Raw genomic sequence first — 71,749 nt, 5'->3', positions numbered from 1 at the left:
CTAGACAAATCTCTCCAGTGGAATTGATATCAACCAATAAAAATCATGTTCTTTCTGTTTTATAATAAAACTCTTTCGCGTTATCAAATTGAGCTCAGTTATAACCTGCCCTACAACCACAAACTAATGCATTACTTAAGCCATGATGTAATCTATGACTTGCAGCCGACTCTACCATCTCAATGATCCCATAAAGTGTGTAACCAGCAGCGTGCACAACCTGAAGCTTCGCCTGATATCTGCTCATTAATACAATTACTTTCCACTTTTGTAATATGTCAGCAAGCATAGTGATATAGTGACGATGCCAAACTGATGTTTGCTTGAAGTTAGCCACCAAAACGTCATGTTTTACATCATAATATTCATCTAAGACTAATATAATGTATATACAATTAAAGGACATGTGAATGCAATGCAGTTATAGACAACAGAGAACTCATTGGACAAGTAGGAACAAATGGAAATTGACTCAAAATATGTTGACCATTGAATCCCCCAACAAATTTTCCATTTTCAGCGGCAAAAAATAATTCAAGTATTGCACTTGTGGAGATGACACTCTCATTCTCCAAGATATATTTTTCAAGAAATAGATCTTCAGTACCCACAGGTTCCATGAAAATTTCAGTAAGGTACACAACATCAAACGTCTCCAAATCAGTTTTCCATTTAGGAGAACCACTAGCAAGAGAGTTAGTAACTACATACCGCACTGGCATATCTCGTTCGAGATGTTCATTAGGCATCACAAGTTCTCGACCAACAATAGGAACAAAGAGGGATTCCCAAATTGCAATTGGATATTCTATTTCCACAATTCCTTGCTTAGCAAAGGGAACTAGAAAACCAGATGCATCCCTTCGAGGAGATTTGTCAAACAAAGAGACATTATCTCGTGAATTTTCCTCTCTATATTATTTGATCCATTTGTATCATCTAACACTGTAGTAGGTACCTTGGTTTGCAAGCTAACATTTTCGCAGAAGCTATCATTAAGTTCAGGAATGCCGGAGCTAGCAACTGTGTGTGAAATTTCATCGAACACCTGAGCTTCGAAACTGGAAGAAGGTTCCTCCGCTCCTACTGATTTTGCATTCCCAATTTGAGGTGTTTCCAGGCCTTCAAGAGATGCAATCTCAGTATTATTTCCACTAAGCTATGCCAAAGAATCCACATTCTTACACTTCACTGACAATTTATCGAGCACATGGTCTGCATTTGAGCTTCCAGGGTCGTAGGCTGATGCAAAGGCAGACAACTGTGAAGAATGAGTTAGACGTCCCACCGGATACTTATTGGGTTGTTGGCGAAAATGCTGAGCAATTTTCTCCTTGAAATGCTTCTAATCATAAAATTGCTTGTTGCGAAACAACCAATTGAACCAGGTAAGAGCTTCACCATCAAGGTAAATGGAAGAGGGAGCCAATCCTTTTCGGAGAAGCCGAGATAGGTGAAGTACCGCTCAGCCCGTAAAATTCAACCTTTCGGGTTTCCACCGCTGAATCGATCTAAAATTACCATTGTCGCAGGAGACAATCCAATTTCTGTAACCCCCTATTTGGATGGTTGTTTCCCGTGGTTCATTAATGTATGGTTTTCTATGAAATCATGGTTGTATCCATTGTTCTTAAAATTATGATGTATGGTGTTGTAAACCCGTTGTGATCCCGTGGTTATATAATCACGAAATAGTTCAATTTTTGTAACCACGAAATTGATGGTTTTTGCGTGGTTACGTATTTCATTTTTCCATTATACCCCACCCTCCACCCTCACCCTAGCACTCACGCCCACCCCTAACTACCCCACCCTTCTGCCACCCATCCCCGCTCTACCACTCACCACCCCCACCCCACCACCACCCACTACCACTAACCACCACCCAACCCTATCCCACAACCAGTCACCCCACCCACTACCCCCACCCTCATGCCACAACCACCCACCCCAACCATCCACCACCTACTTATATTTTGAAGTTCCTATCTTATCATTTGATGAGTTTTATTAATAGATATAAACTAATTTCTAATTAAGAGTTAAGGGTATTTTAGTAAACTTACAAGTTATTATACAGTATCATACAGTCGAATCAAACAATACAAATGTTATTAAACCATAAAAAATAATACAATCTATCCAAACATTGTGTTCATTAATACAATACAATACAATACAACACCATACTGTACATTAATGAACCACGGAAAACAACCATCCAAATAGTGTATAACAGTTTGTCTGCTATAATGGCAAGACAATTTCTCTGTGAAATGCTTCCAATCATAGAATTGGTTGTTGCGATACAACCAATTAAACCAAGCGAGGGTTTCACCATCGAAGTAAATGTAAGTAGGTGATAGCTAGATATCCTTAGAAAAGCCATAAAAGGTGAAATGCCTCTCTGCCTGAAAAACACATAAGTTTGGATCGGATTCACCGCAAAGTCGGCTTATGGCCAGAAATTTGTGAAACCCGTCAGTCATGGAGTACAAGCAATGAAAGCACCAATGAAACAACCCGAATGTATCAACACAACACTAATATATATATTATACTTACGGAATCCAAATTACAACTGATAATTGGAACAACAAGGTAATAATGAACAATACTAATGAGGAAATCTAAGAATAACAGGGGAAGAAGGTAACCAGAAGGGGATAAGATACTAGAACATAGAAGGGGGATGAGGGGAAAACAGACCGAGCCAAAGCTTCAACATAATTCGCATAAGCCTATTGCTCCTAGAATGCGCTATTTATCAACCCGGATCCCACACATAACCAAATAATGTGGTATTGGGTAGCTTTGTTATTACTGGTCTCAGCCCATTCATAACATAATGCATAAAAGAATTAGTGTTCTTTAACCTTTACGGCAAACCCAACGACCAGCTCTTTAAAAGATACAATATATTGGAGGAGGACCCACATGTTAGACGAAGATGACAGACGCACTTTCATAAGCTCTTGAACAAAAATGAGAATAGGAGCATAGTGCTGGCTGATTTGTAGCACACGAGATTCTCCGTAATCTTGGGTATTGTAGGCCCGTTAAGGTTGAGGAGGTGTAGAGGGTTATGCGTAAGATGAGTAGGGAAAGAGTGACCAGGCCTAATGAAATCCCGGTGAAATTTTGGAAGAATGCGGGTAGGGATGACTTGGAGTGGCTTACTCAGTTATTTAATGTCATTTTTAGGTTGTCGAAGATGTTAGACGAAGATGACAGACGCACTTCCATAAGTATGAAACTTGCAAAAGTATAATAGCTTCTGAGGGGGAGGGGGGGTTGTGTGTGTAGTCATTAGCTCTCATATATACCTATATTTTGAACTCCATGAGTTAAGATATATCTATAATGAATATACATCTTCATCATCTCTTTTTGGGATATTAGCTGGCAATAATATATATCTGACGATGCTGTCGTCGGCTATTTAAGAACTAACACTATATTTGCAAAAAGAAATTAAATTAGAAATTCAAGCAGTTCTTGAAGAGTATAAGTTATATGTACTGCACGACATATTTACAGAATTAGATGACTTATAAAATAATACAAGTAAATTTATATTATAATTATTAATTAGTAATCTGACAAAGTTCACTCTTAGACGTTCCGTCGGAAACACATCGGAAATATGCTCATCGCAAACGTTTCCGACGACATATTTCTGACATAAATTTCAAATTTCTGAAGGCATTCTGATAGATTTGTCTGGTAGTTCGCCATTTCTGGTAGTAATTGATGTTAAACTATTATAATTGATTAAACTATCTTAGTAATATAAAGACGAATTACACAGTTCAAAATACCTTAGTTCATGAGATAAGAATAATAATTCTGGGATATTCATGAAATTATTTTATCCAATATTTAGTGATGATTATTATTTAGTTCCAGTATTATTTTATCCCACCATTTTAGTATAAATGGTAGAATAAGTTATCCCATATAAAAGGTGAGATAAAATATATAATCCCATAAAATATTCCGACCCACGGATCTAATATCCTTATCTATCCCATCTCACCAACCAAACAGCTCCTAAATTGCTTTCTAGAATAACTAATAACTGACCGTACTGATTGGTTTGACCAAAAATAAGATGGAGCAAGTCTAAATATTTCACACTGCTGGAGTCCCTCTTCGTTATGTAAGAACATAAAGTTATGAACAACACAAAAGAACAAAATCTAGATAGTGAAACCTTTTTTTGTGTGCAAATAGTGAAACCATTTCATAAATGCCTTGGATGTAATATCAGTATTATCAAAGAATACATATACATTTCTACTATTAAGAAGAGGCAGTTGAGGCTCACTTTCGTCGTCCGGTGGGCCCCTCTTCTTAATAGTAGAAACAACAACAAAATAAATTGTGAGCCCCTCTTTTTAATAGTAGAAAAACAATAACTAATATTTAAAAAAAATTGTGGGCTCCATATATATTAAATAACAACTAATATTAAAAAAATAATGCAAATTAATAATGTCAAAAAAAAGTACACCTCCTATTAAAAAATCAAACAATATTCGTGTAATTTCCAAAATATCTCATTAAGTCAATAATGATGGATTCATTGCCACGTGCGTATTCATAGCAAACACTAATATAATAAAGTTTTAAATACGGAACACAAACTATAATTTTATATTAATCGTGTTTTGAACATAGTATCCCATATTGACAAAATCAAGCAATATATATATAAAAAAAAAGTGAATCTCATATTAAAAAACAAACAATGTCAAAAAAAAAGTGCAAAAAAAATTGTGGGCCCCATAATTCTAATATATATATATATATATATATGCATAAAGATAGTGCAAAATTAATAATGTCAAAAAAAAAAATGCACCATCCCATATTAAAAAACAAACAATGTCAAAAAAAAAATTGTGGGCCCCATAATTCTAATATATATATGCATAAAGATAGTGCAAATTAATAATGTCAAAAACAAATGCACCCCATAAATTGTGGGCCCCTCTTCTTAATATTAGAAACAACAACTAATAGTTAAAAAAAAATATGGGCCCCATATATATTAAACAACAACTAATATTAAAAAAAAAAAGTGCACCCCCTATTAAAAAATCAAACAATATTCATGTAATTTTCAAAGTATCTCATTAAGTCAATAATGATGAATTCACTGTCACGTTCGTATTCGTAGTAAACACTAATATAATAAAGTTTTAAATACGGAGCACAAACTACAATGTTATATAATCGTGTTTTGAACATAGTATCTCATATTGACAAAATCAAGCAATATATAAAAAAAGATGAATCTCATATTTAAAAAATAAACAATGTCAAAAAAAAGTGCAAAACAAATTGTGGGCCCCATAATCTAATATATATATATATATATATATACATAAAATAGTGCAAATTAATAATGTCCAAAAAAAAAAGTACACCCCATATTAAATATATATATATATGTTTTGAACATAGTATCTCATATTGACAAAATCAAGCAATATATATAAAAAAAAGTGAATCCCATATTAAAAAAACAAACAATGTCAAAAAAAAAGGTGCAAAAAAAAAAATTGTGGGCCCCATAATTCTAATATATATATATATATATATATATATATATATATATATATATATAAAATAGTGCAAATTAATAATGTCAAAAAAAAAAAAGTAAACCCCATAATTCTAATATATATATATATATATATATATATATATATATATATATATATATATATATATATATATAAGCATAAAGATAGTGTAAATTAATAATGTCAAAAAAAAAAATGTATCATCCCATATTAAAAAACAAACAATGTCAAAAAAATAATTGTGGGCCCCATAATTCTAATATATATATGCATAAAGATAGTGCAAATTAATAATGTCAAAAAAAAAAGTGCACCCCATAAATTGTGGGCCCCTCTTCTTAATATTAGAAACAACAACTAATATTTAAAAAAAAAATTATGGGCCCCATATATATTAAACAACAACTAATATTAAAAAAATAGTGCAAATTAATAATGTCAAAAAAAAAAGTGCACCCCCTATTAAAAATTCAAACAATATTCATGTAATTTTTAAAGTATCTTATTAAGTCAATAATGATGGATTCACTGCCACGTTCGTATTCGTAGTAAACACTAATATAATAAAGTTTTAAATACGGAGCACAAACTACAATGTTATATTAATCGTGTTTTGAACATAGTATCCCATATTGACAAAATCAAGCAATATATATAAAAAAAGTGAATCTCATATTTAAAAAACAAACAATGTCAAAAAATAGTGCAAAAAAAATTGTGGGCCCCATAATCTAATATATATATATATATACATAAAATAGTGCAAATTAATAATGTCAAAAAAAAAAGTATACCCCATATTAAATATATATATATATATGTATATATATATATATATATATATATATATATATACACACACATATATATATATATATATATATATATATATATATGCATAAAAATAGTGCAAATTAATAATGTACAAAAAAAAAGTGCACCCCTATTAAAAAATCAAACAATATTCATGTAATTTCCAAAGTATCTCATTAAGTCAATAATGATGGATTCATTGCCACGTGCGTATTCGTAGCAAACACTAATATAATAAAATTTTAGATACGGAGCATAAATTACAATGTTATATTAATCGTATTTTGAACATAGTGTATATATATATATATATATATATATATATATATATATATTATCACTATCTAAACACAACTACATATATATATAGATATATTATAATCTGAAGTGTTGGGCCCGTGCGCAGCACGGGCATAAGCCATCTAGTGTTAATGAAGATATATGAACGAGAAGAAATGAGAAACAACTTGTAAGTAATTAAGGAAAATCTAGGACACGTAAAAATTTTAATGGAAAAGTCTTGATCCTTCTAGTCTCGTCTTGTTTGTCATCCCTAATTCAGATGCTTCGTCTGCATGCATGTAGGGGCGGAGGTAAGCTTTAACATGAATCCGTTGTAAAATCCAGAATCATAAAGTTCGAATTATGAATCCGCCTCAGTGTGAATGCTTGTTCCACAACGTCTTTCAGACAACCTCAAAATTTCCTCCAAATAATCAGCACCTAAATCCTCAAGAACCAATACATTTTCAGAGCTCAACTCTTTTTCCTCCTTCTTCCTACTATTACTCTTACCATTATCCCTTTTCATCATAGAATGCCATTTTTTCAAAGTCAAAACAGGTGAACATCCTTCTTCAAATCCACACTCCATCTCCATTAACGATCGATACACCATCTCCACGGGAAAATTTAGCACCGCCGTTGTCCCATGCAACGCGAATGCTGCTTGGTCATAAGCCAATGCAGCTTCTTCAGCAGTGTCGAATGTTCCAAGCCAAACCCTAACGCTATTTCTAGTGGAATCCCTTATTTCCGCCGCGCATTTCCCCCATGGCCTCCTCCTTACACCTCTATAATTAGCCACTTCTTTTAGTGACCCTTCATTCTCTTTATTGACATGGAGATTATTAGATGAATTTTGTCTAGCTTCTGACAGGACATTGAGGAGAAGCATGTCCTCAGTGTCATTCTCATTGAAACCAAGATGATGATATTGTGGATATGTGTATGATAAGAAGGATGAAGAATCCATAAATCTAGTGGCTATTGATACCAAATTAAAATAGATAGATGTTCTATATATTTCTCAATCTTTATGATTTGTTCCTACGAACTAAGGTCGAAAAGATTGAAAAGAATAAGCTGTTCACAATCAGTGATGAAGGATTTCTCGAAAAATTTAGGATTGTGTGCTTTGAGTTTTAGATGTGATATATTTGATCGAATTTGGTTTTTGAACTTATAAGGTAAGGTTTCTATATATAGAGTTTGAGATGTGCGCACACAGGAGGGGTTTGTTAATATATGATATATATATATATATATATTTTTTTTTTTTTTTAAATTGATATGGACAGAGTCCACTAATTAATCATCTAGATTTTATGGTTGAAAATTGATGGACTGAGGAGTGTAGTCCTCTTACTAGAGTAGTTATAATAGGGGCTGCAGGAACAAAATTAAAATTAACAATTAGTGCACGTGTGGTCAAATATTGGTCAAACGGATTTGTGGGGAATGGCGGCCAGCTGATGAAACCATATATTAAAAATTTAATATTAGACTGGTGATCTCAGCACTAATGACCTCTGTTAATTGGTCTTCATCTGGTCCACCTTTTTTTTTTTTTTCATTACAATTGTTTTTTGATGGTACTGTGTAATTCTCCGATACGTACATGATTAAATTATCATTTTTGAATATGCTTTAATCGAATGAATAGTTGTTTTGACTTGTCATAGTCATGCACATAGTTTTGTGTGGGGCTTTTCTCTATAGCTCGAAATAATTTGAATATTCAATCTAAAACATTAAGACAATAAGTGGAGTCTAAAATTATCATAAGTTTCTGATAGATTATGTAAATATTAATTAGAATATTTTGTAGTCTACTATTTTAGGTTAGCATATTTTGTATATTGTGTAATCTCCTATTTTAGGTTAGAATATTATTCTCCTATTTTGTATATAAACCAATTCAAGTAATGAAAGGATTCAAGGAAAATATTTCTTACATGGTATCAGATTAGGGTTTCTTTCTTCTTCCTCCTTCCGCTACGCCCTAAATCCCTACTTTTTTTCCTCCCTAAGCCGTCCCCCCCCCCTTCTCTTTTTTTCCCATGGCCGACGCACCTACCACCCCGGCTAAGCCCACGTTCCACCCGGCCCTCGCTGTCTCCAATATCAAGAATCACATCTCTGTTACTCTTGAGATGGAAAACTCACAATACGGTACATGGGCCGAGCTTTTCAAAATTCATGCTCGTTCTCACAAGGTCCTTCATCACATCATTCCTCCACCTAAAGGTAAGGAGAAACCGGCTCCCAAAACTGATGAGGAAGTTGAATTATGGACCAGCATTGACGCCACCGTGCTTCAATAGATTTATTCGACAATTTCGAATGATCTGTTAAACACTATCATCGAACTAGACGCTACTGCCATGGACATTTGGGATCGCTTGCGTGATATCTTCCAAGATCATCAAAATTCTCGGGCGGTGACTCTCGAACAAGAATTCACGACGACTTGTATAGAGGATTTTCCCAATGCCTCCGCCTATTGTCAACGTCTCAAGAGCCTTGCCGATCAACTAAAAAACGTCGGGGCTCCCGTGACGAATAGCCGCTTTGTCCTTCAACTGGTCTCGGGTCTCACTGAAGCGTACAAAGGGGTTGGGACACAAATTCTCCATGCAAAGCCGCTCCCCCCATTCACTGAGGCTCGGTCTTCCCTTGTTTTGGAGGAACGTGAACTTGTGGCTATGGTGTCTCACGGGTCTGGTTCGGTTATGGATGCCTCGGTCGACGACGCACCACTCCCCTCGGACAACACAAGCTCACGCCGAGGGAAATAAAAAAATTCCCGCGGCCAAAATTCTGGAACTGGCCGAAAGGGGGGCTCGGGCCGCGGCTCAAGCAGCGGCAAAATCACCGGTGGCCGCGGTAATTCTGCCCGAAGCAGTGGCGGTCAGCAGCAGTGGACTGCCGGTCAGCAGCAGTGGACTGGTCACTGGCAGTGGGTCCCCCAGCCCCGCTGGGATGTTCCTCCCCCCTGCCCGTACCCGAGAGCTTCTTGGGCTCGTCCGCCGCCAGTCCCGCTACGGCAGTAGGGTATTTTGGGCCCTCCTCCAGCTCAGCAGCTCTACACGGCGGCAGTGGCCCCTCCCGGGTCGTATGTTCCAACCGACATTGAGTCCGCAATGCACACCATGACCTTGAACCCGCCCGATCAAAATTGGTACATGGACACCGGGGCCACTTCTCATATGACATCCTCGGATGGTAATCTCTCGTCTTATTTTAATTTGAGCAATCAAAATAATGGTATTGTTGTGGGAAATGGTCATTCGATTCCAATTCGGGGTTGTGGTCATACTAGTTTGCCTCCCCCAAACCCCCCTTTATCCTTAGGCAATGTCTTACATGCTCCTAAACTCATTTAAAAATTAATCTCAGTACGGAAGTTTACTACTGATAATTCTGTGTCTGTTGATTTTGATCCATATGGGTTTTTTGTGAAGGATTTTCAGACGGGGATGCCACTAATGCGGTGTGATAGTCGGGGAGATCTTTATCTGGTCACCACCATCAAATATCCAACCACCACTCCATCAACCTTTGCGGCGTTGTCTTCTCCTTTTTGGCATGCTCGCTTGGGTCATCCGAGAAATTCTATCTTAGATTGTCTTAGGGTTAACAAAAGCATTGAATGTAATAAATCTAGTCTTTCTAGTATTTGTCGTTCTTGCGTTCTTGGTAAACACATTAAGTTGCCGTTTGATTCTTCTATTTCCGAAACTTTGATGCCATTTGATATTATTCATAGTGATTTGTGGACCTCTCCCGTGTTAAGTTCATTGTGTCATCGATATTATGTTCTTTTTATGGATGATTTTTCGAAGTTTTTACGGACTTTTCCTTTGGCTAAGAAATCCGATGTTTATCCGAAATTCTTAGCTTTAAAAACCCACATTCATACTCAATTTGAACGTCATATTAAAAATGTCCAATGTGATAATGGGAGGGAATATGATAATGGTCAATTCGGGAAATTTTGTGAGTCTAATGGGATGTCATTTCGTCTTTCTTGTCCACATACGTCTTCACAAAATGGGAAAGCCGAAAGAAAAATCCGTTCTATCAATAATATCACTTGGACTCTTCTTGCTCATGCTTCTCTCCTTCCTTCGTTCTGGCATCACGCCTTACAAATGGCAACATATCTTTTTAATATTTTACCAAGTAAATTATTAGGTCACGTTTCTCCTCTTCAAGTGCTATACCAAAGAAAGCCATCTTACTCTCATCTTCGGGTTTTTGGGTGTTTATGCTATCCCCTCTTTCCTTCTCCGACTATCCACAAATTACAAGCCCGGTCTACACCACGTGTCTTTTTGGGGTATCCTACGAATCATAGAGGTTATAAGTGTTATGATTTATCGTCCCATAAAATCATTATTTCTCGTCACGTGATTTTTGATGAGAATGTCTTCCCCTTTTCCAATTTACATTCTCCCACTTCTATTACTTATGAGTTTTTGGACGATGGCATTTCCCCATTGTAGTTGCATCACTTGGCTTCTACTACCCCCCTCCCACCGTGACCCAGCCCGCTGCCCAGTCCCCTCCCACCGTGACCCAGCAGCCCGCTGCCCAGTCCCCTCCCACCGTGTCCCAGCCCGCTGCCCCTCTACCCTCCGCTGGCAGTCCCCTCCCACCGTCACCCCAGCCTTCCCCTTATACCAATCTGTCCCGAATGGTGACCCGGAGTCAGCATGGTATGTTTAAGCCAAAACGCACGTTTAACTTGAATTAATACCATGGTTACGAAATCCCCTCTCCCTCGTAACCCTGTGACCGCCCTTCGCGACCCGAATTGGAAAATGGCTATGGATGATGAATTTGATGCTCTTATTAAAAATAAGACGTGGGAGTTGGTGCCCCGTCCACCTAATGTGAATGTTATTCGTTCTATGTGGATTTTCACTCATAAAGAAAAATCTAATGGTGACTTTGAGAGGCATAAAGCCCGTCTTGTAGGTGATGGCAAGACTCAACAGGTTGGCATTGATTGTGGTGAGACCTTCAGTCCAGTGGTCAAGCCGGCTACGATCCGTACCGTTCTCAGTCTTTCCCTATCAAAGAAGTGGCCTATTCATCAGCTAGATGTCAAGAATGCTTTCTTACACGGTGAGCTCAAGGAAACAGTGTATATGCATCAACCTCTGGGTTTCAGAGATCCTACTTATCCGGATTATGTATGTTTACTCCGTAAGTCCTTATATGGGCTTAAGCAGGCCCCGAGAGCATGGTACAAGCGTTTTGCAGATTATGTCTCTTCTCTTGGTTTTTCAAACAGCAGATCTGACAATTCTTTGTTCATCTACAAAAAGGGGTCCGATATGGCATACATGCTACTTTATGTTGATGATATTATTCTTACTGCTTCCTCAGATTCTCTCCAATGCTCCATTATGGCTCTCCTTGCCTGGGAATTTGCTATGAAGGATCTGGGTCCTTTGAATTATTTCCTTGGCATTCATGTCACTCGACATAAGGATGACATGTTTCTTTCGCCACGCAAGTATGCCGAAGAAATCATTGATCGAGCTGGGATGTCTTCTTGTAAGGCTACTTCTACTCTGGTTGATACTAAACCGAAGGTGAGCGGCACATCGGGTGATCCTTATGATGACCCGACTCACTATCGCAGTCTCGCAGGTGCCCTTCAGTATCTTACTTTCACGAGGCCGGATATCTCTTATGCTGTTCAACAGGTATGCTTTTACATGCATGCACCGCGACAGGTTCATATGCATGCACTTAAGCGTATCATCCGTTACATTCAGGGTACACTTGACTATGGTTTGCATCTTTATCCGTCCTCAGTTGCGGACCTTCTTTCCTACACTGATGCGGATTGGAGGGGCTGCCCTGACATACGTCGGTCAATGTCTGGTTACTGTGTCTTTCTTGGGGATAACTTGATATCGTGGTCTTCGAAACGCCAACCTACCCTCTCTCATTCGAGTGCTGAGGCGGAGTAAGAGGGGTTGCTAATGTTGTCTCCGAGTCCTGCTGGCTTCACAATCTTCTGTTGGAATTACATTGTCCTATTCATAAGGCTACTATGGTATATTGTTACAATGTGAGTGTCATTTATCTTTCGGGAAATCCGGTGCAACATCAGCGCACCAAACACATCGAAATGGACATTCACTTTGTTTGTGAGAACGTTGCGCGCGGACAGGTTCGTGTCCTTCATGTTCCTTCCCGCTATCAGATTGCCGATATTTTCACCAAGGGACTACCACAGGTCTTATTTGAAGATTTTCGGGACAGTCTCAGCGTTCGTAAACCTCTCGTTTCGACTGCGGGGGTGTGATAGATTATGTGAATATTAATTAAAATATTTTGTAGTCTACTATTTTAGGTTAGCATATTTTGTATATTGTGTAATCTCCTATTTTAGGTTAGAATATTATTCTCCTATTTTGTATATAAACCAATTCAAGTAATGAAAGGATTCAAGGAAAATATTTCTTACAGTTTCTTTAGAAATCTTTGCAGAAGATGAGTATTATAACACTCTAATTTCTGCCAGTGTAGTCCAACTATAGGGTTTGTATGTGACTCTCTTTTTTTTTTTTTTTTTTTTTTTGCTGTAAGTAAAGAGAGGTGATGCTTAATACAAGTAAACTTGCAGTAGAGGGAGGCATATTTGGTTCAGTAGGCTAATGAGTCGGTTTAGAGTAATGTTAGTGATTTGTTTGGACCAAATTGAGAGGGGGACCACCCAAACCAGCACGTGGACTGCATCGAATGAGAGACGTCCAGGGTGACAAAATATGAAGAGAGAAAACAATTGTAAAAAAGGGTTCACGCGATGGCACATATAGTGTAACTCGGTATTTTTGCAAGATGAGAGAAGCGAAACTGAGATGGTTCGGGCATGTTAATAAGAGGTGTGAGGATGCGCCAGTAAGGAAGGGCGAGAGGTTGACAGTAATAGGGGTTAGGAGAGGTGTAGGTCGGTTGAAAAAGAACTTTGTGGTGGGGGCGGGGGCGGGGGGGAGGGGGGGAGGACTGAGGACATGACATTAGATAGGAAGGTGTGGAGGTCGAAGATTAGAGTAGAAAGTTAGTCGCACCCTATGTGGGTGGGAGAGGGAGGGGGAGCTAGCCGCCCCTCCTCTTTCCCTTTTAGTAGTAGTATTCAATTATCGCGTAGTATCTTATGCTTTGATGTGTATTACTATCTGTTGTTGCACGTATTTTATATCTTGCTTGATGTCTCCTTTCTTATAATCCTGCATCGGTTACTTTTATTTTGAGCCGGGGTTTCTTTTGGAACAACCTAGCTATCTACCCCACAAAGGTAGAGGTAAGGTCTGCGTATATCCAACTCTCCCGAGACTCCACTTGTGGAATTACATTAGATATGTTGTTGTAGTATTATTTAATGGAATATAGCTATATATGTGAAAACTTTTAAAATTTCAATGAATAGTATAATTATAAATATATAAGGAATTCATAAATAATTATTTAAAAAATTAAACCAATCAAATTTAAATTCTAACCCACTTGTGTTCACACTTATAAGTGTTCAATTTCGTTCTGTCTCTTTAGCCTTTACCAAACATCGAATTACTTCATTGACCAACCAATGAATCACTACAAGAATATTGTTCGAATTTGATCATTTTATGTCATAGAATCTCACAGTATGATTCCCTATATCAATTCCAAATTAAACTCTAGTACTTTGACCTCCAAAATGTGGACGTCCCGTTTATTAATTTGACCTCAGCTTTGTTCCCCTTTTCTATATAATCTTCTATAATTATCAAAATCCATCGCCTTCAAAACATGCATGAAGAGCATAATAATGCTCAAGAACTGTCATTATAACTTCGTAAGATTATTGTCAAAAGCACATCCAAATAATCTCTAAGCAGTGCTAGAGCCTAGAATTGTATAATATCTACTGGTAAGGTTAGATCTACAATGTAATATGGGGTTTAAACACAGTAATTTTTGTCTCTAGACCTTGTATTTGTATCAAAAATTGCACTAAATATGTATAGATATGCTATGGCCTATGAACCCAATTATGTATATTAACTTGATGCCGCTGTAAAACTCATAAATTTTAAATAGTGGATCCGTCTATGTACCATATGATATAGTTTTGAGCCTCTTTAAAAGAATCTTTTAATTTTTAACATTTTTTCCGATTTTACTTATATATACTCGCAAGTGTAATTTCTTATAAAATTAGTGTGTTTCAATCTATTAATTATGGAGTTTTTCTAATCCAACTTTTTATGGGAAAATGTGTGTAATTATCATCATTTAGGTAACTTAATATTGTATGAAACGGTCGCATTATTTTGTGTATTGAAGTTAAAGTTTAAACTCTTTTCCTACTTGATTTGAGCACGTTCCATTTTTAACAATTTCTTGTAAAAACTTTGACATCAGTACGTGCACGCGCAAGGGTAATAATTATGTTATTTTTATACTAATCCACTGTGAGAAATTACTAGTATAAAATTAAAGTTGATGGTTAATAATTTTTTCTTGTCAAAAATCACTGTGAAGTATATCCAATAGTAAGAATGATACGTTCTTGGGTGAGTTCTTTCATAATTATGGTCCTAACTCTTAATGGTAAAACCATGATTATGCTGTCGTCAAAATATGTTTATTTAAATGCTTTGATGGATGATAAAGTGTGTAGGAGGGGTCAACATTATTATTACTAAGATATCTTAAAATAAAATATACTAACAATCTACCAAACCGCTTGCCACAGAAGGGAACAAAAAAGTAAACCATTCTTAGTGATGGAATCTTCTTTTATTAAAATAAAATATAATCTAATTCTTTCAAATAAACCTAAGCATAAATGAATAAATGAAAGAGCAAAAACACAAACAAATTAAATGTTCTTTTTGGTTTTAATAATATAATTTAAAGGGTACATATATGTGAACTTCTATAGAAATATGAAAGTTTATTATTTGTGGATTTGCATAGAAACTTTCATCACATACATGCTTTTAATTATTGTACTAAGGTCTATAAATTTTTTTTTTATTTGAGGATTTTCGTTGCGAAGATTAGTTTGGTGTTATACTTTGAGATAAAACTTGACAAAAACTTATAATGAAATTAGAGTATTAATACATCTGTACATCGACTCTCTGTGTGTTGATGATCGAAATTAGAATATTACTTTTTATTCATTTTTATAAGAAGTTTCCCTTCTTCGGATTTATTCGGTGAGCACAACATACTCTCGTTTAGATAGTTGATACGTTTCCGGCAACTTTGAGCCTTTTGCTTGCTTTGCATTAGCTGGTGAAATGCTTTACCGAATGCACTAATTAACAAGCATATGGTGTCGAGAAAGGAAAAAGAAATAAATTAAATAATTAAACCTAAACTTTTGTTTATTGACCAATTCATTGGTAGATAGATTAGTTGGTCTAGAAACTCAAAGGAACTTTTGTGATTTTCACGAGCATTATTTGCATGGCATTTGTTGCAATAGTTTCACGTGGTGAATGGAATTGAAATGACAGCGACACTAAGAATTCATTGAAGATGGACATAATTCCTAGTCACTTTAGTTTCCTATTATATTGGTTGGTCAACATAACTGCAGCCTCTCAGCTAGTTGAGCCCACAATAACTAAATGTCAGATGTATATTTACAATTTGAGTTTATGAAAATTAGAAAAGATAGCTTATTGAATTTTAGATAAATTATATATAAATATAAATTGTTTATTAATATAAATACATAACTAAAGTTATTGAATTTTGTCTAATTCATAGCTAAAAGAATTTTGTCTAATCCATAGCTAAAACTGCGGCCACGCCCTTGTGATCAAGAGGTTGGTAAACTTCTTGGTTTTAATGTTTTATTATTACACCCTTCTTTTTATTTTCCTAGAAAAAACAAAACAAAATAGGGTCCACTATTCTGTTATTAACCCAAAAAGATAAAGTCTTCCGTTTCCATTTATATGATGTAATTTAACTGTGCATGAAGTCAAAGAAAGAAATAAGAACTTTGAGTTATGATATTTAAAATGCCATAATATTATGTGGCTATAAAGGGTGTTTAAAATATAATAATTTGGAGGGTATATTTTAACTTGAGGTGTGAATAAACTAACCTTAAGGACATTTTGCCAACACAATAAATTAGATAATCAGGTGTATTATCCAAGATTCAAACAAGTTCTTACAATTATAATTAAACTGGGAGCAGAAACGATAGAACTTTAAAGAGAGAATAACATAACTTTAAAAAGAGATGTCATTTGAAATTTATGGTCTTATATTAGACATTGAAATTTCATGACCTTAGACACGTCATTACATTAATGTGGCTATAAAAGGTTGTCACGAATTAAGATAAAAATGAAGTTCAAATTAAATTATTCTCAATTTATTAGAATGTCATTCTTTTTCTAACGGACTAAATAATAAAATAATTTATAATTTCTCTAGTGGATGGAGTATATAAATTTAGAAAACAATCCAATATTCTTTTGTTTTTGCATTAAATTTCTGTCTGAATTTAGTGAATAATAGTTTTATTCATAGTGTTTTACCCATCAATATGAATAATTTTTTTTTTAATTTAATCAAAGTGCTAATTCCTATAGATCCATCCTTTTCTTTTTCTCTTCCAGAAGTTTTTGAATGTCAGAAATAAGTTCCATAGAAGAAGTCTTTGATTCATGGTCAAAAAGTTTCTTTATAAATTAAATATGTATGAAAGGCAAGTGGGGGAATTAAGTATGACACATTTTTGGGTTCTATAAAGGCAAGTGGGAGAATAAAGTATGACATATTTTTGGGTTCTATAATTCTATAAATGAGTGGAAGATGAATTGTGCATCATTATTGGAAGTTTGAATATTTCTTGTTTTGACTTGGATAGGGAGAAGAAAAAATTTGTCTAAGCTAGGGAATGTTAACATCAGCCAACCTAATTTTCAACAAATATTCTGGTCTTGGATTTGAATTCTTATTAACATGTTTAATCTTTTTTCTTAATTGCATGTAATGATCCGTTTGGTTGTTATAGTGTTCTTGACCTTTTTACCTCTGTTGATCCTTCCCCGAGCCTTATGAGTACGATTTGGAACCTCAAGGATGGGTGGTACGGTTCCCGAGATGATCGGGAAAGGTTTATGATGACTTGTGTGAATTAAAGCTTTAAAGTGAAAAATGTTTGGCCAACAGTTGACTTTTGGGTAAACGGACCTTTCGGGAATCCGTTGATTCCGAGAGGTCTAGATGGTTAATTGTGACTTGGTAGGATGTTCGGTTCAGTTCTCAAGGCACTTGGGAGCCTTTTGGGTTATTGGTTGGAAAGTTGGTCTTTGGCCATTGGGTGTTGACCCGGTCAAATAGAGTTCCGTTGAGAATTCTGAGACAACGAGTGAGTCCGTAGCTTGTTTTTATGTGTGAATGCATGTTTGGTTTGTATCTGTGAAGTCTCGAGTGATTGTCGGATTTCGGGATTGGACTTGTGAAAAACCAATTTTTTTTGGTGTCTGGGGTCCGTTGTAGCAGCGGGGTCTTAGCTGCTATAGTGGCTGATCGATGTTTGGGATTGGGCGCTGCAGCGGGCGGATATTCGCTATAGTGGATGTGCTGCAACGAGTGTGGTCTCGCTAGCGCGGGCTCACTGTAGCGGACTCGTGACCGCTGCAGCAGGATTACAGGATTTCCAAAATCATTAAAAGGTAGGATAATACCCTTAAACCCCTATCATTTCATTCATCACTTTCTAAGCATATTTGGGGAGAATTGAGGAGATCTTGGCTGAATCTTCATTGTGGTAAGTCTCCTAACCCAGTATTCAATAATTTAATCTTCCTAAGCTTGAATCCATTCTAGAAATCCATTAGAATCAAATAGAGAAAATGGGTTTTGATGATAACTTCTTGAAATGAGTTTTAATCTTTCTAAATGGAAATTGTTAGTAGATTTGATGAATCTATTCATAGAATTTGATGATTTCATAGCTAATAGGCTTGAATCTTCTATTTTTGTTGGTTAATTTGAAGGTTGAAAAACTAGAATTCATACCCAAATTGGGGGTTTTCACTTGAATCTCAAAATTAGCCCGTTCTTGAGTTATTTTAGCAATTGTTTAGTAGGATTGAACTCCTAGAACATGGAATTGCATATTTCACATTTGAAATGACCGTTTTACCCTTGTGGGCCTATTTCCCCTTTCTCCATAGTTGAATTTGACCCAAATGATAAGTATAGCCATATATGTGTTGTTCTTCATGATTTCTAATATGGCATTCGAATATGATTAGACTTTGAGTATATGGAGGCGCAACAAAGGGCAAGGAAAAAGTTTGACTGTTCGTGGCACCAGCTTGGCTACCTGGTAGGTTACGATTTACCTTATGGTTAGACTTCGGTTAGCGAGTCATATGTAGAGTTAGTGATTGTTAGAGAAAGCATGTTACGTCTTCGAATATGAAGTTGGGATGGATTACTTAGGTTGGTATTGTTGTTTGATTGTGGCTTGTTGCCTTGTTGTGATCTATTGGCTTGTAGCCCTGTTGGTGATACTAGACTTGATATTGATAGATCCTCATGATATGTGTTCATGTATGGCACCGTTGATATTGATAGATTCTTGTAATAGGTGTCCATGTGTGGAACGATTATGCATTGATATAGTCTTGTTGACATTGATATCATGCATGCATTCATACTTATATATTGGGATCTGCTTGCACGCTGCTACACATATATTGGACTGGGTTGCACCTTCCGCAACAAATATTGGATTGGTCAGTGCGCCACAGCAGTTACATAGACTTCGCGTGTTACACCTCGAAAATTTTCGCGTCATATGCATTGTGAGTAAACTAACATAAGCTTGGAGAGGTCATGGAACCCTTATAAGGTTAATGAATTCTCTTAACAAGTGTTAAGCAAGCTTCTAAAGGTTTCGGGATCAAGCAAATCGAAGAAAATAAGTTTGTCGAAAATTTGGAAAAAAAAGTTAACAGAATTTTGGGTCAACTTTGGAGGGGTATATCTCCTAGTATATTAGGAGTTCTAAGGTGTTTCAAAATCCTAAAATGAAGCTCATCGAGTCTAGTTTCCAACACAATAAACCGCTCGTCGATACGATATCGGAGTAGAGAATTATGGACGTTACAAGTTAGGCGAGCAGAGCAGTAATGCGCGCTACAGTAACCGACGTGCTACAGTAGCCGCGTTGCTACAGTGCACGAACCGACCTTATCCATCTATAAAAGGGTCAAAACCCTATTTTTTCACCAAATATCAGATCTAAAGGCTCAGCAACATATCGGATCATTTTGGTCATAAAAAATTGAGGGATTTGAGTGACTTTAGCTAATCAAGGCCCGGATAGTGCATAATTGTGACTATAGCATCGTTTTGCGGTGGAATTTGGCATGGATTCAAGGTGAACATCGGAGATATTGCTGTTTTAATAAGACTAAGGTATGAATCTTTCCTTATTACTGTTGCCTTAGGTTTATTTACGAAGGTAGAGCGATTAAATGAGCGTATAGTTAATTTATCGGTTAAGAAATCGGATAAACATCATATGAGATGTCTTATGGAGTATGTTGATGTTAGTGATGATGTTTTTGATGTTGCTATTGTTGTTGTTGTTGTTATTTGTTGGTAATTGCGATTTCGGGATAGGGATATAAACAGGGGAGATACTGCCGAAATTTCGGCAGATTCTAGAAAGAGTTAGTTTGAGGACTTAAGATAGGCCTATGAAGATGAGTCTAACAATAGTATAAATTTTCTTGAATATAGATTTGCGAGCCTGGGAGGCCAAGTGTTGAGTATTTAAAGTTAAGGCGTCCAAAAAGGTATGTTAAGGCTTTCCCTTTCTTTCTTTTTGGCATGATCCTATGATATGAGCGAACAACGAGTAAACGAGCTTCCATATTACTCTACTCTTAGAAGCACTAGGAGTACTTCAGTCTTTGATGTTCCTGTACCCCTATTAGGATTGTCCCTTTTGTTCATGGGTCCTGAGTTTGTATCATGATTATGTTAGTTCACATTTATGCATTGCATTCATTTACATACATGCATATTGACCCGTGACCAAAAGGCGTTATATACGCGTATATTATATGTATTTGGGGTATGGGGAAAGGGCAAGGCGTTATATATGCATTACCACCTGATCAGTTGGTGCACAGTGATGATGATTATGATGCCCAAAGGGGCCTATATGATATATGGATCAGGCCGTACGTTCCTCAGCACTATTATATGATATATGGATCGGGTCGTATATTCCTCGGCAATATTATATGGGATATGGATCGGGCCGTACGTTCCTCGGCACTATGACCTATGCATATCATACGCCCTCAGAGGCATTTTTAGTAAGCAGAGATATATAGATATGTTCAGATAATCAGACTTATAGATGTATTCAGTATGTCAGTTTAGCTTATGATTTTCAGATTTTCTTCGTGACTCCTATATGTATGTTACTCTTCTTCCTTACATACTCAATATATTATTCGTACTGACTCCCCTATTGTTCGGGGGGCTGCATTCATGCCCGCAGGTTTAGATAGCTAGGAAGACAGTTCGCATCCTTAGGCTGCTTCTTCAGCTGGATAGCGGAGCACTCCTCTTTTGCCGGAGTTGCCGTCTAGACTGGATATATATTATGATGTATATGGGTAGGGCAGGGGCCCTATCCCGTCCATAGCATGTCCAGTATGTTAGTAGAGGCTCATAGACGCTTATATTTAGTCAGACAGTGTGGCCCGCTCAGCACATGTTTAGTTACATAGTTTTATCGGGTGGCCTAGTCAGCTTGTACCCCGGTTCAGTTTAGTGATGTATGTATATATATCTTTTGAGGGTTGTGACCCTCCAGTTTATGATATCTATCAGTCAGCAGATCATGTTGTGAGCGCCCTCAGGTGGCCCAGAATGAGCATGAGCAGGTATGTTATGTATGTTTTGTAGCATCTAGGAGGTCAGCTTCTGGGTGTCCGTCATAGCCCTCCGGTTGGGCTGTGACATCGCGAGTCCCCCATGGGTCATGACTAAAAGGCGTGGAGGTATTCCACCTGGAGCGTGTATATATCATTGCATTGCATTCTCATTTACATATTCGTACTGTTGGATTTGGACTTGGTACTTGTATTTATGGTGATATTCGGACTTGGTGATCTATATTTGTGGAGACATTCGGACTGGGTATTCTATACTTATGGTGACATTTGGACTTGATAATTAGCGATTGTGATTCCATTCTTGGACATTGTTGATTGTACTTGTTGTGAGCTTGTCTATCTTTCTGTCTCTTACTCTTATATATATATATATATATATATATATGTTAGCTAACTGTTGTCGGCCTATGATGCCTACTTAGTATGTGTTGTTGTACTGATTCTACCTTACTGCATTATTTTATGAGTGCAGAGTACGAGGCTGGATCAACTTCTTCCCCTCGAGACTGACTCCCGAGGCATTGCTGACGAGCATCTAAGGTGAGCACATTATCAGATTCGTAGCCCGGATGACTCCTCCTATCTTACTTGTCTTATTCGCTACTTCTGAGATAGTATTTCATTTTGAGGCTATGTATTCAGACTTTTAGTTATGTAGTGGCTCTTGTACGGTATAGATCAGATTTTGGGATTGATGTAATATTTCTGCACTTATTTACTTATCTATTTCAGACTTGTTAGATATTTATGTTGGTTGGGTTATTTTATTATTGTTTGAAATTTGATTAACGGACGGATTCGCCTACCAGGTGGGAAAAAGGGTAGATGCCCGCACTTTCCCCGATTTGGGACATGACAATGCACGTAATATTTAAATTGATTCTTCATTTGTTTACATTACTCGATCATTAAATAGTGTTTTCATATAATCATGGCAGAGGTAAAGTTAAAATGTTAGATGCTTAATCGTATTCTTAACAAAAAATACACCCTCCATCCTAATTTATGTGGCATACTTCCTTCTTTGATATGTTTCAAAAGAATGTCATATTTTCTTATTTGGTAACAATTTAACTATCAATAAGGTTTGTTTGGGACAGAAGGATCCCCTCCACACTTCACTAGGGTTCTCGGGTTCGAGTCTTGGGTATAGAAGAAAAATCTGTTAGGTAGCCCTTCCCCTTAAATGGATCTTATGCGGCGCGAATGCTGATTAATTGGAGCTCAAATGCGGCTACAATTTACCGGATTGAAAACAAAAATGTCAATAATTTAACATTTTAAACTTCTTATTTTATCCTTAATGGGATTATTATAGCCACACAAATATTTACGACTTATTTTTTACCACAACTTGTAAGACAATTAATTCCCGAATTCATAGCAGAGATTAAGACACAACTATAAACATAATCTTGAGATAGGATAAAGAAAGTGTATCGTTCATCTTTATTGTTTGTACAGCGTTAGCAATCGGTGGTTAAGCCTAAGACCAACTTTCACGATCCACTAGCTATCACGACTGATGGGGCATCAACCATTATACCACGTATTCAAGAACAGAATAAGCTAGGGTTTTCCAATAGAGGTGGGCTGGCCTTTATTTATAGAGAGTGCCTACCCATCACAGGCAAATAGTTATTGGACCTAGCTTATCCACACACATAACAATTTAATATTAAAGTCTTTTCTTAATCAACCACTTGGGCCACGTCACTATCCTTTCAGGTTTAACCAATTAACACAAGTCCAAATTCCAACATTCTTCCACTTGGGCGCCAGTGTTAATTGATGACATAAAAATTAATTTTTCAAAAAAATTGAGGTTTTGAAATAAATATTAAGACTCTATAGTGGCCACAATACTCACATAGCCAAGGATAGAATGACCCATACAACAACCCATCTAGTCTCAATGAAAAACATTAACAACGAACCATAGCAGGCATCATACGGTTTGAAGGTATGAATCTATCTATGATCACATATGCTAGAATTTCCATCAACATGAATTAAACGTGTGTGCTAAGCATATCATCTTTCTAATTAAGGTGAAAAAAGCCACACCTCTTAGAATGACGTAATTCTCCAAGTGACATAAAAACCACATCACCTCAGGAGCCTCCATGTGACACCAAAATCATATCACCTCCACGGTCAGACCTCACTATCTAACCACATAGAATTTAAAGGAACATCTACGAGACTAGTTTCAAAGAAGACAAAAGCCAAAGGATTACCTGATTTCTTTTTAAGAGGACAGTCAGCTTTCTTATAACCTACTTGTTTGCAATCCCAGCACTAGATTTCTTTCTGAATCACAGCTTGATGGCCAATAAGATTATGATACTGACCTTGGTTACCACCAGGCTTATGATCACATGGATGATGAGATTGTTCATGTTTCTTTTTATCAAATTTGGGTCCACCTTTTCTTTCATAAGACGAATAACCAGCTAATCTAGATGAACTAGCAAGGTTCATTACGCCCTCACCTTTCTATTTTCTAACCCTTCTTTCCTCAACTACACAGACACTTTACTTATCCTTTTGTGCATTATAAGTTGTTTTAAGCTGGTCAAACTACTTAGTAAGAGACCTTAAGGATTGGTGAACAAGAAAATCATCGGTAATGGTGATACCTAAACTATTCAACGTGGTAGCAATGTTAATCAATTTCATGATGTAATCACAGACACTGCCTACAAAGTCATACCTTATGGTGAAAAGGGGATCAATCAGACTACCTATCTCAGCTTTATCATATTCATGAAATTTTCGTCTAATGGCACTCAAGAAGTTCTTTTGTTTCCATTATCCTTGATTGCACCTTTTATGTAATCAGAAAAGGATATCTTCAAGATAATAAAGGTCAATTTGTTAGCTTTTATCCATTTCTCATACTTAGCATTTTCTTTGAGCTGGTAGTAGTAAGTTCAATAAGTTTTGGTTCAGTCAATGCAAAGTCTAGACCCATTAGGCCCAACATTATTTCAACATCCTGTTTCCACTTCTTGTAGTTGTCACTAGTCGGAGTTTCGATTAAATACAATTGAGCAGTCATGTTGTTAACAGATGTAGGCAAACAACACATAAGATTAAAATAAAATCATGGCATTAGTGTATAAATATAAAGAATCAAAGACATTTATTGCACCTCTCCTTTGGGTAGAATATGCAACTGTCTCTTCTTTAATAACCAAGGAGTCAAAGACATTGATTGTATCCTCACCTTTGGGCAAGAGACACAAAATCTCCTCCTGAATTAATCCAAGAGTCTAATACATGCATTATGTCCTTCCTTTGGGATAGGGACATAAAACTGTTACACCCCGTACTTTCGTATGTTAAGTTTCTTCATGAGTTGGTTGTTATAGATTCGGAGAGCGGATTTATCTTCGAGGTCATATGAGATTAAACGTGTTCATCTTGAGTATATGAGGGTTTAAGTTCATGTTTTTCAAGTGTTGTAGGGATTACAGGATTAAGTGAATCTAAGAAATTAAGTTTGTCGAAACTTTGAGAAAATTTGGCGATTCTGGACAGGATTTTTGGTCCATATTGAGGGAAGTGTATCTCCTATAATATGAGGAGTTATGGGGTTCATTACATATCCAAATTGAAGTTCATTGAGTCTAGTTTTCAAAGTAACAAACTGTTCGTCGATATGGCATCGGAGTAGGAAGTTATGGGAGTTTTAAGACAGATTGCTCGGGTAGGCCATGGAGCTCGCTCAGCAAGCTCCAAAGTGAGGTGTTGCTCGCCTTGGGATAAGCTCAGAAATCCAAGCAACCTAGTTGAGTCGGTGGAAATGTTCCAAGTATTATATATTTGACCCACTTCGTTTTTCCCTTATTTTTCATCACCAACAGACCCTAAATACTCCGAAAAACCCTCTCCTTCATATCCAAGATTTCTCAAGGTAAATCCAAGGCCTAAAGTGAGAATTAAATGCTAAAGACTTCGGATTGTGCATTGGATACTAGTTCTTCTCCATGTAGAGGTTTGGAGAGTACTTAAGGGTGAGTAACTTCTGAGTTGAAGTGTTCTTGAGTGGTTAAGGTAGCTACCATCTCATCTGCATATTTATAGCATTGTTTAGCCTTTAAACAACTTGATTGAAAGAAGAAAGTGTGAAAGGAAGTTCAAATATGAATTAGAGACCATGTTAAATTTATGGACTGTTTGATCATGTTGTTGTTGTGTTATTGAGACAATTTCCTTGTAATTAGATAGTAGTTGAGATTGTTGTCATCTTGTTATGGTTTGTTAAAAAGGTATGTAGAGGAGAAGTGTATAAATGTCATATCTGAAGTGTATATTGGGTTATTTGAGGTGTATCTTGTAATACTTGTTGAAGTGGGTATAAGGGGCTTATATGAGCTGCTTCTTGTTGTTGTTGTTAGTTTCTACATATGTTGTTGTGACTAAGGAATAAGGGGAAACGCTTCCTATTTCGTTTTAGAATCGAACTATCGTTTGATATACATGTTATACTACCGTCATCTAAGTTGTATATGTATTACTTTGTTGTAGGATTGGCGCTCTAGTTGTGATAAGCTTGTTGTTGGGTTGCTTGACGACTTGAGGTATGTTAAGGCTAACTTTTCTTATTTTGGCATGATCCTTATGAACGAAATGTAAACGTAACGCTACTCCATAATGATTCTATTCTTAGAAGCTAGGGATGTTCCATGTTCTAGGATATTGTATTCAGTAAGTCTTTCTTCAGATTCAGTATGATTCATAGAGTCATTTATTGATGAAAATTATATCTCATAATGATGTTCGGAGATATAACGACCTTATATCGCTCTGACAGATTCAGGATGTACTCTTATCATATTCATACATTTGCATTTTGTATATATATGTGTGTGTGTGTGTGTGTGTGTGTGTGTGTGTGTGTGTGTGTGTGTGTGTATGCGTGTGTGTGTGTGTAGACCTATGACGCCTCAGGCATTATATACGCGTTTATTAGGTATTATATATATGGGGTATGAGGAGGGTGACAACGTTATATACGCACTACCACATGATGACGATGATGCCCACAGAGGCCGATATGATACGATGGGATGCCCACGAGGCTTAATAGGCGTTATATACACATATATATGTAAGACCTAGCATTTTATACGCATACATGCATGCACAGAATATTTATGCATATCATTGGCCTCAGGGGCAGTTTAGACATACAGGTTGCATTCATTTCACCCTATGTACTTTTATGGCTCTTTCATGTTACTTTCATGCCTTACATAATCAGTACTTTGTCCGTACTGACGTCCCTTTTCTAGGGGCGCTATGTTTCATGCCCATAGGTTCAAGTAGACAGGCTAACGATCCGACCTTATAAGTTGTTGTTCAGCTGATATTGGAGCCAGTGTTTAGGATGGCGAAAGGCGAGGCGTGGCGACAAGGGCTCGCCTCACGCCTCATGGCGTGGCGTGGCTAACACCTTTTGGAAGCGAGGTGAGAATTAACACAAAATATTAAAATATTAAATATGCATATATAAATACCCAAAAACTCAAATACTCAACAAAATACTAGTAAATATTTCAATTGAAAAACTAAAAGTAGATATAAGATAGTTGATAATAAAGTCTAAAAGTCTCCAACTAAGCAACTAGATAGTTAATAAATCATAAGGTCCCTGAGTGTACTGTTAGCATTGACCAAATTATAATGAAGAAACATCTATTCTTCTTCAAGATCTCCAAATTCTTCAACCACAAGAGTGTTAGCATTATATTGGTTGTCATCTTTTTCTTCCTCAGAGTCTTTATCAATTAGGGATCAACTTGAAGTTGAAGAAGCCACCCCTTTATTCTTGTTCATTTGACAACTCGCCCTAAGACCATAGATACTCTACTCACATCCACTTGCCGAAGCAACAATACCCCAAGTGAGACCGCCATCTTCTAACTCTTCCTCTGCAAGGTTTTCGGGTGCTCCAGTTACCCATTCATTTACATCCTCAATATTATCCAACCTAATTGGATCAATGGTATCGCGAGCTTTATAACGACGCTTCAATGTTCTATTGCACTTAATGTACACTAGATCATTGAGACATTTTAGCTCAAGTCTATTCCTCTTCTTGGAGTGAATCTGTGTATAAGTTGTAGAGAATAATTAAAGAATACTAATAAAATAAGGATAATGTAATATAAAATAGAATAAATCTTGTTCTCACATGTTCATAGACTCTTTAATTTCTTTCACATCCAGATGCACTACAGGTTAAGCATAGTACTTTAACAGCAAACTTTTGCAAGACTGGAACATGGTTACCATATTGCAACCACCATTCGACTATAGAAAAAATATTTCAAAAGGCATTAAGTATAATCTATAAGAAATCAAATAAGTTATAAAGACAATAAAACAACTAATTTACCTGGTGACAAACGGTCTCTACCTGTAATGGAAGATTCCTTACCAAATGTCCCATCTACTTGTTTGTACTAACCAAGCTCAATTGACATTCTATCTCTCAATCTAGGATCAGGGACCAACTTATCTAGACTTGAAATGTAGTCATCCCACACTTCTCCATCTAAAGTTTCAACAACTGCATTCTTATAATATAACTCCGGGTTCAGAATATGTCCTGCTGCATGGGAAGGTCGATGAAGTTGATCCGACCATCTTTTATCAATGATCTTAAAAACTTTTTCATACTTCCTCTCATCACCCCCAAATGCCTTTGCAATAGATTCTTTGCAAAGATCCATAGCTTCATAAAGATAGCCCTTTGGTGGTTTTTTCTCCCCATCCACCAAACGAAGTACGATAATCAAAGGACTACTAACTTTAAGTGCCTTACAAAGATCATCCCAAAATGATGGAGAAATAAGATTCCTCGCAACCTTTTTTCCCGCAATTTCCTTTGCATGTTTGCTTTGTTTCCATTCATTTGAAGTGACTAGATTCTTAAGTTTTTCTTTTGCATGTAAAAACTATGCAAAGTCAAGAAAGCTGTTGCAAATTTGGTCTTGCCCGGTCTCACCAAATTTCTTTCATTTGTAAACTTCCTCATCAAGTTTAATAGCAATGGCCTTTGACTGATGTAAGCATAGATCTTAGTGGCCTTGCTAAAAACTATAAAAGAAATACCAAATAGTTATTAAGTATAGATTGTAAAAAAAGTGGATGGCTGGATGCTATATTAAACACAAGTACACAAGTCACAACTATATTAAATTAAAGTTACCTGAAGCATACGGGTTGATCTTGAAAATGTCACGAAATATCAAATTGATACAATGGGCAGTACATGGAGTCCAATAAATATGTGGGAATGAGCCCTGCATCATGTGACCTGCTTTTACATTCTCACTAGCATTATCGGTAACCACTTGTATAACATTATCCTTTCCAATTGACTCAATAGTCCTCTAAAATAAGTTATACATTTTAGTGGAATCTGTAGAAGAGTGGCTATCATCATATGATCCAAGAAACAAACCATCTTTTGGAGAGTTGACCAAAACATTGATGACCATTTTACTATTTCATGCTGACCACTTATCCATCATATTAGAACATCCAAACTTGCTCCATTTCACTTTATGCTCCTCAACAATGTCGTCCACCTTCTGCATCTTTTTTTTTTCCAGATAAGTAACTCTAACTTCGTGATAGGTTGGAGGCTTCATATTAGGGCCACATTCTCCTATATAGTTAATGACTTTTTTAAAACTTTTGGCATTGACATAAGTAAAAGGGAGCCCTGCATCGTAGACCCATCTTGCAAAAACACCTACAACACGGTCCCTTAAAAGCTTCTGGTTCTTTCTGTACTCGAATTGTCACCTGCCGCTTCCTTTGGCTTCTGTGGATAATAAAGATTCATAGGACTTTTCCTTTTTTGAGTTTTGGAGGGACGAGGCCTTATTTCACCAACTTCATCCAAATCATCGTCACTATCAACCATATGATCAGCCACACATGTATCGAAACGCATTTGAGTTTTTACCGCATTCTTTTGTTCCATATAGGCCCTTATTTCCGCCTTGACCGATTCCGGACATCTTTTATAAGCTTTAGAATTTGTTCCAATACCAAGTAAATGTTGTTTGTGCCGGATTATTCCACCCTTGCTACTTTTGTCACAAAAATTACATATAAATTCATGTTGAGTTGGACCTTTTCTACCAAAATTCCAACCTATGTCTTTGCTATCAGAATGGGATGTTGACATGATTGAAATCTAATTATAAAACAATAAAAGGAAAAAAGTCACACAAAAATAAAAAATAACTCTGCCGGAATTGGGTCACCACCTGGCTGCCAGAAAGTTAGAATCTGCTTGAAAAAGGCTATTCTGCTAGCGGAAAAAGCCAGGAACGCCGGAAAGAAAAAAGAAATAAAAGAAAGAAGAAGAAGAAGAAGAAGAAGAAGAAGAAGAAGAAGAAGAAGAAGAAGAAGAAGAAGAAGAAGAAGAAGAAGAAGAAGAAGAAACTTACCTGAAACTGCTACTGATGGAAGAAGAAGAAGAAACTTTAATGGTGGAATATTTCTGACCAAAGGAGACGCAGCAGCTGCTATGGAGAAAATATATAAATGAAACCCTAGGTAAATATTTCTATTCTATTTTAATATAGTCAGCAACTTTAAAAAAAAAATCAAAAGGCGTCGCCTCACCTAGCCATTCACCATGCTCGCCTTGCCTCGCCATTCTCGCCTTGTCTCGCCTTCTGAAAATCGCCACGCCTTGGCTGTCTATGGCGAGAAAGGCGAGTGCCTTTCACAACACTAATTGGAGCACTCCTCTTTATCCGGAATTGCTGCTGTGTTTTTGGTACGTCATATTTTTATGTACCTATGGGGATGGTAGAGCCCTGTCCCGACCTTGTTATGTCATATACTCCAGTAGAGGCTTGTAGACAGTCATGGTATAGTCAGACGTTGTTTGGCCCTCTTGGCTATTTTTGTTGTATAGTATTTCATGATGGCCTTGTCGGCTTGCAGAGTTTTTGTCCAGCATAGTTGTATAGTATGTCTTTTCGGACTCATTCCTTTTTCAGCATATTTCTCTTATGATCTTGTAGATTCCCGTCTGATGACCCTCGAGGTCCACTCTTGTTTATGATTATGATATGAAAGTATGTTTAACGGTGCTCGGCCGGTAGGGCCCAGGTGCCGGTCATGGTTGATATGGAAGTTTTCAATACAGACACAAAAAGAAATAGTACATGAGCAATTCATACACTGTAAATTAGTAGACTTTATTGGCCAGTTATCAACTCATCTAACAATCATATATGCAAAGAATGAAAGTACTGATAGAGAGGTATTATGGAAAAAACTCATTCAGTTGGGACCTGGCATCCAAGGGGCATGGCTATTATGTGGGGACTTCAACAATGTACTAACAACTGAGGACAGAATAGGCTGCCCTATATTGCCATCTGAGACACAAGCTTTCCAACAATGCTTTGATACCCTACAACTAACTGCACTAAGGTCTAAGGGATGTTACTTTATTTTCTGTAATAAACATGTGCCAGATAGTAAAGTATATTTTAAAATTGATTGGGCATTTGGTAACCTCACCTGGCTGTCAACTTATGGTCATGTTGAGGCAGTTTTCTTGAATCCAGGGGTGTCAAATCGTTCACCAATACTCTTACAAGTGTGCCCCCACCACAAACTTACCCCAAGCTTTTCAAGCTCTATAAAATAGTACTGAATCACCCTGATTTGGGGAGTATAGCAGGGGCATCATGGAGGAAGCAACAAACTGGTACAAAGATGTTCCAACTTTGGATGAAATTGAAAACAGTAAAACTGCACTTGAAGGATCTTAATGCCAATATGGCTACTTATATCCAGAAGCTGCAACAAGCAAGGCAGGGCTTAGAAATTGTAAAAGCAAAAATTGCAACTCAACCTCTACGTAGCAACTTGATTGAGCAGGAAAAAACTATACTGGAGGATATCAAGAAATGGATTGAGGTGGAGGAGCATGTATTAAGGCAAAAGTCCAGAGCATGTTGGATTACAAGTGGTGATACAAACACTCAATATTTCCATGCTCAACTCAAGATGAGAACCACCAGGAATGCAATCACTTTAGTGTACAATGATGCTGGACAGAAGATACTGGATCCCAGTCTTATGAAAGTTGAGTTTAGAACCTTTTTTCCCAATCTAATAGGGTCTTGTGGTGACCAATTTCCATGTCCAAATGTGGAAGTCATCAGGAGTGGCCCATGCTTAGAGTACACCCACAAATGCAAGTTGATCAACCCTGTCATTGACCAGGAGGTGATTACTGCTGTAAAAGGTACGCCCACTGATAAAGCACCTGGTATTGATGGTTTTCCTTTGGAATTTTTCACTAAATAATGGGATATGATTAGGAATGATATAATGAGTGTAGTTAAAGAATTTTTTAGTATTGGAAATATGTTGACAACATTTAGTTGTACAGCAGTAACCTTTACACCCAAAGTACCCTCCCCTACTCATGTAAAAGACTATAGACCCATAGCTTGTTGCACCAATTTATACAAGATCATAACTAAAGTCTTAACCAATAGAATCAAAGAGGTTATGGGATTATTAATCAGTCCTACACAATCTGCATTTATAGAAAGGAGAAGTATTTGTGGGCAAGATGTGTTATGAATGTGGATTTAAAAAAGGCTTATGACTCCATAAAGTGGAGTTTTTTTTGGAAAAAATGCTAGTTCATTTGGGGTTTCCTCAAAAATTTAACCAATGGATAATAGAGTGTGTATCATCTATTTTATACTCCTTAGTCCTAAACGGTGGTTTAACTGACACTTTTCAAGGCAAAAGAGGGATAAGAAAAGGGGACCCTATGTCCTCTTATCTTTTTGTAATAACCATGGAATACCTCCAAAGATAACTAGTCACTTTGCAGAAACAAAAGGAGTTCGAGTATCATCCAAGGTGAAAAAAATGAGGGTGGTTCACATCTGCTTTGCAGATGACTTGCTAATGTTTTGCAAGGCAGATGTGAAGTCTATTCAAATGTTACAAGGTGCCTTTCAGAGGTTTTCTGCAGCATCAAGGCTATAGCTAACAAGGACAAAACCTCTATCTATATGTCAAGGGTTACTCCCACCTTGAAACCAGAAATTCTGCAAGTCTTGGGTTATCAGGAAGGGGAAATACCTTTCAAGTACTTAGGGGTACCCTTATCCTCAAAAAAGCTCACAATTGCACAATGCATGCCTTTGGTGGAGAAGAACACTGAGAGAATAAGGTGTTGGACTGCAAAGCTCCTGTCCTATGCGGGTAGGACTCAGTTAATCAAATCAGTTATATTTGGTGTTCAGACATACTGGGCTCAGATTTTTATTCTCCTAGAAAGAATATTGAAAATGATTGAGAGTATATGCAGAACCTATTTGTGGATTGAATTTGTTGCTGCTTCAAGGAAGTCTTTGATTTCATATGCTAAAATGTGCATGCCAAAAGCTGCAGGAGGGCAAAATATACTGAATCTTGGAGTAATGGAATCATGCTGCTATACTGAAGCAACTATGGGCTATAAGTAGTAAAAATGATTGTCTATGGATTAAATGGATTGCTAAATATTATATGAAAGGGGAAACTGTAGATTCTTGTGTTATCCCCGTTAATGCTACATGGGTGATCAGGAAAATACTAGAAGCTAGGAAATACTTGGTACAGCTGCAATCAACCCAAGGCGCAGTCTCTGGGGACCTGGATGCAATGTTATTCATGGAAGGTTCTCCATCAAGAGGATGTATCCGCATCTTATGCCTCAATATCAAAAAAGTCAATTGGAATAGCTTAGCACTACAACAAAACATCCATCCAAGACATAAGTTCATAATTTGGCTGGCAGCATGGGGTAGGCTTGCAACTGTGGATAGACTGCTCAAAATAGGAATACATGTGCCAATGGAGTGTGTGTATTGTGATAGTGCAATTGAAACCTTGGAACACTTGTTCTTTGCTTGTCCTGTGACTAAGGCTATATGGAACAGGTTGTTGCAATGGTTGGGCTTCAGCAGATCAATTGGTACTAGGCAAGAAGAATTACAATGGATATGCAACTAGGCAAGAAAGAAATCAACAATCTATCACTAGTTGTGTGTTTGCAATGCTGGTGGCAGTACTATGGACAGAAAGGAACAATCTCAGGTTTCACACTGGACAATTCAACATCAACAAGTTGTGCAGGGAGATAGCCATTCATATACATATCAGAGGGAGCAAGCTGTAGAAGTGGAAGGCAACACTGGACTTTTTGAATCATATGTCATAACTGCTGCTAGTTTCCTTGTAAAACTGTGTTATTGCTATCTGGTCACACTTGTACTGAATCACTGTAATAGATAGGTGCAACTCAATTGATAGCATAGATGGTTTTATCTTGTAATCCAGCTAGATAGTTTACATAGCTGTGGAATTTGGTGAAGTAGGTGGTCAGCTCCTACTTGGTTTTGTAATTATCACTTGGTTCCAAAAAAAAAAAGGCTTCCGCCTTTGGGTGGAAATACGATATATCTTCTCACTAATTAATTTAGCATCACTAGTATCAAAAGGTAAACTCCCAACACTAGCATACACTTATCAAGAACAATTTAAACATGGTTCATTGAGAATAAAATAATGACTCAAACAAATAGACCGCTTTGGTGGAAACTATTCATTAATTATTACTCTCAATCAATGTATGATATTACTTCACATGTACAAAGTTTTAAGAATTTTCAATGACTCCAAATAAATAGACCACTTTGATGGAAACTACTTATTAATCATAAATTCTTGTTAAATAAAAGAGTTTAATCATATGGGCTTAGATTTACCTCATGTGTATGTTATATTATTTATTCATTATTAATTCCATACTTCAACTAAACTAACAAAACACTAGCAAAATACTTTAACCAAACCAATACTAGGATCAACATTGCTGTCTCACTTCGTCAGAAAATATTAAAGTGAAACTAAAGGAAATATAATAGGATAACCTGCCGACAACCAACAGAATGTCAAGTGCTTTGATACCATCTGTAACAGCCCAACCCACTAGTGATATTGTCCGCTTTGGGCCTAGGTTCGCACTGCTTTAAAATGCGTCACTAGGAGATAAGGCATGCTTACTTATATACTCAGCACCTCTCTTGCGTTTTGTCAATGTGGGACTTTCCTACTAAGTTGGGGCGTCACATACACCCCCTCTTATGGACTCAGCGTGCTCAATGAGGTTTGCCCCACTGCATGAGATTTTCCTAGACTCAGCACTGAGGTTTGTCCAGTTGAACTATGGCCACCATCGACAAAGCTGACGTGGCTCTGATACCAACTGTAAGATAATTCATTCGCATCCATAGCAGAGATTAAGACACCACTATAAACATAATCTTGAGATAGGATAAAGAAAGCGTATTGTTCATCTCCATTGTTTGTGCAGCGTTAGCAATCAGTGGTTAAGCCTAAGATCAACTTTCACTATCCACTAGCTATCACGACCGATGGGGCGTCAACCACTATACCACGTATTCAAGAATAGAATATGCTAGAGTTTTCCCAATATCTAGGGAAAGGGGAGCTGGCCTCTATATATACAGAGTGCCTACCCATTACAGGCCAATAGTTATTGGGCCTAGCTTATCCACACAGATAAGAATTTAATATTAAGGCTTTTTATCAATCCACCACTTGGACCACGTTACTATTCTTTCAGGCGATAACCAATTACCACAAGTCCAAATTCCAACACAATTTTCAAAAGTCCCTATTTATTTCTTAAATTTCATGCACGATCAAGTACTATTACATAAATTGGGACGGAGGAGTAAATAATTAGCAAAGACAATATATATATATATATATATATATATATATATATATATATATATATATATATATATATATATATATATATATATATATATAAGAATTACGTCTTTTAGTTTAGCAGACAGTGTATTTGCACTAAATTCGTGCTTGTTAAAGATATTAATAAACCTGCGTGTGCTCTTAAATTCTTAGATGAGATAATCATACAATTCAACAATACACTTTGTAGTTTGATTAAAATCCAACTAGGAGATTTATGAGGAAAAAAACTCTGTTAACAATGCTCTAATTATAATTAGAACCATATAGATTAAAGATACAAGTCAGCTATATTAGCCGACCAACCTTAATTTGAGATTTTTCTTAAAGGTTATAGCCTATAGCGTAACACTTAACACATCAAAGAACTAAATTCTTTTTCAATTCTACAGGCTATGCCCCTGCCAATTCCCCTTGTGTATGATTACATTCATAAATCTGTTCAGAACACTGTTGCTTTATCTAATTATGAAAAATTAATAATATAGGGAATGTGTAAGCTTTTATTGAAGGCTTATTAAGAAAGATGGAAGTGCATCAATAGCCACTTGGCGAACCATTATTTAAAGCATATCTGAAGATTATAAAGTATTTAATGTTTAGCCGTTTTAGCATCAACTTCAAACTTGAAGTTGAAAATTTGAGTCTGATTTTCAAACATCAAAACATACGGGTCTTAAATTGAAAATGCCAAAGTTATACACTAAAGCTATTTTTACACAACTTTCTTAAGTGGTGCCAAAGTATCGTTTTTAGTGGAAATACTCCAAAGATAATACAGGAGGGAACAAAATGAAAAGCCTCAAGTGAGAAATGAGATGCGCCTCAAAGTTTATCTAAGCTAAGACCAGAAAATATGAAGCCAACATGTCGGGGCTGGATTACATGATTCGGGGTTCAACTTTGTTATTGGACTCTAATAAGCAGGCCCAGGCCCAACCAAGTTAGCTAAGAAGTTTTTGCACAGATTGTACTTCAAACGCGCTGGTCTTTAATTTTTGTCTCTCGTATCTGAGGTCTTTAATTTTTTTCCCATTCTGCTCATTCAATGAAAATATTTGGACTTGCTTCGCTCGACATAAGTTCTGTAACATTTATCTTTAGAAACTAAATTTTTGCTTCGGCATAAGTTCTCTCGAAATTAAGTTATGCAGCTAAGTTGTGCATATTTTTAGAATTTGTTGTAGCGTTTTAGAAACTGGAGTTATATTTTTGGGGCATATGTTCTTTTCCTTTTTGAGTTGAATAACGTGCATGTTTTTAGAGAGTTTGATGTGTTTTTGGCCATTTTTATGTGGAATTTCAAAAGCTCTGTCATGTCTGACATAACTTGTGGGATATCATGGTACGAAAATATAAATTTATATTGAGCGTGAAACTTATTCCGCGCGAAAAGTACTGAAAGATAAAAATTAAAGATCACCCAAAAGTAGGAGCATTTGCTCATATAATCTCACTAAGAAGGGGGCTATTTTCATTGTTACTACTTCGGCTGTTATACGTTTGTCTAGAACTCAATCTTGATACTAGTCCATAGCGGTCAAAGTTAGAAGCGTGAGCCTATTAGTAAAGAAAGCCCAAAATTAGAAAATATTGGACATCCAAAAGAAAGCCCAAAACAAAAATATCTACAACCCAAATAAAGACCGTCCATTTACCAATCATCTTCCCTTACCTCAAAAATATCAAAAAATGAAGATAAGGTAGTTTCCCTTATACAACCCCTCTTCTTCTTCAATCTTCAGACTTCCCACACAGCCCTCAACCATGTTTTCCCTCACAGTAAACTCCCCTAAACCTCTCTCCCTCTCCACCCCATTCCTCCCTACCCATCCCCAGTACCCCACACCCTCCATAATCCACAAACCAAATGGTCCAAATCTCAATTCAAGAACCATAACATCACTAATGATGCCACCTTCTTCTGGTGAAAGAAGACAACCTCAATACTCAACATCAGCACCACAACAACAACAACATCTTTATCAACCTTTTAGACCACCGCCTTCACCTTTACCACCTAAATTTCGCAATCTTGATATCAATTCTAAGCTTGAAGTTCTTATAAATAGACTTGGCCTTTGGTATGAATATGCCCCTTTAATCCCTTCTTTAACTAGTGAAGGTTTTATATCTTCTACACTTGAAGAAATCACTGGGATTACTGGTGTTGAACAGAATAGATTAGTAGTTGGTGCACAAGTTCGTGAAACTTTAATTGAGGCTAACTTAGATCAAGAAACACTGTCGTTTTTCGATTCCGGGGGTGCTGAGTTGTTGTATGAGATAAGGTTGTTGAGTACTAGGCAAAGAGCTGATGCTGCTAAGTTTATGGTGAGGAATGGTTTTGATGCAAAACAAGCCAATGAGTTAGCTAGGGCAATGAAGGATTTCCCGCGTAGACATGTGGATTATGGTTGGGATAAGTTTAATGGTGATTCGCCTGGTGATTGTTTGGCTTTCTTGTTTTATAGGCTAGCTATAGAGCATGCTGCTGCTGGTGCTGAGGAGTTGAGGATGGTGGCGATGGAGAAGGCGTTAAGAGTAGTCGAGTCTGAAAGTGCTAGGACTTTGCTTGTTGACGAGGTAGAAGGAAAAGGGGTCGACAAGGAGAGCGTTGTCGATGATGTGGCGATGGTTCCTTTAGTGAGGATGAAGTTAGGGGAGGTAGCTGAGTCGAGTGTGGTGATCGTTTTGCCTGTTTGTAAGGCGGAGGCGAGGGAAATGGAGGTGGAGGCAGCCCCGTGGGAGTGTGGTGGGGTCGGGGATTTTGGAGTTGTGGAGGCAGAGAAGGATTGGAGGAGATGGGTGGTTTTGCCAGGGTGGCAACCAATTGCGGGATTAGAGAGAGGTGGAGTAGCAGTGTCGTTTAAGAGTGGGAAGTTTTTGCCGTGGAGGGAGAAGAGGAAGTACAAGGAAGAGCCGGTTTTGGTAGTGGCTGATAGGGGAAGGAAGGAAGTGACAATGGATGACGCGTTTTACTTGGTGCTTGGTGGTGGCAATGGGAGCGGTGATGAGGCATTGAAAGTGGAAAGTGGGTCAACATTGAAGGAAATGGGGGTTGAAAAGAGCTTGGGAATGGTGCTTTTAGTAATCAGGCCACCAAGGTGGGAAGATGAAGATACTCAACTTATTGATGATGAGTAGGATTGGGGTAAAAATGCAGCCTTTGCTGTATATTGTCAATGGAGAAAATTTTGGGTATCACGGGAATATTTCATTTGAAGACAAGTTCAAGCTTTACTGCAAGATTCCTGATATTCATTCCTTTTTTGGGGTCAATGTGACTTTATATTGTTGTCTTAGCATTTTTAAATTACCTAGTATTTAGCAGAAACAGAGAATGTACAAATTCAGGATTTGCATGCAATGCTGAAGTGAATCTTGGATCATATTTTTGAATAAGAACACCATTTTTCCTAATGGATTTTCTCTTTTAAGTTTTATGCACTTTTGAAAATAATTGTACAACCAATTGTATGTCCTAAGATCAAATCAACAAATGTAAGTATAAGCAGGTAAACAGACAATATGGATAAAATCTCCTCATGCTCATATATATAACATTTTGATAGCAAACACCATACAAGTTTCTGCATTCTGGATTTCAGACCTTTGGCTACACTTCCAACCCCTTTTATTAAACATAATCAAGATTATCATCCCAAGTGTAAAAAGGGGTTAAAACAAGATAAGAAGGCATATTACAATGTCAGTGTGCCATTTATTTAATAGAACTACATAACTTAGCAATCCTTTACCAATACTAGCAGCTTGTCCCAAAAAAAAAAACATGCTTTTTAAGATTTTTGCACAGCCTACATGAGAAAACCTATGGATAAAATCTCCTCATGCTCATATATAACATTTTGACAGCAAACACCATACAAGTTTCTGCATTCTGGATTTCAGACCCTTGGCTACACTTCCTACCCTTTTATTAAACATAATCAGGATTATCATCCCAAGTGTAAAAAAGGATTTAAACAAGGTAAGAGGGCATATTACAATGTCATTGTGCCATTTATTTAATAGAACTACATAACTTAGCCATCCTTTACAAATACTAGCAGCTTGTCCCAAAAAAACAGCAAGCTTTTTAAGATTTTTGCACAGCCTACATCAGAAAAGCTATGGTACCGACATGTTGCTAAACACAACATTTCTCTTCACTTAGTTCTCCTTTAACTCCCCACAATCTTCGATTAAGACAGGGCATGATGTTTTCCCACTATCTGAACCCACCCTTTCCATTTCTTTGACTACACTATAGCCATCTACAACTTTACCAAACACGACGTGTTTGCCATCAAGCCAAGGTGTTGGTACTGTGGTGATAAAGAACTGAGATCCATTGGTGTCTCGTCCAGAATTTGCCATTGAGAGAAGACCGGGCGTCGTATGCATCACACTGAAGTTCTCATCAGCAAATTTTGTACCATATATTGATTCTCCTCCAGTCCCATTTCCTCTGGTGAAATCGCCACCCTGGCACATGAAGTTTGTAATGATGCGGTGAAACCCCGAGCCCTTGTAATGTAATGGCTTCCCTAACTGCCCAATCCCTTTTTCACCGGTGCAGAGAGCTCGAAAGTTTTCAGCAGTTTTAGGAGTCTTATCTTTAAACAGTTCCATCACAACTCTCCCCGCTTTGGCCTTGCCAATCAATATGTCAAAGAAAACCTTTGGATTTTTTGCCGCCATTGTTACTTCTAAACCTGCATTATAACAAGCACACACACCAATGAATACAAGCTAAAAAGAGAATCTAGTGTGACAGTGTTGGAGATTTTCATATAGCCTAACACGATAATAAACAAAACAAAGGGAAAAAGAACAATATCGAATAAATTGAGGAACTGTCCAAATAAAAGAGAAAAGAACTAGCACAACAATTAACAATCTTTTTTCTGGACTAAGCATATTATCTAGACATATACACTTGCATCCCTTCAATTTCTTTTCTTAGCACCCTTCAACTAATATTTCTTATACAGTTGAAAAAACAACATTATATTATTTAAATATACCTACAAGTAGAATAATTATCTAAAACAGAAGGTTTATTCAAATCTGTACTAATAAAACTTAGATATACAAGAACCCTCAGGGGTTGGCCTAGTGGTAATTGGCTTGAGCCTTGGGGTGCTCCCTTTCAAGGTCTCAAGTTCGAAACCCACTGGGTGCAAACAATTTCTGAGGGCCATCGGACTGGGGTAAAAATCCTGAATTACCCGTGGTGCACTTGCGGGAAACTCCTTGCCGAGGGCCTGTGCACCCCCGGGATTAGTCAGGGCTCAAAGAGACCCGGACACCCAGTGCTTAATCAAAAAAAAAAAACTTAGATATACAAGATTATACACATTTCTATCAAGAAAAAGATATCAGAAGTACAAGTTCTATCAGTCATTTTAACTGAATGATAAACTAGATAGCACACATGCTCATTTCTTTCTAAAACATTAAGCACTAATCAATCTTAAGATAAATTTCCCACCTTTGCTACAATAACATCATAAAAGAGCATTGCTTTGGGGAAAAAAAAATAACACAAACCATTTATAAATACAAATTTATAGAAAGAAGCATTTATACTATGTCACTCACAAAGGTGTAGTGGGTGCATAGTTAATCCACATCAATTGACTTAAAATCCTAAATACTTAATTTCAGTCTCATGAAAACAATTCAAGATTCACAAAATATATTACACATAAAAGTATAAAAAGGAATGTACATCACATAACCAAAATCCTCTTGATTAATTGCAGGAGTTGCAGATCAAGAGGACACCAATAAATGGATTTAGTTATATGAACATTTTAATATAGCACAAGATTTGAGCTCCACAGTGGTTTCTTAAAATTCTAACCGTGAAGCCTTCGATATGTGCTTATTCTAAATAATGGTGTTTATGAAATAAAAGAAAATATTTACTGAAATAACCAATTTGGTTAAAAAAGAAGAACATAACATACCTTTGGTTGCACAGGAAGAGTTTTGCAGATAATGTTGAGTGAGGAGGGCTTTAGTAGATTTATTTATAGGGAGAGGCTGGTGTTTTGTGTATTAGGGTTTAGGGTTTAATGTTGGTCTTTTTGCAATGGCTGTCCATCTAGTTGAGAGCATTACATGTTTTGCCCAATATTTGTTTTCAGTGACATTTTGCTTTGCCTACTTCTTTGGAATTTTAAGATCTGCCCCAAGTTTCCCAAATTTCTGATATGTTGGTACACGATTTTTTTTTTTTTTTAATTCATCTAGCATAAGGCTGGCTGGTGGGTCGGGTCGGCCCATTCCCGGTACGATTCTATCCCGATCCCTAGGTAAGGGGAGGGGATTGGGATGAGGCCGGCCTCGGGTAAAATCCCGATTGGTCCCTGACTGGGCTCACACCGGTCTAACCCGGTTCAATTTCAATAATTTTTCTTTTTTTGAATTTCCAGCCGTTTGGACAGTTGCCAGCTCGACCCCAACGGTCAAAACACAGCTATATTCAGCCCCACACCCCAAAACAGCCCCTACACCCCCCCCCCCCCCTCCCAACAAACCCAAACTTTAATAAATTATATTGTGGCTCTATTTCTAAACTATAAATATCCCTCCATGCTTATTCATTTTCATACAATTCGCTTATTCTATCTATATATGTAATATTTGCTAATCATTCAAGTTTCATAATTTTATTTTCGTGAATTGGGTAATATATGAAGCAACTTTCAAGTTTCAACATTTATTTACGGCTTACGGTTACGTCTGTTTCTACGCAGACATTTGGTTTCTCGCATTTAATTTTCCTCTTGATTAATTTTATTTCAATTACTTTTCATACTTTATTTCTATTATATTTTGAAAACTATGTCTCCTACAAAAAATTTAACAGAATTTTCACTTATTCATTAAATATTTTGTGTGCCTAATAGCTTCTGATAATTTAATTTGTAGTTTATTTTGAACAATCTGCAGTAATAACATTTTAAATTTTATTGAGGTCGCAACTTTCAGTTCATGAACATTTTTATCCGTATTCAAAAGCAGTTTTATAATGTAATTTTAGCGCACAGATACAATAACGATAATTTGCATAGAAAATCTTTTAAATTTGCATTTAAAATGTGCACATGTCATGTAGCAGCATTCATAATAAATTATTGCACAGGATATTTGAAATTTTGTATCTAAAGAATAGTGCAAATGTGACGTAGCAACAATTTATGTGATATGAATGGAAACCACTTATAATCAAGACTAGATGGCCCGAGCCCGTGCAAAGCACGGGCGAAGGTTGTTATATAAAAGTGGTTTGACTTTTGCAAGGTACTGCCTTATTCGTTTTGTAGGAGTTTAACTAAAAAAAAAAAGGAAGCAATACCATCAAGTTAAATATTACTCATAACATAATATGCTTCATATTGTGCGGAACAAAGTTATATTATTACATTGCCAAGCTTGCTAGAAAGAGAAAAGTTGTGAAATTCTTGATGTTCTTGGTGTAAGCGGGTACAATCTGGATTCAATCAATTGTTGTCGGCTGTGGAAAAGAGAAGAGAAACTTGTACAGTATCCCGATAAACCTGCAAATTGTAATGCAATGTTTAAGGTATACCATCAATCTTTGAGAGAGTTGGAATAAATGAGTGCCCAAATTAGAAAGTTAAAACAAACGTGTAAAGAAATACAGACAGAACTGAAAGATAATAGGAATAATTGGTTGCACAGTATCCCGATAAACCTGCAAAGTATTACATAAGTCTAAATCATGATAGGAAACTGGAACGTAACACATTAAGTTGGAAATGTTTTACATGTTAAAGACCAGAAGAATGAAAAGAGAAATGTAGAGATTAGAGGAAAGTGATGGTAAAACACCAACCCTGCAAAGCAAAACAGAGGTAAGCACAATATTATCGAACAAAGGGAAGCTCCCTGCAAATTTTCAAGAAATAGAAGCAGGAGAAGATAATTCCCTATTTGTTTTAATTGTTTAGTAGGAGTTAAATAAAATTAATGTAGTATGCCTCATATTATGTACATTTAATAGTGGAACAAAGTTATAGTACTACATTGTAAATGTAACTGGACTGTAGCAGCGATTGTTGGCAGTACGAGATTCATCTAGATTACTTGAAAAAGGAGGACCAAGCATGCGAAGTTACAAGTCACAACTAATACATTCATTTTGTGAAGCCAAAAATAAGATTATTCTTAATTTGCTCTAATAAACTTTAAATTTTATTCTTTAAAGTGATTTCTTTAAATACATGCTAGATATCAAATTTTATATTCCATCCTTACAAACATTGAAGTATACCTTCATGCCAAAATATATACTGATCGTATATCTAAAATTAGGCAACCAGAAAATCTCAGACTCAACTAAATAGAAAGCATGGCATCTTCAATAGACAAGTAGATGAATGTGTACCTTTACTTGAAGTAACATTATATGCTGACTTGAGCTTTAAAAGGGAAGAGACACTCTTTTGGTCTGACTCTGATCTGCATCAGAGATAAGGATGATGTTGCAGTAGAAAACTTGGTGGCAAACAAAAGAGCTAAGTCCATAACTTTTTTGTGTGTAATATAAGGAAGAAGCAGAAAAGAAACATATCATTACACCAACCGTGCCCGTGATGAGCATGGGGTTTTCCCCAACATCATTGTACATATAAGATCTAATATTGGAATTTCGTGGTGGTTCTAATTGTGTTGTAACATTATCCAAAGAAAAGGAAATATCATGCTAGAAAGACAAAAACAGTGAGATTATCAATGTTCATGTAGGTAGTCCAACTTATGCATGAGTTATGCTACAATTGGGTGAAATCTGGACTTTAACAGCTATTGACAACACATATCTCAGCTGGGTCTCCACCAAAAAAAGAAAGGCAAGAATTAGAATTGAGAATGTTGAAAGTGCAATCAAATTTGAAGTATCACTTCAGTTAAAGTTTGATGCTAGAAGTCTTTACTGAATTAGAAAAATACCAAAAGTAATGAGAAGCAAAAAAAATTTCACTTTGCCCACACACTGTAATGCCAGCTAAAATAAACACCAGCTTAACATCACTATCTCTACTGGGAGAAAATCTCTAGCAAATCATAATACCTATGGCAAAATACCCAACAGCTGAGGAGGCACATAAAAGATTTGAGGAAAAGTAAGTATACCATAAGAAAGTTGAGCCAAGAATTCCTTTTTAAAAAAATGCTAAGCAATTGACCAGAACAGGCACCCCGAAAGGATTTGGACACACAGCATACTGATTAAAGCCTTTGGTGTAATGTGCCCTCCCGAGATTTCCTAGTTAGTGTTTCATGTTTGTTGGTTCTTCATGATACATGGATGGTGCTCTTATCTGTTGTATTTTTGGTTCCACATAATATTTAGCAAAAGGCCATAAGATACCGCAAAAATGCCAAAATCTCAATTAACTGTTTATGTATCAAAGTGATAAGAGATATGATATACAAATGTTCTTACAGTCAGCTTCTATATCCACTCGATAGATGACTTGGTAGACCAAAGAGATCTCCTCACCTCCTAACACTGTTAATGACTGGTGTTGCTTTGATGCTGCAGGTGATTGCCACTTCCTTTGCTATTGCTTCCACAGTGTTTGACACTTTCTGAAATTGCCTTTTGTTTCTCTCCATCCATATTGCATGCACCCCTTCAGTATAAACTAGCCTCATAGTTTGTGCAGTTAAGTAAATTTTAATACATTGTAACAGTAACTAAAGCTATAGTATTCTTATATGATATTATTTGGAGATAGAAATCTTATAAAAAAAATTATAGTTGAAGCTATCCATTCCAAAATGGAGCAAACAATTAAAACTGGTTAATAAGTCTAGATCAACATCTTGAAAAACCAAATAATCATCATGACAATCAAAATATAGTTGACCATAAACGGTCTTGGAAAACTTGCAGTATCTTAGTTTGCATACTCTCACTTAGCATGCCATGTTCATTCAGAAGCGTTGTAACATAAAAGGAGATCTCTCCAAGTAAACAATATTCAGGAATCAATATTGAGGAAAAATATTTATCTCCAATAGATTTTGTAAAACCCAAAAGAAGAGAAAGCTTAGCTCTTTGAAGCCAATACCACTGTGAGGTCACAAAACTACAAAGCATGTCGACTGGCATGTGAAATGTACAACCAGCTAATAAGATTCCTTCAAATGTAGTCATACCGAAAATGATTTTTGTAAAAAGATAGCAGAGGGTTCAGTAAAGATAGCTTTATTCTCATGCTATACATGTCATGCTTTTAAAGTACACTTTCTAATACCAACTATAAAAGCTACAAAATCACAACTTTAAGTTGTGAAGCAGGAGCAGGCAAAACAAATGCATAATATGGGTAAAAGAAAGAGAAAATCATTTGTTTAAAGTGGAGACTTACATTGGAATTTCATAGAGGACGAATTGATAGACTAAATCCCTAAAGAAATAGGGAACATCGCCCTTCTTTGATCTTAGACAACACAGTTGTTTGAAGCTCCTCTGTTGAACACAGTCATTGCTTCAGTTGAAGACAGAAACATAGTAATATATGAAAATAAATATATAAATAAATAAATAAATAAATCGAGTCAAAGAAATAAAAATTTAGAAATAAGAAAGTAGTAAATTGGGCAAAATAAATTAAGATTAATTGAATAAATGTAATTTTTATTACCTTTGTTTGATGGACGTATATGTTGTTGGAACATGTAGTTGCAAGACAAAAAGTCAAAAGCAAGCTTCAAAAGAGAATTGATTTCCCTACAAAAGAACTGTTTAAGAATGAATAAATTTTAGTTGTGGTTGACGTTAAAAATTTGTAAAAAGAAAATTGTGGAACATTTAAGTAATGGAATAGGGTAAATAAGTTTTGATATAAATTACCTTTGTTCCGCAAAACGCAAAAGTGATTGCAAAAAAAGGTTATCCTGCAAATGTGTTTACCAGAAAGAATGAAAGAGGGTATAAAGATATAATATAAATATATTCATACAAGGAATAAGAAAGAGAATTTTTTGGTAACCTTTATTTCTTTTTTACTGGAGTTGTTGCTCCAGTTTTTGTTTCAGCTTGAGCGAGTAACGTCTTTCGGTTGGTACTTCTGTTTCTTCATCAAAGGAAACTAAATGTTTCTTTTTCCTTTTGTTGCCTTCTTCAATGTCAGTTTTTGGTGATTCAGGGAGAGAATGCACCATTTTTTCTTTTTCAGTGCAAGACAAAATGTACAATTTTCCAGATGTTGCTTGAGAACTGCGGGAGAATGATTTTATCACTTGAATTATGTAAAAGTTCTGATTTAGCTTGCTTTGAATATTCTGCATTGGTAGCAACTCATCCTGGGGAGAAATATATTTTAGCTTTTTGTTTGATCAATTGAAAAGTGAGATTGTGTAAATTATTCAGTTAGAATGCTCACCTCATTTGAAGCAAGGTCGTAAATCTCATTTGTGGTAAGGGATAATAATTTTTCTACTTCTTTGTTCATAATTATCCCAATTATTGATCTGGAAACATCTTGGAGATTTACATCAAATCTGCACCTGCAAGTGTATATGTGCAAAAGATAATATTTTTTTTTATAAGAATAGAAGTATTGTGGTAAATATTGTGTTTGGATGTATGTGTAAACTTAGAGATAAAAATAACTGCGAATTAACATATTTCGTTGCTTACAAGTCATACACAAAAAGTTTCTTTTTATTAAACTTCTGACTTCTTGTTTGCAGTTGGGACATAGTAAAACATAGCAACTTTTGAGTTTATTTGGAAGTGATACTTTTGCCTCGATGGAGAAGGAATGCCCCTGCATTAAAAGGAAATGTGACTATTTATTATAAGGATAAGTATAGGCAGAAATTATGAATTATGTAAATAGAAATTATACTAACGTCCTGTTGTGATTGAACATTTGCAATTGGGACTGTTTGTTCATCTACTGAAACGCTGATAAGAGATTCAGATTTAGATGTGCTCCTCAGACTGAAAGAAGCAAGCATTTCTCTGTTTTCTGTGACCCTATTCGAGGAAAAAATTAAAAAACTTTAGGATAATAATAATTAGGAAGAATCAAGCACAATATAGATTGGAGTAATGCGGTACCATGTGTGCAATTGTAGGCATTGGGAATAAGGGGGATCAATTTGTATTGTGGTGTTAAATTTTGTTGTCAACGATGTACCTACATTAACAAAGTACAAAGTACAAAGTAATATACCTATATTAATTTCAATAATATTTTCTTATTTATGAAATACAAACTTATGTTACTAATTTAGCTTACCATTGTACTTGGATACCCCAATACGCCTGGCAAAGATAATAGGACATTTTTGAAATTGGTCAAGGAGTTTCCTGCCTTCGTCCTCAATAATAGTTTCTTCCCACAGTTTGAAGGTCAAAGCTTGTTTGCTGGTTACATTAAAAAAGGTAAATATGTCGTATATTTTTAATTGTAAAACAATAAGGATTTTGAAAAATTTACGAATGCACTTACTCAGTATCGATGAGAATGAGTTCTTGCAATCTTTTCTGGACTATTGCAACAAACCTTGGCGGAAGGCAGCGGACAACAATTGCGAGTATATCTATTGGAAAAACAATTTGTATTTTGTTGACACCCAATTTTGTCCCACCTTTCCTCCGAAATACCTATTTTTCGCTTCCAATATTTTGGCAACTTTAAAAAATAATTGTTTGCATTTTTTTACTATAATTATTAGCTTTTATTAATACCGGCATTTCATTATCCTGTCATTATCTTTTACTACCATTACTACTACCATTATTATTACTGTTATTATTATTATTATTATTATTATTATTATTATTATTATTATTATTATTATTATTATTATTATTATTATTATTTGTTATTATTATTATTACCAGTATTATCATAATTTGCGTTTCAACCACCTTATGCATACGCATCGCATTTTATTTCGCACAATTAAATGATAGCGTTATTTATTGTTAAAATATTATTGCACGGCTATTACAACATCATATAATTTTATTACCTGAGCCCTAATAATTACATATTTTTTGTATTAGTTAATATTTTGTCACACTCAGTATATGGTTAATTAAAATAGGGCTTTTATTTATATTTAGAAGCCAAACTATTTCTTGCACTCAGTCCGTATTTTGATTTATCTGACCCAAATCAAAGCTCAATCAACTCATAAACATTTTTTGGACCAGCCCATATTTCGATTTATCAAATCCAATTTTCGGACCAGTCCACATTTCAATTTACCAGCCCAAACCAGCCCATACCCGGTCCAATTTCGACCCGCCCCTTCGTTTAACAAGGAACCATTAGGGTTCCTTGTTCATTTTTTCTTCTATAACGCCGCCCCCTCCCCTTTTCTCGCTCTCTCCCTTCTCTCCTCCATCTCCCTCACCCGCCCCATCTTCCCTTGTCCCCTCTGTCTTCTCCACCTCTCCTTGTCCCCCCACGCTCACTGCCATCCCCATTCCCCCTGTTCCCCTTGCGTATCTCTTTTATTTCAACACAACACAAAGCAAAACCCTATAAATAGTGCCGGGTTGAATCGTCTGAGGGGGGATTTTTTTTGGATTCAGGAAATTCCCCAAGAACTAAGTTCTCAGCCGCACAAATCCCTTGAAAATTTGAGTCCTTTAGCCTGAAAATTCCATAGAATTGGGGGGTTTTTTCTTTGAGTCACGAAATTTCCCAAGAATTAAAGTTTGAGCCGTCTTGAATTCCTTAAAATATTAGTTTTTAGTAGTCAGGAAGATCCAAATCAATTTTTTTCCTTTTTTTATCCGTCTTGTTACTGCCGCGAATCCGGGCATCGCAAGCTCAGATTTGAGAGTGTTCGAGCGTAGATCGGAGTTTCAAGGTCCCATTTCGCTGCACCTGCAAAAGGTCAGTAAATCCCATTTATTTCCTTGTATTTTAGTTTGATATGTTTGTGTGCTGATACGGTTGAGTTTGATGTTAGCTTAATTATTGTGATTAGATGAGTCATTATTATGTTTTGGCTTAGTTGAAATCTTGTCGGATGTTGTTGTTGTTACTTAGTTTAAGATGTTCAGCTTAGTCTGAATGTCGTTTGTTTGCATGCTGAGAATTCAATCTAGTAACTGGTATAGATTTATTTGGGGTCACATTCCTAATCAATCTGGTTAATGATCAGTCTAAACATATATAATCCTTTGTTGTTGTACATGTTAGTTTAATCCAATAAGACCTAGTCAATCTAATATAAATCATCTTTAAAGGAATACAAACATTTAAAATCAATTCTGTCCCTTTTTTGGACTTCATATTTAAAGAATAAAGTTCCAATTTGGTTGAGGTTGCTGTTTCCTTACTATGATTTTAACACTCCCCGGCCTTGAATGAAAATTTAGTTGCCATTGTTTCCATGTAAGTGCTCTCTTTCCTTGGTATGTAATTCACCTTCCCTTAGTTAGATTTCAGTAGTTGTTTGAGTGCTTTAGACTACTTATGTGATTTGCTGGGTTAGTTATGTTTTAGTTCCTGTTAGTAGTTGTTTAGGTTGTATTATTCATGTTTAAGCTTAGATTAATCCTGTTTTATAGTTCTGTAGTTATTCAGTCCCACATTAGGTATCAACTTGGGTTAGTCATGTGCTAGTCAGGTCTACATTGCTTATTTATTCTTCATTTGATTAGTTCTATATTTTAGTTTGTAGTCTGCTAATTATGTGTATGTGCTTGCCCTTAGGTTGTTCTGCAGTGGCTCATTTTATGTCTTGTTTTGGTTAGCCATAGGTCATTTAGCTTATAGCAGTTTAAGCATGGTTTGTCTGCTTAGTGATGATTGATCACAGAATAGTTTAACTGCTTAGTTGTGCCATACATGTCCAGCTTTGACTGGTTGTGCATCAGTTAACCTGTGGGTTTGCTTGACTATATCTTTATGTGATATCATATGTTGGTTAGGTTTATGATTATTCCCCATATCAATTTAGCAGAAATCTTGTTGATACGAGCATGTATGCTTATTTAGATATCTGAGTAGTTTAATATAACATTGAATGTTGTTTCAGTTTGATGTCTCTATGTGATTCATGAATGCATTAGTGCTAGTCTAGGTCACCTACAAGGGGTCTGTGTAATTGTTTGATCTGTCCTTATATGTCTGGTGTTCTCATTAAGTGATAATCTGAGTTAGAACTGGCCTTGTATGTCATTGTCATCCAAATGCAGTCATGTCCACCTGTTTTCTTGATGGTTAATCTGTGTGTGATGTCTAAGAATGTCTAATAATTTATTTGACTGATATATGAGATGTTGTCATATGTTTGAGATGTTTTGCATGAACACTTTGGCTCTGAATTTCTGTTTCATCTTAAGTGCTGTGTTGGTTTAAATTTTAAACATATTAAATAAGACCATATTTAATGACATCACTTGTATCCTTCTGTGTTTACCAATTCCTGTGATTTGAATACTTGTCCTTGTCTAAATTAAACAGTGGTCTTATATGCCTACATGCTATCAGTGATAGCTTATAGTTTTCCCTTTGTGAAATCAGTATCCCTCATGCCTATTCTTGCTCTATATTGTGCCAAAATGTTTCCAGCATATAGATGTCTTGTTACTGAACTTTAGCATAAATGAATGATTATGTACAAAGTGTTTCAGATAACAGCATATGTTAAACAGTCCATTAATCATGTTACTTTACATATATGGTTAACTATGATGTATTCTTAACTACTATATAATTTTTCCCCTCCTCCCTTGCTGTCCAGCCTTATTTGAAAGTAGTGTTTTGCAATTTCTGTCTGTTCCCAGTTTTGTTGCCATCTGGGCAGTTTCAATTAATTTTTCTGGTTAGGCAGGGGACTGAGTTTTTGTGTTTTCTTTGGTATGTTTGGTTTTGGTCTGGGACATATGAGATACCCATGAGTTTTCCTTCCCTCTTTCTGAGTAACAGAGGGAAATAGATCTCATGCTCGTTTTCTGTCAGAAATGGGAATCTTCAGTTTTACTTGTTGTTCTGTTTATAGAAAGATTGATGGTTCAACATGCACTGTGTTAATTAAAAGTCATTAAGTTGCTCATAGATTGCTATACTTAGTAAAGTATAAAACCAGATCTGTGGAGCATGTTTGGGTTTGCTGTTTGCTTGATATTTTGTTGTGATCCCTATATTGCAAGCATGTTCGATTGGTCGTGCATATGTATGTATGAGATATACATTAATTATGCACGGCATATACATAATCTGTTTTTGAGTTTATATTTGACATGTTTAACCTTATCCGTTGATTAGATACTAATCCTTTTCCTTTTTTTTTTTTTTTTTTTGTGTGCATGACCATCTCATACGAATTCGAGGGACTCGTTCTTCTCCCGCATTCGGAGTTGGGCTAAAAGCCCAACGAAATCTTTCCGAGTCATTCCCTATCAATCCTGTCCGCAGCAGAAAATAGAAAACAGAATTTATTGGGCCGAAGCCCAATAGCAAACAAATTCGCAGCAGCCTTTTAAAATGGACTGAATCCATTCCAACAGCAGCATGACTAACAGTCCGAAAATGGGCTGAGCCCATTTAACATCATTTGCTCCTCTGTTTTATTTTTTATGCCTTAATCTTGTATTGCACAATTAATACTTTATTTTGTTTGTTTGTTTCCTTAGATAAAATGAACCTTAGCAAGATTAGTAGGTTTTAGTTTTAGTAATGGGTAGTTAGTTTAAGGAAGATTAACAATTAATCCCATAAGTTTCATTTTCTGCTTTTTATATTAAAGTTATTTATGGTATCTATAATATTTACTTCTAGAATAATTGATAGCATAAATTCATATTTTGAGTTAAAGGAATCATATTTCATTCTCATTATCTTAATTTCAAAACATCACTAATATGCAAATATAAATTCCAATATGTTTTATAAATCACTCTCCAAGTTTTGAATCAATCACACATATTTTAGCTAAGTTAATAAGAGTCAATAAAAAGAGAAAGAAAATTCACTCCCCTTGCATCCTATTTATAAAAAAATAAGTCTAGATTTTTACATTGCCATATTCATATCACATGATTTTATTCAAAGTTTAAATGTGCTAAGTCCTTTCTTAAAAGTTATCACTTATATGCAAAATGTCGTATTTCCGGCAAGCTTCATTTTAAAATAGCATTTTTATTTTAAATCTTAGCAACATTTATAGTTTATTTTAAATAGCATTTGAGGTCTCTTTTTTGTGCAAATTATCCTACAAGTCTTGTTTTAAATAGCATTTTTATTTAAAGCTTCAGCATATTTCTTAAAGCTTATTTTAAGCAACATTCTTATATTTTCCTTAAAAACCTTAGCAACATTTCCTAACCCTTTTCTTGAAATTTAAAGCACCTTATTTAGCATTAATTCATTAAACTAAGTTTGGCCGGATAACCATAGTTAACGGATTCTAAAGGATGCCTAACCCCTTCCCTTTAGGATAATATAGAACCCTTACCTAGAATCACACTGATTAAGCAGATTATTAACGGAGGTTTAGCCAGCTTTACCTTAGTTAATAATTAGGTGCCCTAATTCACCTTAAATCAATTAGGTGGTGACTCCTTAAAACAAAGCAATATAGGAATCTCCAATATGTTGTACTCCCGCTTCAACCCGGTTAAAATGGGGTATGACATATTTAATAGATGAATGTGTCAAAAGTTAAACTGAAAAGAAGTAATATAACCATACTAAATTCTACGACCTTAAGCTGCTCTTTGGTAGACTGGGAGGCTTGATTGTTGATGTCTTCAAATGATGTAAGATTCAGCTTTGTGGGCGGTGGCAATTCATCCTCATCTGGACTATCTTTTTCAATTGGATCAACTATGGTTTTTTTTTTGTCAATAATCCACTCAAATGTATGCAAGGATCTTTCATATCTCAAATTTGGTACTTGTATGCGCGCACCCGTAATCAAATAGGTGTGGAACAGCTTGAATATATCTTGATAAGAGGAGATTTCATCACCGTAAACAATAGCTTTTATTTGGTCTTCCTGTGAATGATTCATAAAAAAAATAACGAAACAGATATACATAGGGTATGACAGCTTGGCGACTCCGCTGGGGACCTTTAGGTTCTTAACCATAACAACTTAGGTTAATAATTAATTTGTTGGATGTTTGGTTGTTTTTCTTTATTTTTGCCTTTATTGTTGCTTTATTTGTTTCTCTTATGTTCTTTTAAGTGATTGTTTTATTATGTGAAATCTTCTATGTAATAATATGTTACTGCTTTCTTTAACTGGCATTCCGTTCATACTTCCTCCACTTTTGGAAAACTCACACATATTCACACACTTAAAGTGGTTTCGCGGTTCGCGGCCGTGCACTACTAAATTACCCTTTAGTTGAATCGATCTTGTGGATTTAGTCGATCGGCGGTGCAGCCACGGACTTTCCACCCCCAAGTTGTCCGCTTGGGGGAACCTTGCGTCATAGGAAGCCAACTCCTAGTCAGCTTAAGATAGAGCTAAACCAAAACCCTTTTTAAGGACATGCACGAACCTAGGAGGCTTAATACCCAAGGTGTATTAAGTCCATTAGTCAGCCTTGTCCAAATGTCCGAGTGGGTCTATGACCCCAAGCGACGGTCATCACGTTATGTATATTGATTTGAAGGATAAACATGTATGTTATATGGACCGTGTGCTATTTAGGTAGAACTAACCATTTATGAACGCAGGTAGCCATGAGTCAACACAACATTTACCCGAGGTTTAGCATGGTTTTGAGCGTTCCTCCTCAACTAAAAGCATGGTGGATCGAATTGGGTGACTACGGACAACGGGTAGTACGTGGAGCGTTGGGGCATTTACCGTCTTTGATGGATATCCAACCGTGTAGAGACATCATCGAGGCAGCAACTGTGTTTTGGGACGAGAAAAGGGCCGTGTTTAGGTTTGGCAATAATGAAATGGCTCCATTGTTAGAAGAAATAGGGGGCTATGTAGAAAATGCTGCTTTGTTACGTAAGAAAAAAAAATGGCAAAATTGTGGCATGATTATTCCAAAAGAGCCTTCACCAAAAGAATTTGTTGACAGTTTCGGATTTAGGAAGGGTAAAGGCGTAGAATGCTTACAAGGGTCTACGATACCGTTTGATTACCTGTATCATAGATTTGGCTATCAACGAAGTTTCACTCATCATCAAGATGAATTCTTCTCGCATGACTCTTGGGAGCAAAAACGATGCTTTGCCTTCGCAGTATGTTTTTTAGGCACTATGGTATTCCCTAAAGGAACAACAAGAGATATTCACACCCGACTCATTACTATAACTGAAGCTCTATTTAGTGGCGCTGATGGGAAATACTACACAGTGGTCCCTATGGTCGTGGCAGATATCTACCGAGCATTAGGACGTTGCAAGCGCGGCTACAAGCATTTTGAGTGATGCAACTTGATTTTACAGATTTGGTTGATGGAACATCTTCAAAAGGTTGACAGAAGTCTAGCGCTTCGGAAGCAGACGGGTGAAAATCACGTTCAGGGACATGTTCCAGGCGCAATTTTGACTAATAGAACATTCGAAAAACCAAATTGTGTAGAAGGGTGGGTAGGACTTCTCAGCCATTTGAACGATGATTCAATTCAATGGATGTTCAGTTGGTTTCCATCCGAGGGTTTGGTGTTTCGTACGAAGATCGTGCCATTTTTAGTTTTGATGGGACTTCGGGGCTTGCAACCTTACGCCCCATTGAGAACTTTAAGGCAATCTGGAAGAAAACAAAACATACCTTTAGTGGCAGACATGGATCATTATCGATCCGACTACAAGGAAGGAAAAATTCCTTTTGCAAAAGAAGTTATCAACATGTGGAAATCGAGGGAAACTATGAAAGCAGATTCAATTGAGCCAAATAGATACCAAGCTGGATGCGAGGATAACTATCTGGAGTGGCTCAAGAGCAACGAAGGGCCTTCCTCATTTTAATTAGCTTGTGAAAGTCAATTAGTCATTGTAATAATTTCTTTTACATTGGGATTTTAAAATTCTAAACATTGTATGGGGCCTTCAATTAATAGCACATTGGGATGACATATAATTGCATGTTTTATCCTTCAAATCCGCGTTAGGCCTACCTCTGGCACAAAAGAGGTCCTTTGCATAATAGGTTGCGCTGTATTTTCTTTTATTATGTGATTTGCTTGCTATGCAATATGTGTTTTGTTTGCTATGCAATATGTGTTTCTTTCAACGTTGTTTGCTCAATGTTCACATTATTTTAAGCAACAGTCATTCGCACTATACTAACGCAGTTTTCTTCATTTTTTGAAGGTTTTATTTTACTTTTTATTATTCCCCCAACGGTTGATTCGCGTTGACCGCAAGCTGGCAGACCATCTATACTTTACAAGATCAAAAACACGAGCATCCAGCGATATGAATGATTCAGGGGCATCCGAACAAACTGGCTTGGGACTCGTCACCCTTCCAAGAGACGAACCTGAGGCTTCAGGAGGAGGAAATGATGAACTCATTGCCCAGTTGTTGCAGCAAATGGCCAATATGCAAAGTGAAATTGAGCGACTGCGAAATCTCACCAACCTGTCCATCACCCTAAACACTCCTCACCCTGAACAAAGAACAAACACGACAATCCCACCATCCTTTTCGCCTGAAGATTCGCCCGCTCCTCAGCCCTCTCCCTTAAACCCTCCGCTTTACACAGTCTATCCAAATACTACCAATCCCCAACAAACTAGCCAACAACAAACCATCTCACAACAATCGAATCCACAGCAAGCCATTCCACCCCTGATCCACTCGCAACAAACCATTCCGCAACAAACCAACATACAACAAACCACCCCGCAACCAAATGACCCGCAACAAGCCAACCCCCAGCAAATTAACTTCCAACAAACCAATTCGCAACCTTTCACTACTCCCTACATTCCTCAACCTGCAGTTACCCAAACTAGCCTACATACCCAAAACTACCAACCAGCTCACCACATACCATTGGCACACATCGCTAGCCATAACACGCAGCATGTGCCACCGGTATATGTCGCAGAGGCTCAGCCTTTCACTACCCAGTTGCAGGCCTTGCAGCATCTAGAGGTTGACCCTTATGAAGAGTTGGAAAGGGAAGCCAGGGCAAGAGCGGACGAGAATGTAGCGAAAGAGCTTCGCAGTCTGAGAGAAGCAGTTAGAAATATCCAAACCAACAAAGGATGTGAAGGACTGGAGTACGAGGATCTATGTATTCATCCTCACATCGAGTTTCCCGCTGGATATAAAGTACCAAAATTTGATATGTTTGACGGAAAGGGAAATCCTCGGGCTCACTTGAGGTCATACTGCGATAAGCTTGTCGGAGTGGGAAAAGATCAGGCCATTCGGATGAAACTATTTATAAGGAGTTTGACAGGAGAAGCACTTGATTGGTACACATACCAAGATCCGCAGAAATGGCATAGTTGGGGAGAAATGGCCCAAGAATTCATGGACAGGTTTAAGTTTAACACTGAGACTGTCCCAGATAGATTTTACTTGATGAAGCTGGAAAGAAAATCAACAGAAACTTTCCGAGAATATGCTATGCGCTGGAGAGCAGAAGCTGCGAAAGTCCAGCCCCCAATGGCAGAGAGTGAAATGACAACGCTTTTTGTACAGTTTTTAAAAGATCCCACATACTATGAGAGAATGTTAAGCGTCCTCGGATAAAAGTTTTCCGAAGTCATCAGATTGGGAGATTCCATTGAAGAAGGAATCAAAACAGGAAGAGTTACAAATCTTGCGGCCTTGCAGGCTACAAGTAAGGCAATTCAAGCAGATTCAGCTAAGAAGAAGAGGGACGGAGTGTCCCCGGTCATGGCCATCCAAGAACGAAGACCGAACCATATGTTAACTTACCAATACCCTTCATCCCAGCCTTCATACTACAGCCAATACACCCAAGCCCCTCAGCCTTATTACCAACCTCCACCCATTCCCCTTCCTGTTTACCATACCCAACCATCATATCACTCTCCTCGAGCACCTGCCCATCAAAGCCCATCACAATACCAGCCAACCTACTCACCACAACCCCAATACCAATCACCAAACCGTCCACAAAATGCACCCAGACCGCGCCCAAATGTCTAAAGAAAGCCAGCCAAGACTTACACACCGTTAGCCGAACCCTTAGCCCAACTGTATGAAAGGCTGAGAACTGCAGGGATACTCCAATCGATTCAGGGAAGAGTTCCTAATCCCATTCCTGGATGGTATGACGGGACTAAACGTTGTGCGTATCACTCAGGAGTTACTGGACATGACACCGGAAATTGTCTTGCTCTCAAGGACAAAATCGAAGCATTGATCAAGGAAGGGGTCATACAGCTTAAAGAAGCTCCCCTAAATATAAACAACAATCCGCTGCCCAATCATGGCGATGAAAATGTGCATATGATTGCTATTGACGAAGACTGCAATTTGGAAGGGACTATTGTGCCGATTAAGAAAGAGGAGAAGGTTGAATCGTCAGCTTTTGTTGCCCCAGTAATCACGGTTCAAATGAGGGCCCCATTTGAAGTGCTCACTCCAAGGCCTAGGATCACAACCTTAGTTGCTCCAGCACCTCCTCGCAACACCAAAGCAGTTCCCTGGAATTATCAGTCCGATGAGAGGGACAAAGCAAAGGGAAGATTGGTGGTGGAATCTGTTGCGGCCGGAATAACTAGATCTGGGCGGTGCTATGCTCCCGAAGAGGTAGAACGAGGGGCACCAAGTAAGGAAAATGGCCAAAATAAGACTGTTACTGAGGCTGAAGTCGAAGAATTCTAGAGGAAAATGCCAACCAAAGAATACTCTGTTGAAGAAAACGCCAGCTCAGATTTTCTTATTGGCATTGTTGATGTGTTCTGAAGCTCATAGGAACGCTTTAACGAAAGTACTGAATGAAGCCTATGTTCCGCCTGAGACTTCCAGCGAGAAACTGTCAACTATGGTGGGGGAAATCCTTGAAGCCCACAGGGTTTATTTTCATAATGATGAATTGCCGCCTGAAGGTTTGGGGCATAACAAGGCATTGAACATCACCATCAGATGCAGGGACAAATTCATCTCCAAGATATTGATTGATGGAGGTTCAGCTGTGAATATATGTCCTGTTACTACTCTACGAGCCTTAGGGATTGACGTCAGGAAACTTCGCGACAGTCAGGTGAGAGTCAAAGGTTTTGACGGAGCCCAAAGAGGTGTTGTTGGAGAGATTGACTTAGCCTTGGAAATTGGGCCTATGGAGTTCATGGTGGAATTCCAAGTAATGGACATATCTGCTAGCTACAATCTGCTGATAGGAAGGCCATGGATCCACATGGCTGGCGCAGTTCCCTCTACCCTGCATCAAAGTTTGAAATTTGTCTGGAACCAGCAAGAAGTGGTAATCCATGGAGAAGGCAGCAATTCAATTTATCCTGAAAGCTCAGTCCCTGTTATCGAAAGTGTAGAAAGGTTGGACGGGTCTGTCTTCCATATCAAGGAAACTATGTGTGCTGCTCAAGCAAGTAGGGTAAAATTTCCACAGGTGCTTATAATGGTGGCATGGGAAATGTTGAAGAATGGTTTCCAACCTGGTCGAGACCTCGGTTTGAACTTGGATGGCATCGTGGAACCGATTCAGTTACCCGGGCAGAAGGATACTTTCGGTCTCGGATATGAGCCCACTCCTGAAGAGATCGCATTGGCTAGTCTCAAAAGAAGAAGTGACATTCCCTTGCCAAAGCCTGTTCCTCTCCTGAATCATTCATTTCTCAAAGCATCCCCCGCCCAAGCATCAGAGGAAGAACCTGAAGACAGCCTCTTGGAAAGTTTTAAGAGTCTATTCATTACCGAGGAGGAAACTGAGTGCAACATGGTTTCGGATAAATGCTCCGAAGGCCCGACTATCTGGGACGCTGAGCCTGGGTGCATTTTGAACAATTAGACTTGTACCCCGCCTCCGGTTCTCCGGGAGTCTTGGTAGACAATTTGTATTAAATATCTAATGAAACAATACGATTCAAAACTGAGTCCTGAATAGTGTTTATGCTTTTGTTGTTTTGCCTCCAAACTTTTGAAAGCTCAAATGCAAAATTCAAGCTATGCTTTTATTTATTATGCCGTCTTTGTTTAATTGATTTTTCTTTTATTTTTCAGCAATCCAATTAATAAATCTGCCGATACTATGAATGTGACACATAATGAAACAAGCGAGCCCATAGTAAATGCCGAGCAAGACTCTGAAGAATACGAAGAGGATATGCAACCTGAAGGATTAACTAAGGATTTTGAATATTTTGAGAATAAGCCTAAACCAAATTTGGATGAAACAGAAACTATAAATTTGGGAAATTCAAAAATCGCGATGGAAATAAGAATCAACGTCCATTTGACTCCGTCACAAAGGGAAGAATTGATCAACCTTTTGAGAGAATATATAGATGTGTTCGCTTGGTGTTACGATGATATGCCAGGTTTAAGCACTGATATTGTTTCGCATAAGTTGTCTATCGATCCATCTTGTCCTCCGGTAAAACAAAAGAAGAGAAACATTAAATCGGATTTGAGTTAAAAAATCAAGGAAGAGATCTCCAAGCAATTTGATGCAAAGGTCATTCGAGCTACAATGTACCCCACTTGGCTAGCCAATGTCGTGCCCGTACCAAAGAAGGATGGAAAAGTCAGAGTATGCGTAGATTATCGGGATCTCAACAAGGCTAGTCCGAAAGACGACTTTCCCATCCCGAATATCCACATACTCATCGACAATTGTGCGAAGCATGAGTTGCAGTCCTTCGTTGATTGCTACGCAGGATATCACCAAATTCTAATGGATGAAGAAGATGCTGAGAACAACATTCATCACACCTTGGGGAGTATACTATTATCGGGTAATGCCTTTTGGGCTCAAGAACGCAGGTGCTACCTATATGAGAGCCATGACCACTATTTTTCATGATATGATCCATAAAGAGATCGAAGTCTATGTGGATGATATCATCATCAAGTCACGGAAGAGTTCAGATCACCTGACGGATTTGAAGAAGTTTTTCGACAGGTTGAGACGATACAATCTGAAGTTAAACCCCGCAAAATGTGCATTTGGTGTTCCTGCAGGAAAGTTGTTGGGTTTTATTGTGAGCAGGAGGGGTATTGAGTTGGACCCTTCGAAGATAAAGGTCATTCAAGAATTGCCTGCCCCAAAGAGTCGAAAGGACGTGATGAGTTTTCTCGGTCGCCTTAACTACATTAGTCGGTTCATAGCACAATCGACGGTGATATGCGAGCCAATAATCAGGTTGTTGAGGAAGGATGCTGCTACCAAATGGACTGAAGATTGCCAAAAAGCTTTTGATAGAATCAAAGAGTATTTTTCTAGTCCGCCTGTTTTGGTGCCCCCAGAAGCCGGGATACCTTTGTTATTGTACATGTCCGTGTTGGCAAATGCGTTTGGATGTGTGTTGGGACAACATGATGAAACGGGGAAGAAGGAGCAAGCAATATACTATTTGAGCAAGAAGTTCACGCCTTACGAGGCGCGATATACTTTATTGGAGCGCACCTATTGTGCCTTGACTTGGGTCGCACAGAAGTTGAGACATTATCTGTCTGCACATACTACTTATCTCATTTCAAGGATGGATCCACTTAAGTATATCTTCCAGAAGCCTATGCCTACTGGGAAGCTAGCCAAATGACAAATTTTGCTAAGTGAGTTTGATATTATATATGTTACTCAAAAGGCTATCAAAGGGCTGGCAATAGCCGATCCTCTTGCTGAAAATCCCGTGGATGAAGAATACATACCCCTTAAGACTTATTTCCCTGACGAAGAGGTGTTGTTTGTCGGGGAAGATATCTCCGAAGAATATCCAGGGTGGAGAATGTTCTTCGATGGGGCAGCAAACTCCAAAGGAGTCAGGGTTGGAGCAGTCTTAATTTCAGAGTCAGGCCAGCATTATCCCATTTCAGCAAAGCTGAGGTTTCCATGCACCAACAATATGGCAGAATATGAGGCTTGTATTCTTGGTCTCAGAATGGCCATTGATATGAATTTACAAGAACTTCTGGTTATAGGTGATTTAGACTTACTGGTTCATCAAGTGCAAGGCGAATGGACCACTAAGAACGTGAAATACTTCCCTACCTGCATTGTGTGCAAGATTTGTGTAAAAGGTTTATCAAGGTGGAATTCAAACATGTTCCAAGGACTCAAAATGAGTTCGCTGATGCTTTGGCAACCTTGTCTTCTATGATTCAGCATCCAGACAAGAATTACATAGAACCTATCAAGGTGAATGTGCACGATCAACAGGCTTACTGTTTCTATGTGGATGAAGAGTCTGATGGAGAACCTTGGTATTATGATATCAAGAAGTATCTCAAGGCAGGAGACTATCCAGAAGGCATAACCAGTGTTCAGAAGAAAACACTTCGAAGGTTAGCAAACCATTTTTTCCTAAATGGAGAAATCCTTTATAGGAGGACTCCAGATTTGGGGCTGCTAAGGTGTGTTGATGCCAGGGAAGCGATCAAGTTGATTGAAGAAGTGCATGGTGGTACATGTGGGCCTCATATGAATGGTTTTACTTTGGCCAAGAAAATTCTTCGAGCAGGCTATTTCTGGATGACTATGGAATCAGATTGCATCCGTTTTGTGCAAAAATGTCATCGATGTCAGATTCATGGCGATTTGATTCGAGTCCGGCCAAATGAATTAAATGTGACGAGTTCTCCGTGGCCATTCGCAGCTTGGGGCATGGATGTCATTGGTCCCATCGAGCCGGCCGCATCAAATGGGCACAGGTTCATTTTGGTGGCCATTGACTACTTCACAAAGTGGGTGGAAGCATCTTCGCACAAGTCAGTGACAAAAAAAGTGGTGGCAGATTTTGTTCGCAACAACATTATTTGTCGATTCGGAATCCCGGAGTCGATTATAACAGATAATGGGGCTAATCTTAACAGTGATCTGATGCGAGAGATTTGCGAAACATTTAAGATTACTCATCTCAATTCCACACCTTATCGACCTCAGATGAATGGAGCAGTTAAAGCAGCCAACAAAAACATCAAGAGAATATTGAGGAAGATGATCGATAATTACAGGCATTGGCATGAAAAACAGCCATTAGCCCTTCTCGGTTATCGCACCACTGTGAGGACTTCAACTGGGGCAACGCCTTATCTTTTGGTCTATGGGACAGAGGCGGTGTTACCTGTTGAGGTAGAGATACCATCTTTGAGAATTATCCAAGAAGCTGAGTTAAGTGAGGCTAAGTGGATACAGAATCGATACGAACAATTGATGCTCATTGATGAAAAGAGAATGAATGCAGTTTGTCATGGGCAAATTTATCAGAACAGAATGGCCAAAGCTTTCAACAAGAAGGTAAGACCGAGACAATTCAAACCGGGGCAATTGGTACTGAAACGCATATTCCCATGCCAAGATGAAGCTAAGGGAAAATTTTCACCTAACTGGCAAGGGCCTTATATGGTTCATCGAGTATTGACTGGAGGAGTGTTAGTTCTAGCGGAAATGAATGGCGAAGTTTGGCCAAAAGCTATCAACGCAGATGCCGTCAAGAGATACTACATTTAGGATCTTTCTTTTATTTTATATGTAATATTTTGCAATGCCTTTCCATGTAATAAAGATATGTTCCCTCGACGGGATACGCGAGAAACCTATATCAGGTTTGGTCTTTTGAGATAAAATTTCCAAAATTTCCATTTGTTTGTAACACGAACTACGCCTGACCTGATTCCCACGGTGGGATACGTAGGCGGCCCGCATAGGCCTCGGTCACATTATTAGTAAATCTCAGTTTTATTTCTGCTTGTAACATGAACTACACCTGACCTTATTCCCATGGTGGGATACGTAGGCGGCCCACATAGGCCTCGGTCACATTATTAGAAAATCTCAACTTTATTTCTGCTTGTAATTTGAACTACGCTCGACCTGATTCCCTCAGTGGGATACGTAGGCAGCCTATATAGGCTCGGTCTCGTCATTTTAAAAGTTACACATCGTCCTATGCCAGAAACTGGGATAAATTTTTAAGGGCATCATCGCAAGCGATATCGAGAGACGTGAAGAGTCGTGGTCAGCAGACATAAGAAAACTTCGAAGAAGGGGCATTCGCTTTGTTTCACAATGTGTCACAGTTCCAAGTTCAGCAGAAATTATTTATCACTATACACATATTTTACTATGTCTATTTTATTTTGAAATAATATGATTTTAATCAGATTGTTTATTAGTTGGCCAAGACTTAAGAATGAACGGAGGTTACAAGTCCAGACAAAGTTGGAGGCATGAAGCGCCAATAGCCAAATCGTCAAAGTCAACGCGAATCAACCCCCTCCCAAAACTTACAAAATTTTCTTTGGATGCAGATTTCCAAGTTGCGGAAGCTAAAACATGTACAGCCTTGCAAGGATGGCACGTCGAACGGTTTGAGCTTTCTTATAATAATTATGCCTTTCAAGTATCAATAACTTTCGACAGTCGCAATAAACTAACGCTTGAGTCTTGCAAATGATTTTTCAAATGTATCGACGCACAAATATTTTCTATTGCTTTCGAATACATTGTAGTATTACTTCTAAATCCCTTGCGAATGCTCGCAGGTGCACCGCACATGCATTGCTTTATTATTTTCAAATGCTCTGCGTATGCTCGCAGATGCATTGCACCGCACCCGCATTGCTTTATTATTTTCAAATGCCCCTGCGTATGCTCGCAGATGCATTGCACCGCACCCGCATTGCTTTATTATTTTCAAATGCCCCTGCGTATGCTCGCAGCTGCATTGCACTGCACCTGCATTGCTTTATTATTTTCAAATGCCCCTGCGTATGCTCGCAGCCGCATTGCACCGCACCTGCATTGCTTTATTATTTTCAAATGCTCTGCGTATGCTCGCAGATGCATTGCACCGCACTCGCATTGCTTTATTATTATTTTCAAATGCCCTGCGTATGCTCGCAGATGCAATGCACCGCACCTGCATTGCTTTATTATTTTCAAATGCTCTGCGTATGCTCGCAGATGCATTGCACCGCACCCGCACTGCTTTATTATTTTCAAATGCGCATGCATATGCTCGCAGCCGCATTGCATTGCACCTGCATTGCTTTATTATTTTCAAATGCCCTGCGTATGCTCGCAGACGCATTGCACCGCACCTGCATTGCTTTATTATTTTCAAATGCTCTGCGTATGCTCGAAGATGCATTGCACCGCACCCGCATTGTTTTATTATTATTTTCAAATGCCCTTGCGTATGCTCGCAGCCGCATTGCACCGCACCTGCATTGCTTTATTATTTTCAAATGCCCTGTGTATGCTCGCAGACGCATTGCACCGCACCTGCATTGCTTTATTATTTTCAAATGCTCTGCGTATGCTCGCAGATGCATTGCACCGCACCCGCATTGCTTTATTATTATTTTCAAATGCCCCTGCGTATGCTCGCAGCCGCATTGCACCGCACTTGCATTGCTTTATTATTTTCAAATGCTCTGCGTATGCTCGCAGATGCATTGCACCGCGCCTGCATTGTTTTATTATTTTCAAATGCTCTGCGTATGCTCGCAGATGCATTGCACCGCACCTGCATTGCTTTATTATTTTCAAATGTTCTGCGTATGCTCGCAGATGCATTGCACCGCACCCGCATTGCTTTATTATTTTCAAATGCCCCTGTGTATGCTCGCGACCGCATTGCACTGCACTTGCATTGCTTTATTATTTTCAAATGCCCTGCGTATGCTCGCAGACGCATTGCACCGCACTTGCATTGCTTTATTATGCCCCTGCGTATGCTCGCATCCGCATTGTACTGCACTTGCATTGCTTTATTAATGCTCCGCGTATGCTCGCAGGCGCACCATACCGCACCTACATTGTTTTATTATTGTCAAATGCTCTGCGTATGCTCGCAGGTGCATCGCACCGCACCTATCATTTTAATCACTGCAGTTTTTAGAGGTTTATTTTGCATTCGCTTTATTTCGATATCTATTTTTTCTGACTATTTTTATCTAGATTAAAGTTTCGCAGGAGCTTTATGCAACGTGGAACTATTTCTTCGGCAGCGAACTGGGGCCATGCGTCGGGAAGGAAAGTAGACTTTCCGACAGGGGTCTAAGATCTACCTCGAACACTTACTTCAAACTCCAACTATCCCGCTCACATTCCAGCAAACTTTTCGAGTTTCTGCCATAATACCCAGTGTCATCATAATTCGACACTGGGACAATATTTTGTAAAGATTCGCACCGATCGGGATTTGTTATTCATAGGGGCCGTAGTCATCCCAGAACTACACACGGCCTGATTCTCGTGCAGCCCGAGATATGTAGGCGACTCGGAGACCGGAGTTCGGCCGTAATTTTCTTTACCCTTAGTCCTCCAAAATCCTTTAGCCGGGACAAAATAGGCTACTAAGTCAACGTCTTTTCCCGAAAATTCTTTCATCATTACCGGACAAAGAGGGACAAGTTGTTGACACCCAATTTTGTCCCACCTTTCCTCCGAAATACCTATTTTTCGCTTCCAATAGTTTTGCAACTTTAAAAAATAATTGTTTGCAATTTTTACTATAATTATTAGCTTTTATTAATACCGGCATTTCATTATCCCGTCATTATCTTTTACTACCGTTACTACTACCATTATTATTACTGTTATTATTATTATTATTATTATTATTATTATTATTATTATTATTTGTTATTATTATTATTACCAGTATTATCATAATTTGCGTTTCATCATTTTTTACCACCTTATGCATACGCATCTCATTTTATGTCGCACAATTAAATGATAGCGTTATTTATTGTTAAAATATTATTGCACGGCTATTACAACATCATATAATTTTATTACCTGAGCCCTAATAATTACATATTTTTTGTATTAGTTAATATTTTGTCACACTCAGTATATGGTTAATTAAAATAGGGCTTTTATTTAAATTTAGAAGCCAAACTATTTCTTGCACTCAGTCCGTATTTTGATTTATCTGACCCAAATCAAAGCCCAATCAACTCATAAATATTTTTTGGACCAGCCCATATTTCGATTTATCAAATCCAATTTTCGGACCAGTCCACATTTCAATTTACCAGCCCAAACCAGCCCATACCCGGTCCAATTTCGACCCGCCCCTTCGTTTAACAAGGAACCATTAGGGTTCCTTGTTCATTTTTTCTTCTATAACGCCTAATGGTTCCTTGTTCATTTTTTCTTCTATAACGCCGCCCCCTCCCCTGTTCTCGCTCTCTCCCTTCTCTCCTCCATCTCCCTCACCCGCCCCATCTTCCCTTGTCCCCTCTGTCTTCTCCACCTCTCCTTGTCCCCCCACGCTCACTGCCATCCCCATTCCCCCTGTTCCCCATGCGTATCTCTTTTATTTCAACACAACACAAAGCAAAACCCTATAAATAGTGTCGGGTTGAATCGTCTGAGGGGGGATTTTTTTTGGATTCAGGAAATTCCCCAAGAACTAAGTTCTCAGCCGCACAAATCCCTTGAAAATTTGAGTCCTTTAGCCTGAAAATTCCATAGAATTGGGGGGTTTTTTCTTTGAGTCACGAAATTTCCCAAGAATTAAAGTTTGAGCCGTCTTGAATTCCTTAAAATATTAGTTTTTAGTAGTCAGGAAGATCCAAATCAATTTTTTTCCTTTTTTTATCCGTCTTGTTACTGCCGCGAATCCGGGCATCGCAAGCTCAGATTTGAGAGTGTTCGAGCGTAGATCGTAGTTTCAAGGTCCCATTTCGCTGCACCTGCAAAAGGTCAGTAAATCCCATTTATTTCCTTGTATTTTAGTTTGATATGTTTGTGTGCTGATACGGTTGAGTTTGATGTTAGCTTAATTATTGTGATTAGATGAGTCATTATTATGTTTTGGCTTAGTTGAAATCTTGTCGGATGTTGCTGTTGTTACTTAGTTTAAGATGTTCAGCTTAGTCTGAATGTCGTTTGTTTGCATGCTGAGAATTCAATCTAGTAACTGGTATAGATTTATTTGGGGTCACATTCCTAATCAATCTGGTTAATGATCAGTCTAAACATATATAATCCTTTGTTGTTGTACATGTTAGTTTAATCCAATAAGACCTAGTCAATCTAATATAAATCATCTTTAAAGGAATACAAACATTTAAAATCAATTCTGTCCCTTTTTTGGACTTCATATTTAAAGAATAAAGTTCCAATTTGGTTGAGGTTGCTGTTTCCTTACTATGATTTTAACACTCCCCGGCCTTGAATGAAAATTTAGTTGCCATTGTTTCCATGTAAGTGCTCTCTTTCCTTGGTATGTAATTCACCTTCCCTTAGTTAGATTTCAGTAGTTGTTTGAGTGCTTTAGACTACTTATGTGATTTGCTGGGTTAGTTATGTTTTAGTTCATGTTAGTAGTTGTTTAGGTTGTATTATTCATGTTTAAGCTTAGATTAATCCTGTTTTATAGTTCTGTAGTTATTCAGTCCCACATTAGGTATCAACTTGGGTTAGTCATGTGCTAGTCAGGTCTACATTGCTTATTTATTCTTCATTTGATTAGTTCTATATTTTAGTTTGTAGTCTGCTAATTATGTGTATGTGCTTGCCCTTAGGTTGTTCTGCAGTGGCTCATTTTATGTCTTGTTTTGGTTAGCCATAGGTCATTTAGCTTATAGCAGTTTAAGCATGGTTTGTCTGCTTAGTGATGATTGATCACATAATAGTTTAACTGCTTAGTTGTGCCATACATGTCCAGCTTTGACTGGTTGTGCATCAGTTAACCTGTGGTTTTGCTTGACTATATCTTTATGTGATATCATATGTTGGTTAGGTTTATGATTATTCCCCATATCAATTTAGCAGAAATCTTGTTGATACGAGCATGTATGCTTATTTAGATATCTGAGTAGTTTAATATAACATTGAATGTTATTTCAGTTTGATGTCTCTATGTGATTCATGAATGCATTAGTGCTAGTCTAGGTCACCTACAAGGGGTCTGTGTAATTGTTTGATCTGTCCTTATATGTCTGGTGTTCTCATTAAGTGATAATCTGAGTTAGAACTGGCCTTGTATGTCATTGTCATCCAAATGCAGTCATGTCCACCTGTTTTCTTGATGGTTAATCTGTGTGTGATGTCTAAGAATGTCTAATAATTTATTTTACTGATATATGAGATGTTGTCATATGTTTGAGATGTTTTGCATGAACACTTTGGCTCTGAATTTCTGTTTCATCTTAAGTGCTGTGTAGGTTTAAATTCTAAACATATTAAATAAGACCATATTTAATGACATCACTTGTATCCTTCTGTGTTTACCAATTCCTGTGATTTGAATACTTGTCCTTGTCTAAATTAAACAGTGGTCTTATATGCCTACATGCTATCAGTGATAGCTTATAGTTTGCCCTTTGTGAAATCAGTATCCCTCATGCCTATTCTTGCTCTATATTGTGCCAAAATGTTTCCAGCATATAGATGTCTTGTTACTGAACTTTAGCATAAATGAATGATTATGTACAAAGTGTTTCAGATAACAGCATATGTTAAACAGTCCATTAATCATGTTACTTTACATATATGGTTAACTATGATGTATTCTTAACTACTATATAATTTTTCCCCTCCTCCCTTGCTGTTCAGCCTTATTTGAAAGTAGTGTTTTGCAATTTCTATCTGTTCCCAGTTTTGTTGCTATCTGGGCAGTTTCAATTAATTTTTCTGGTTAGGCAGGGGACTGAGTTTTTGTGTTTTCTTTGGTATGTTTGGTTTTGGTCTGGGACATATGAGATACCCATGAGTTTTCCTTCCCTCTTTCTGAGTAACAGAGGGAAATAGATCTCATGCTCGTTTTCTGTCAGAAATGGGAATCTTCAGTTTTACTTGTTGTTCTGTTTATAGAAAGATTGATGGTTCAACATGCACTGTGTTAATTAAAAGTCATTAAGTTGCTCATAGATTGCTATACTTAGTAAAGTATAAAACCAAATCTGTGGAGCATGTTTGGGTTTGCTGTTTGCTTGATATTTTGTTGTGATCCCTATATTGCAAGCATGTTCGATTGGTCGTGCATATGTATGTATGAGATATACATTAATTATGCACGGCATATACCTAATCTGTTTTTGAGTTTATATTTGACATGTTTAACCTTATCCGTTGATTAGATACTAATCCTTTTCCTTTCATTTTTTTTTTGTGTGCATGACCATCTCATACGAGTCCGAGGGACTCGTTCTTCTCTCGCATTCGGAGTTGGGCTAAAAGCCCAATGAAATCTTTCCGAGTCATTCCCTATCAATCCTGTCCGCAGCAGAAAATAGAAAACAGAATTTATTGGGTCGAAGCCCAATAGCAAACAGATCCGCAGCAGCCTTTTAAAATGGGCTGAACCCATTCCAACAGCAGCATGACTAACAGTCCGAAAATGGGCTGAGCCCATTTAACATCATTTGCTCCTCTGTTTTATTTTTTATGCCTTAATCTTGTATTGCACAATTAATACTTTATTTTGTTTGTTTGTTTCCTTAGATAAAATGAACCTTAGCAAGATTAGTAGGTTTTAGTTTTAGTAATGGGTAGTTAGTTTAAGGAAGATTAACAATTAATCCCATAAGTTTCATTTTCTGCTTTTTATATTAAAGTTATTTATGATATCTATAATATTTACTTCTAGAATAATTGATAGCATAAATTCATATTTTGAGTTAAAGGAATCATATTTCATTCTCATTATCTTAATTTCAAAACATCACTAATATGCAAATATAAATTCCAGTATGTTTTATAAATCACTCTCCAAGTTTTGAATCAATCACACATATTTTAGCTAAGTTAATAAGGGCCAATAAAAAGAGAAAGAAAATTCACTCCCCTTGCATCCTATTTATAAAAAAAATAAGTCTAGATTTTTACATTGCCATATTCATATCACATGATTTTATTCAAAGTTTAAATGTGCTAAGTCCTTTCTTAAAAGTTATCACTTATATGCAAAATGTCGTATTTCCTGCAAGCTTCATTTCAAAATAGCATTTTTATTTTAAATCTTAGCAACATTTATAGTTTATTTTAAATAGCATTTGAGGTCTCTTTTTTGTGCAAATTATCCTACAAGTCTTGTTTTAAATAGCATTTTTATTTAAAGCTTTAGCATATTTCTTAAGTCTTATTTTAAGCAACATTCTTATATTTTCCTTAAAAACCTTAGCAACATTTCCTAACCCTTTTCTTGAAATTTAAAGCACCTTATTTAGCATTAATTCATTAAACTAAGTTTGGCCGGATAACCGTAGTTAACGGATTCTAAAGGATGCCTAACCCCTTCCCTTTAGGATAATGTAGAACCCTTACCTAGAATCACACTGATTAAGCAGATTATTAACGGAGGTTTAGCCAGCTTTACCTTAGTTAATAATTAGGTGCCCTAATTCACCTTAAATCAATTAGGTGGCGACTCCTTAAAACAAAGCAATATAGGAATCTCCAATATGTTGTACTCCCGCTTCAACCCGGTTAAAATGGGGTATGACATATTTAATACATGAATGTGTCAAAAGTTAAACTGAAAAGAAGTAATATAACCATACTAAATTCTACGACCTTAAGCTGCTCTTTGGTAGACTGGGAGGCTTGATTGTTGATGTCTTCAAATGATGTAAGATTCAGCTTTGTGGGCGGTGGAAATTCATCCTCATCTGGACTATCTTTTTCAATTGGATCAACTATGGTTTTTTTTGTCAATAATCCACTCAAATGTATGCAAGGATCTTTCATATCTCAAATTTGGTACTTGTATGCGCGCACCCGTAATCAAATAGGTGTGGAACAGCTTGAATATATCTTGATAAGAGGAGATTTCATCACCGTAAACAATAGCTTTTATTTGGTCTTCCTGTGAATGATTCATAAAAAAAATAACGAAACAGATATACATAGGCAATGTAAGTAATTGATTCGAAAATGTTATACATACATAGACATAAATAATTGATTTTGCTAGAAAAAGAAAGTACCTGTTCATCTTGAAAGATCATGTTCAAATAGTTTATCTTTCGGTGAGAACCTTCTCCTGGTTTGCATATATCCACAACTTGCACTTTACAGGTTCAGTCTGGTATTTCAGGAGTGATTGCATATATACCTATTCGCTGTGTCATTTTATATCCCCTAAAAAATAATTAA

The 71,749-nt window shown here is 37.2% G+C and overlaps 7 protein-coding genes and 1 long non-coding RNA gene across 8 annotated transcripts; 2 read left to right on the top strand and 6 right to left on the bottom strand.

Moving 5' to 3' along the window:
* Positions 1 to 7,050: 7,050 nt before the first annotated feature.
* Positions 7,051 to 7,729, bottom strand: LOC132612754 (ethylene-response factor C3-like). Its single transcript, XM_060326848.1, has one exon. The coding sequence runs from the start codon at positions 7,660 to 7,662 to the stop codon at positions 7,051 to 7,053; it is 612 nt and encodes a 203-aa protein (XP_060182831.1). The 5' UTR covers positions 7,663 to 7,729.
* Positions 7,730 to 11,471: 3,742 nt separating this feature from the next.
* Positions 11,472 to 12,679, top strand: LOC132612753 (uncharacterized mitochondrial protein AtMg00810-like). Its single transcript, XM_060326847.1, has 2 exons — positions 11,472 to 11,890; positions 12,191 to 12,679. Exons 1-2 carry the CDS (start codon positions 11,516 to 11,518, stop codon positions 12,677 to 12,679), a joined length of 864 nt encoding a protein of 287 aa, XP_060182830.1. The 5' UTR covers positions 11,472 to 11,515.
* A 14,691-nt stretch (positions 12,680 to 27,370) lies between these two features.
* On the bottom strand, positions 27,371 to 30,356 carry LOC132612752 (uncharacterized). The gene is made up of 9 exons (XM_060326846.1): positions 30,323 to 30,356; positions 30,145 to 30,219; positions 28,890 to 28,997; positions 28,686 to 28,777; positions 28,146 to 28,635; positions 28,074 to 28,094; positions 27,930 to 27,988; positions 27,550 to 27,784; positions 27,371 to 27,453 (listed from the first exon to the last, which is right to left on the bottom strand). Exons 1-9 carry the CDS (start codon positions 30,354 to 30,356, stop codon positions 27,371 to 27,373), a joined length of 1,197 nt encoding a protein of 398 aa, XP_060182829.1.
* A 6,841-nt stretch (positions 30,357 to 37,197) lies between these two features.
* LOC132616150 (rubisco accumulation factor 1.1, chloroplastic-like) lies at positions 37,198 to 38,953 on the top strand. Its single transcript, XM_060330758.1, has one exon. The coding sequence runs from the start codon at positions 37,298 to 37,300 to the stop codon at positions 38,675 to 38,677; it is 1,380 nt and encodes a 459-aa protein (XP_060186741.1). The 5' UTR covers positions 37,198 to 37,297; the 3' UTR covers positions 38,678 to 38,953.
* A 493-nt stretch (positions 38,954 to 39,446) lies between these two features.
* Positions 39,447 to 41,660, bottom strand: LOC132616151 (peptidyl-prolyl cis-trans isomerase CYP19-3-like). Its single transcript, XM_060330759.1, has 2 exons — positions 41,509 to 41,660; positions 39,447 to 40,248 (listed from the first exon to the last, which is right to left on the bottom strand). Exon 2 carries the CDS (start codon positions 40,232 to 40,234, stop codon positions 39,704 to 39,706), a length of 531 nt encoding a protein of 176 aa, XP_060186742.1. The 5' UTR covers positions 40,235 to 40,248; positions 41,509 to 41,660; the 3' UTR covers positions 39,447 to 39,703.
* Positions 41,661 to 42,899: 1,239 nt separating this feature from the next.
* Positions 42,900 to 45,211, bottom strand: LOC132615011 (uncharacterized). Its single transcript, XM_060329561.1, has 3 exons — positions 45,072 to 45,211; positions 43,956 to 44,029; positions 42,900 to 43,104 (listed from the first exon to the last, which is right to left on the bottom strand). The coding sequence occupies exons 1-3, from the start codon at positions 45,185 to 45,187 to the stop codon at positions 42,983 to 42,985; spliced, it is 312 nt and encodes a 103-aa protein (XP_060185544.1). The 5' UTR covers positions 45,188 to 45,211; the 3' UTR covers positions 42,900 to 42,982.
* A 130-nt stretch (positions 45,212 to 45,341) lies between these two features.
* LOC132614510 (uncharacterized) lies at positions 45,342 to 46,563 on the bottom strand. The gene is made up of 3 exons (XR_009572322.1): positions 46,431 to 46,563; positions 46,222 to 46,318; positions 45,342 to 46,065 (listed from the first exon to the last, which is right to left on the bottom strand). It is a non-coding gene; the product is annotated as an uncharacterized LOC132614510 (long non-coding RNA).
* Positions 46,564 to 47,146: 583 nt separating this feature from the next.
* On the bottom strand, positions 47,147 to 49,025 carry LOC132612751 (uncharacterized). The gene is made up of 6 exons (XM_060326845.1): positions 48,953 to 49,025; positions 48,040 to 48,130; positions 47,827 to 47,954; positions 47,646 to 47,724; positions 47,435 to 47,561; positions 47,147 to 47,349 (listed from the first exon to the last, which is right to left on the bottom strand). Exons 1-6 carry the CDS (start codon positions 49,023 to 49,025, stop codon positions 47,176 to 47,178), a joined length of 672 nt encoding a protein of 223 aa, XP_060182828.1. The 3' UTR covers positions 47,147 to 47,175.
* Positions 49,026 to 71,749: the final 22,724 nt, after the last annotated feature.

Source organism: Lycium barbarum, chromosome 10 (genome assembly GCF_019175385.1).
Source record: "Lycium barbarum isolate Lr01 chromosome 10, ASM1917538v2, whole genome shotgun sequence".
Classification (NCBI taxonomy): Eukaryota; Viridiplantae; Streptophyta; class Magnoliopsida; order Solanales; family Solanaceae; genus Lycium; species Lycium barbarum.
This window is presented reverse-complemented; position numbering and strand designations above follow the sequence as displayed.

Excerpts from the sequence above, each read along its gene's own strand:
- LOC132612754 (XM_060326848.1), bottom strand. The coding sequence starts at position 7,662 with ATGGATTCTTCATCCTTCTTATCATACACATATCCACAATATCATCAT.
- LOC132612753 (XM_060326847.1), top strand. The coding sequence starts at position 11,516 with ATGGCTATGGATGATGAATTTGATGCTCTTATTAAAAATAAGACGTGG. Across the intron at positions 11,891-12,190 it reads ATCCTACTTATCCGGATTAT|GATGACATGTTTCTTTCGCC; the intron begins GTATGTTTACTC and ends ACTCGACATAAG.
- LOC132612752 (XM_060326846.1), bottom strand. The coding sequence starts at position 30,356 with ATGGCGAGGCAAGGCGAGCATGGTGAATGGCTAG. Across the intron at positions 28,778-28,889 it reads GATCAACCCGTATGCTTCAG|TTTTTAGCAAGGCCACTAAG; the intron begins GTAACTTTAATT and ends TTTCTTTTATAG. Across the intron at positions 28,095-28,145 it reads TAGAATGTCAATTGAGCTTG|GTAGAGACCGTTTGTCACCA; the intron begins GTTAGTACAAAC and ends CTTCCATTACAG.
- LOC132616150 (XM_060330758.1), top strand. The coding sequence starts at position 37,298 with ATGTTTTCCCTCACAGTAAACTCCCCTAAACCTCTCTCCCTCTCCACC.
- LOC132616151 (XM_060330759.1), bottom strand. The coding sequence starts at position 40,234 with ATGGCGGCAAAAAATCCAAAGGTTTTCTTTGACATATTGATTGGCAAG.
- LOC132615011 (XM_060329561.1), bottom strand. The coding sequence starts at position 45,187 with ATGGAGAGAAACAAAAGGCAATTTCAGAAAGTGTCAAACACTGTGGAA. Across the intron at positions 44,030-45,071 it reads GTCATTAACAGTGTTAGGAG|ATCAGAGTCAGACCAAAAGA; the intron begins GTGAGGAGATCT and ends TCTCTGATGCAG. Across the intron at positions 43,105-43,955 it reads TAATGTTACTTCAAGTAAAG|GTTTATCGGGATACTGTACA; the intron begins GTACACATTCAT and ends TACAATTTGCAG.
- LOC132612751 (XM_060326845.1), bottom strand. The coding sequence starts at position 49,025 with ATGGGGATGGCAGTGAGCGTGGGGGGACAAGGAGAGGTGGAGAAGACA. Across the intron at positions 47,955-48,039 it reads CTCATTCTCATCGATACTGA|CAAACAAGCTTTGACCTTCA; the intron begins GTAAGTGCATTC and ends TAATGTAACCAG. Across the intron at positions 47,725-47,826 it reads TGGGGTATCCAAGTACAATG|GTACATCGTTGACAACAAAA; the intron begins GTAAGCTAAATT and ends TTGTTAATGTAG.